The 72089-nt window shown below is 39.8% G+C and overlaps 1 protein-coding gene across 6 annotated transcripts; it reads right to left on the bottom strand.

Annotated features, from left to right (window-relative positions):
- Positions 1-19382: 19382 nt before the first annotated feature.
- On the bottom strand, positions 19383-43871 carry CUNH19orf12 (chromosome unknown C19orf12 homolog). 6 transcript variants are annotated; one of them, XM_069082588.1, is made up of 3 exons: positions 43766-43871; positions 26533-26712; positions 19383-21633 (listed from the first exon to the last, which is right to left on the bottom strand). In XM_069082588.1, exons 2-3 carry the CDS (start codon positions 26690-26692, stop codon positions 21368-21370), a joined length of 426 nt encoding a protein of 141 aa, XP_068938689.1. In that variant the 5' UTR covers positions 26693-26712; positions 43766-43871; the 3' UTR covers positions 19383-21367. The 6 variants fall into 6 exon arrangements, with proteins under 6 accessions (XP_068938689.1, XP_068938687.1, XP_068938688.1 ...); XM_069082586.1 differs by having other exon boundaries at positions 43734-43865; XM_069082587.1 differs by having other exon boundaries at positions 26533-26708; positions 43730-43840.
- Between the last annotated feature and the right edge of the window lie 28218 nt (positions 43872-72089).

Here is a 72089-nt window from a genome sequence, read left to right on the forward strand (position 1 = left end):
TAGCATAGTACCTGGCACACTTAATAAATATCAACTGACTGACTATGAGCTGAGTCTGACAGTACAAATACTGTTCCCATACTCACCACTTCTACAAGGAAAGAAGGGACACATTTGTAAAATATTATGGGAAAAGATGATGGGAAAGGATGGTGGAAGATTATAAGCAAATATCATCTCACTAAACAGAGAGAAGCCATACAACTTGGAGAAGACACCAATTTATAGAAAACTTGGTGAAATGTCCAGTTAAGCAGTCATCCCAAGTGGATTCAAGGACAAAGCTAAAATGTGGTGAACAACAAATAGACAAAAATATATAAAAGATCTGCAAAGATTTTTAAGGCAAATCCTTAGCACAATAAAGGAAAGTAGACCCACTATAGCAACAAAGAGAGGAAAGAACTGGATTAGACCATGTGAGCATTATGGAAATCTGTGCTAGAAATCTGTGCTAGAGCCAAGACAATTGTGGAGGCTTTGGGGGATTGAGGAATGATTACAAAGGTATAAAAAAAAAAACAGTTATTAATGCTGACCAATATACTACTTTGCCATTAAAAATCTATGAGAATAATATACACATGCATTGAAGGTCTTCTTAATGAGAGTATTAATTGAGAATACACAGGCTTTTATAAATGATATCTCACAGTATCATAATATATAATTGACTAAAAGACATATAGAATACAAGATTCTACTGTGTTTATTGTTTATTGGCTATTTTTTAAAAGCTTTTGATTCCACAGAGCAAAGCCTTTCCATAAAGGCTTTCTTCCATTAAGGTAACTCCTATTCATACATCAAAATCATGCAAGATTCTTTAAAAGCTATTACAATAGACGTAAGATTATTCAGTGAATCTTTGATCATTATCATTAAATTAGGTACTCATCAGGGAGGCGTATACTCATCAAAAGTATTTAACCCTGTCATGTAGTCGATTTTTCACAGAGTACAAGTTGAAGAGGGGTTCCTTGTGGGTGGCAACATCCTCTAGCTGCTCCTCTTTTCAAGTGGCATTGCGTTGGTTGGATCAAATCCTGGCAGCACACAGCCTGCTGGACAAGATATATAACCAACCACATTAGTTTGTTCTAATTATCCACACAGGAAAAACCAAGTGGATGAAGAATGTCTGTTGTTCATACTATGACATGCAATTATATGGACAGATGATCTATAGAGATGAGTCAGTATATATATAGATATACATATATATATATATACATTGGATAGTGAAAAGTAACAAATTGACCCCACAATTAAACATGGGGAGAAGAATGGACTGGATTATCTATGGGTAATTGCAGACCTTTCTTAATGACTCCAAACTTCTCTCTAAAATGAAGGTTCATTTATTTAATATTTAAAATTCTGCCAGAGATGGTGTTTGTTTATGAGTTATGCAATATAACAATCTCCAAAGAATTAAAATTGAATATCATTCAGAAGGACATGAAGAGGCAAATGGTAGGTGGAAGCAGGCTGTGATACATAACAAATGAAGAAAAATTAGAGTAAAGTATGTCATCAAAAACAATGAATGATCTAAAAAGGAACTGGAGTAGTCATGAGGCAAATGTCTTTGTACCCCCATTAGAATCTTCAAAATGCCAATAGAAATCAAGTATAGTCCCCAGTGATCCACTTTATGACAAACTTTTCAGGGGGCATGGACATAAGTTGCACAGAATATATAGGCATGGCTGGGTTGAAATCTGTATCACTGGAGGGAAGATTAGCATTTAGATTTAGATCTACATTAGCTTGTAGATTTATCTGAATATTTGAAGAATCATACTGTTAACCCATTTTGAGCTGGTAGTTCACTAAAATCCACAAATATTTTTAGATGAACTGCTCTCTAGCAATGATATACATGTGAAACTGATTGTCTGAACACAAATATAAAGCTTTTCATTGATTCCTATTAGATTTTCTCTTATTAGATTACTTGTTCTGTCCTTTAGAATTTTTTGGATTCTGCATTTTTTAATCCCTCCCACATTTATATCATCTGAAAGTCTGGTAAGTGGGCAATCTCTATCTTTCTCATAGCTATTAATCATATGCTAACCAGTTCAGAGCTAGGTACAGATCTCTTTGGGACTCCAGTAGAGATTTCCAAGCTGACAATTTGGCAATTTGACAATTTGAGTCTGACAGTTTGACCAGTTCTAAATCTATACTGCTATGTAGTTCATTCACCTCTCTCCATATTTTCTGGAGAAACTCCATCCAAGCTTTGCTAAAGTCTTGTTAACATAGATGTTCGGTGGAGATCAAGCCCTTGGGCCACATATGCCTGCATAACTCCCTAGTGCTGCTCAAACCAGATTAATATGTAATTGGGAAATGTTTGACAAAATAAATAAAAATGCAACACAAACTAGATAATGTTCATTTATGGTTTTCTAAATCTGACCTCAGACACTTACTAGCTATGTGACCCTAGGCTTTGCCTCAGTTTCCTCATCTGTAAAATGAGTTGGAGAAGGAAATGACAAACCACTCCAGTATCTTTGCCAAGAAAACCCCCGATGGGGAAACAATCAGACACGATTGAAATGACTGAGCAACAACGAGTCAATCTGTGAGCGATAGGGATCCTTTTTTATTTTTTTTCAGTTTGACACCACCAATATGCAGTGCTCCCTAATCTGTTGGTCTAGTAATCCTGTCAAGAAAGGAAATAAGGCCTTCATATGGCATGACCTGTTTTTGATGAAGCCCCGATGGTTCTTTGTGAGCACAGTTTTCCTTTCTAGATATTCACTAACCATTTCCTTAATAATATGTTTTAGAATTTTTCAAGGAATTGAAGACAATCTCACTCCCCTATAGTGTGCAGGCTCCTTTCTTTTCCCTTTCATGAAAACCAGGATATTCGATTTGCCCTTCTCTGCTCCTGCAGCACTCCTCCCATTCTCCACAGTCTCTCAGAGGTCACAGATAGGAGGTCAGCTATCACATCTGCCAATTCTTTCAGGACCATGGTACAAGATAGGGATTTGGAATCAGGGGAATCTAGGTTAAAATCCTGGACCTGTCACTTACTCCCTTTGTGAACTTAGGTAAATTGGCTCACCTCTTGGGGCTTTGATTTCTTCACCTGTAAAATGAGTTTGGACAAGATGACCCCTAAGTTTCCTTCTAGATCTTTTTCTATGATCCTTGATTTCAATCAAGAGCAGTGAGATGTTCTTTTATTGTCTCCCCATCAAAAATCATTTTCTTTGGTGTAGACAACAAGATCAAAGTAAGGGCTGAGCAGGTCTGCCTTCTCTCCAACATCCATTATCATTGTCCTTCCCTGCCCCTGAGCTTTGATCCTTTTTTCCAATATTGTTAAAAAGAACAAACACATACCTAAATAAATAAATAAAATAAAAACAACCAAAAAAAATGAAAAACTATCTGGAGTTTTGGTTGTCCTTAGCATTTTCTTCACCTTTATCAAATCATTTGAATGTTAGCCCTGTTGATACTATTTTTTAGTTAAAATAAATTTTATTTATATTTATTGTTTTTATATCACCTAAATTTCCCTCTGTATCACTTCTCCACCCACCTCCCAGAGATCTGTCCTCTATAACAAACAATTTTTAAAGAATAAAAGAAAGAGGGAGCGAAAAAAACTGAGCAAAACTAGTCAATACATCCCCCAAAATCTGATATTATATACAACATTCACCATTCATGAACCCCTCACTTCTGCAAAGGAGTGGAGGGAGGTGTCTTTTTATGCCATGCTTCTTTCTAATTCTAGAGCATTCCCTTTGGATTGCTTTTGGGTGGTAGTCTTCTCATTCACATTGTAGTCATGCCTATACTGTGGCTTACTTTACTTATGTGTTTCTCTGTATTCATCCTGTTTGTCGTTGCTTACAGCACAATAATATTCCACTCTGTTCATTGCATATAGGGGCAGCCAGGTGGCTCAGCAAGTAAGAGCACTGGCCCCAGTGTCGGGATGACCTGGGATCGAATCCAGGCTCAGATACTTAGCACCACACCCAGAAATAACTGGCCGTGTAACCTTGAGCAAGTTACTTAACCCCAACTGCTTAAAAAAAAAAAAGTTCATTGCATACTCCTCCAACGGATAAGCCTCCTTATGCTATCCTTACAGGACTGCACCTCACCCTCCCTTATAGTCACCTGCCTCTGCTTCCATCTTCTGAACATCCTATTAGATCAGGAACATGCCCTAAAAATCATCTCATGAAACCCACCCCAGTTTACAGAGGAGGAATCAAAGCCCATTGAAATGATTGGATTTGCTGAAGGTCACAAAACTAGTGAACAGTTGGACCAGGACTAGAGTCTAGGTCTTGACTTCCAGACCAAGCACTCTCTTCCTTTGACCACTACAGTTTGCCAAATGATTCAGACTGTTTCTGTTTATGGTTTGTTACTTTATAATTTCCAGAGGATTCTTGATGAAACATGCTACCCACCTCCTGATAGAGAAGAGAAAGACTCAGAGTGGAGATATTTATCTTGGGATGTAGCCAATGAAGAAATTTGTTTTGCTTGACTATACATGGGGTTTTTTTTTTCCTTTTTGGAGGGGGGAAGGCAGGGCAATTGGGATTGCCATTAATTGGCAATGACTTGCCCAAGGTCATATGGCTAATAAGTGTTAAGCGTCTGAGGCCAGATTTGAACTCAGGTCCTCTTGAATCCAAGGCTGGTGCTCTATTCACTGCACCACCTAGCCACCCCTATATATATTTTTAATAAGGGTTTTGTTTTCCTTTTTTCCTCAGTGGAGGGGGGAGGGGAGTTGTAGAAAAGGCAAATTTTTGCTGATTGAAAAAAAATTTTTAAAAACGAAATAATAATTCACTTTTGGTGGCACTATAGTAATGATACCTTTTTTAACTGATATTTGTTTCATTTGGAATGATCATTATTATGATAAGAGCTCTTTAGTCTTTCAAAGTTGTTTTGTCTTTACAATATTATTGTCATATAAAGTTATTCTCCTGGTTCTGCTCACTTCACTCTGCTTCAGTTCATACAAGTCTTCTCAAATATCTCTGAAATCATCCCCTTTGTCATTTCTTACAATGCAACAGTATTCCATCACATTTACATTCTATAACTTATTCAGCCATTCTCCACCTGATGAACCTCTCCATTCCTAATTCTTTACCACTGCAAAAAATAGAGGCTGCAAATATTCTTGTATGTCCTTAGAGTTTATTTACTTAGGACTAATGCCTTCTTTAATTTACCTCTCCTCTCCTTCTTTTCCCCCTTCCCTCCTATTTTCCTGTTGAGTGAAATGTATTTCTTTACCCTACATACATGTGTGTGTATTCCTTCCCTCTTTGACCAGTTTAGATGAGAGTGAAATTCAAGCATCAGCTGTTCTCCTCCCCCTTGTTTGTATAGATTCTCTTTGTGGACCCCATACATGAGATAATTTTTCTAAATTCTTCCTCTCCCTTCACCCCCACCCTCCCCCCAACATACTCCTTTTCTCCTCCCTTTCCGTTCTTCTTTTAAAAGCATCAAGATAGAACAGAATAACCCCTAGGCTTTCTGCTAATGTAATTCCCTCTGATCACTGATGATGATCAGGCTCAGAGGGAACACATATCATCTTCTCATATCAGAACATCAACAGTTTATTCTTGGTTAGTCCTTTATGACTGTTTGTTCGCCTTTACCTTTTTATGTTTCTCTTGATTCCTGTGTTTGTATTTCAAAGTTTCTACAAAGCTCTGGTCCAGGAGTGGGAAACTTGTGACCTCAAGATTACATGTGGCCATCTAGGTCCTCAAGTACAGCCCTTTGACTGAATCCAAATTTCACAAAACAAATCCTCTGGTCTTTTTCAAGAATGCTTGGAAGTCCTCTATTAATAATAATAATAGCTAATATTCATATAACACTAATTATGTGCCAGGGACTGTACTAAGTGCTTTAGAATTATGATCTTATTTGATCTTCACAACAACCTTGGGAGGTAGATGCTAGTTTTATCCCCATTTTACAGATAAGGAAACTGAGGCAAACAGAGGTCACATGACTTACCCATGTAAGCTAGTGTCAGAGACTGGATTTGAACTTAGGTCTTCCTGAGTCCAGGCCTGGTGCTGTAGCCACTGTGCCACCTAACTGCCTAGACTAAAGGTCCATTTTCCACCCCTTTCAAATTATACTCAGTTTTGTTGAGTAAGTTGTTCTTGTTCTTATATATCATATTCCAAGCCTTCTACTTCTTTATAGTGGTGGCTGCTAAATTGTGTGTGATCCTAACTGTGGCTCCAAAAAAATAAGTTATTATCATCACAGATTTCACAAAATGACAGAATTTCAGAATTGTGGAAGGAATCTCAGAGACCACCTGAGACCAGCTCCTATCTGAATGAGGATACCCTCTATTACGTAGCCAATGAGTGGTCAGCCTACCCTTGCTTGAGGACCTTCAGTGGAGAGGAATCCATTACTTCCTGAAGTAGTTCATCCTACTTTTGAATGACTCTAATTGTTAGGAGATTTTTTTCCCAACTTTAAGCCTAAATCTGTCTTTCTGCAATTTCCATGGATCGCTCCTGGTTCTATCCTCTTGGACCAGGCAAAACAAGTTTGATCCTTTCTTTCACTTTATGACCTTCTAAGTACTTAAAGACAGCTTCTCCCAAGTCTTCTCTTCTCCATCCAAACAGCTCTAGTTTCTTCAACAGATCAATTAATCAATAGAAAATAATTTATTAATTAAAAATTCACTATACGGGTTGACTTCAGAAAACGCTGGAAAGACTTATATGAACTGATACTGAGTGAAGTGAGCAGAACCAGGAGAACATTGTACACAATAACAACCACATTTTATGATGACTGACTTTGATAAACTTTGCTCTTCTCAGCAATGCAAGGATCTAAGACAACCCCAAAAGACTCATGATGGAAAATGTTATATAGCACATCCAGAAAAAGAGCTATGGAATCTGAATGCAGATGGAAGCTTACTATTTGATCTCTTTGTTGTTTTTTCTTTCTCATGGTTTCTCCCATTGGTTCTAATTCTTCTTTACATCATGACTAATGTGAAAATATGTTTAATGTGAATGTATATGTAGAGCCTATATCAGATTGCATACTGTCTTGAAGGGGGAGAAGGTAGGAAGGGAGAGAAAATTTACAACTCAAATCTTATGGAAGTTAATTTTGAAAACTAAAAGTAAATAAATAGTTTTAAATAATAATGATAAAGCTCACTATATACCAAAGACAAGAATGAAGTGGTCCCTGTCCTGAAGAAGCTTATATTCTACATAAAGGGAGATTTTATAAATATATATATATATATATATATATATATATGTTTGTATTTGATTGTAGCCTTATATAGGGTTTGGGAGTAGACCTGTGCTCTCTTTGATATTGGGATAGAGGAAGCTCCTTCTACCAAAACAGGTTGATACCTGCCCTGTGATCTTTAATCTTAGAGAGTAGCCTGGAGCACCAAGACATTAAGTGACTTGACCATTAAGTCACACAAACAAGGTGTGCCAAAGGCAGAACCTGAACACAGATCTTCCTTACGTAGGAACTGGTTTTCTTTCTATTTCACTATGTATGCCAAAATATATACAGAACATACATATATAGAATAAATGTGTATATACATATATAAGTATATGTGTGTATATACATGTATGTGTGTGCATAAATATCTATATAAAGAGAGAGAGAGGCTGTTGTAGTATGTGGTATAAGATGTTAATCTAAACCCAATTTCTGCCAAACTGCTTTGCAGTTCTCCTAGCAGTTCTCATTTTGGAGAATTATTTCCCAAGTAATTTACATTCTCTGGTTTATCAAAAACTGGGTTGTTGAATTTACTTGTTTCTATTCCCATGTGTGCCAAAATACAGCACACATATACAGAATATATATACAAAGAGAGATAATATATAGAAATAAACAAAGAATATATGTATACATATATTTATATACATATTCATACATATACACATACATACACACGTGTGTATATGTGTGTGTGTGTATTTGGTGGGGGTTGAGGGCTTTTGGTTTTTTTACCCTGAGTGGGTAAGGTATGAATCAGGTCCTCAGACTGCATGACTTGGGGGCTCTTCATCATCTTGGTCTCTCCTTCCTCTGATATTCTACAGCTTATCAGAATATTTAAGATGAGAATAATTTGAAAGATATTATTTCAGTAGTAGGGGGGATTTTTTTCTCTCCCCTGTTTGCTTGTTTGGGAAATTTTCAATATTTTCCTTCCTTTAAAAAATAAAATAAAAGTGTTTCCATCCAACCACCTTGTGAGGTCTACAGTAGCAGGGCTAATTTTCCCATCTCCCTCTGGGAAGCAGCAAGGTGCATTGAATAGAAGAGTCCTGTGCTTCTGACCAAGGTCACAGAGCTGGTCAAGGGGAGAATCAGAGCTCACAATCAAAAGACCCAGGTTTGTGGATTTACCTCTCGGAGCCTCATTATCTCAATTTTACAGATTAGTCCAAAGTCAAAAGCAATAAATACTGGGAGTATTTCCAATTGATTTCATCTGATGTTTATTAGTCACAGTATCAGCTCAGATTTCTATGGTGCTTTAAGACTGGCAGGGCACTTTCCTCATCTCCTCTGTAAGGGGGCGGGGGGGGGAGGCCAGGTATTGCTTATTATTCCCATCTTAGCAGCTCACACTTTTAGAGCATTTTACAAAGTGCTGTCCTCACAAAAGCCATTGAGTTGGGAGTTAATTATTATCCCCATTTTGAAAATGTGGATAGACACTGGAGCAGAGAAGGCAAAGTTATCTTCTCAAGGAGGGAAGTGTGCATTTATTAAGCACCTACTAGGTACCAGGCACTGTGCTAAATGCTTTACAGCGATCTCTTCTGATCCTCACAACAACCCTGGGAGGTAGGTGTTATTATGATCCCCATTTTACAATTGAAGAAACAGAGGCAGGCAGAGAACTTGCCCTTGGTCACACAGATAGTAAATGTCTGAGGCTTTATTTGAACTCACATCTTCAGGACTACTAGCCCAGTGCTGTATCCACTGTACCACCAAGCTGCTGCCTTAAGGTCACACAGTTAGTAAACAGCAAAATTAGGATTAGAAACTAGGTCTTCTGACTCCAAATCTAGCCCCCTTTCCTGTGTACTCACAGGCACTAAGTCAAAAAAGATCCTTTTTTGTTGTTCTGTCATGCCCAACTCTTTGTGACCCCATTTGGGGTTTTCTTGGCAAAGATACTAGAATGATTTGCCATGTCCTCATTTTACAGATGAGGAACTGAGGCAAACAAGGTTAAGTAACTTTCCCAAAGTCACACAGCTAGTACTTGTCTGAGGCCAGATTTTAATTCAGTAAGATGAGTCTTTCAGGCACGGCACTTTATTCACTGTGCCACCTAGCTGCCTCAGAAAGACCCAACTTGTGTTTAAAATGTACTCGTTAATAATATTGGGCATCTCTATATCACCTCAAACTTTGCAAAGCGCTTTTCATATACTCTCTTATTAAATCCTCAGACAACTATGTGAGGTAGCTGTTATCCTCATTTTACGAGTGAAGAAAGTGAGTCTCAGAATAGGAATTGTTAGACTAGCTGACCTCTGAGGTACCTTCTCACTTTGATTTTGACACTCATCTTTCTAAGGAATTATGCCACACTATTTCTGTTTGATGAAGTTTACGCTCCTAATTTCCCTCCAGGAATTTCCTTGGAGGCCTTCACTTAGCCAGCTACAGTAGTCCTCTACCCTAGCACCTTTCAGAATATCACCACTGACTGATCCAGTTCCCAAGTATGTCTTTAAGGATATTGTTGCAGCTCCTCTGAGTCAAAAAATAAAAACAACAACGAAACTGGGAAAACCAACCTTTGAAGAAGTAAGACCTAAAATAAACAGAATGTGAGTGCCATCATGCAGCTATTACTATGGACCCTTCTCAGGTTATGACTGAAGATATAGGAAGGAGATTTGGGGAAGTAGCTTTGATTTAGATTTTTCTTCAGGAAGACCATAGAACTCTTTCAGAGGTAATGATTATCAGACTAGTTACAGAAGTAGAGCTGGCCTTATAGGAGAACAGGGCAGACGGTGATATAAGGCATTCTATGAAGCCTCTTTCATTCCCAACCCTTAGTCAACACCTGACCTACCATCCTTCCTCCATGTCTGAAATTCCACCACTGGGAGTTCCTTACTTTGGCTTAGAGCATTGTCCCATGTTAAAAAGCAAATATACCTAGAAAAAGGTAAAATATTAAACAGTATCAGTCACTGACATTTCAATGTGAATGAGTATCTCTCAAGCTATTGTCAGCTGCCAAAGGAAGGGGAGGGTCTGTGAAAAGGGTATAAGGACATTAAATATCTTCAAAGGATGGCACAGAAGATCCAAATTTGGACAACTGGCTTCACAAATGTGCCTCAGATTGACTCTATGGAGACAGCCTCCTATGAAAAATAAGACAGTGTGGACAAGATGACCTTCGCAGTCCCTTCCAAGTGTAAAGCTATGACCTTATGATCCTGTAATGAAGAAAGTCAAATAATACACCCCATTTATACTTTAGTTGGGAAGGTAGTACCCCAACTTTGGGTATGCTCCATACACAAGCAATCTCTGAGCTCATTTAGGGAAAAATCTACCACACAATGGAGAGGGATACTTTCCACAAGAACAGTAAAGCTACAAGATATGAAAACAGAACCTTCAAAAGCATAACTGACATTGATTATTTTTTCCTTGAATAAAGAAAACAATGAGATGTCTCACTCAGAAACTGTCACAGTAAGCTGATTATCACATGAGTCAAAACTCACATGAAGGAGCATAATTCAGATGCAAAACTGATTTGGGGAAACAAAGCAACCCACTCTCAGAAACATTGTTCTCCCTAAGATAGGGAAAGACTAATGATTTACTTTGTTAGAGCATAAAGCCTGCTTCAAGTGTCCTTGAATATTAGACTCAAAGGTATTTCTGTACATTGATCTTTCCTCCAAAGGTGAGGAAGTAAACTACTTAGAGCCGCATCGATTTTCTAAGAAGTGCTCAGGTCAAATGAGCCCAGGGACTTATATGGAAGGATGTTAAAGGGGATGGACTGTGATAACTACTCTTAAAATGGGGCATTAATGTCAGAGACCTTTTAGCCTGAAGGCATATATTACCTCGCAAGCATCGTCTAACTTACCCTCACATCACCCTTAGGGGATAATTTGGGCCTTCTATGCAATACATCTCTCAGTTCTGTAGTCTTCAGGATAGTTTACAGATTCACAGTCCCCAAATGGCACGGGACCAAGGGGATGGTCCAGCAAAATGTAAGCTTCTTGAGGATAAGCATTTTTTGAGGACAGGATTTCTGTGTTTGTAATCCCGGTACCTATGACAATGCCTGCCATGTAGTAGGTGCTTAATAAATACATACCAGTTGATTACAATGGAAAGAATACTGGTTTTGGAGTCAGAAGGTCTGGGTTCTAATCACAGCTTTGTCATTTATACCTATGTCATACTGGGAAGGTCACTAACCCCTATGGGCTCAGTTCCTTCATCTATAAAATATAGGGGTTAGACTAGAAATAAATTCAGGGTTTCTTAAACTGTGGAGTTGAGACCCACAGCTTGGGAAGTGCTGAAGGGGTCCACTGTGGGAAAAGTTTAAGAAGCCCCAGACTAGAAGCTCTCTGAGGTTCTTGCCTGTGCTGTTCGGTGGTAGTGAAACCTGGAATTTCTGCCGCCCGCTCAATTCCACTGGCAACAGGCCCTTCAAATATTGATCTAAGTGCCTTTAAGGCAGGTGGCTGACTGGACAGAGCTGCCTGGAATCTGTAAGGCAGCTTCAAGGCAGTTCAAATCCAGCCTGAGACATTTACTAGCTGTGTGACCCTGGGCAAGTCACTTAAATAGCAGCCTGCCTCAATTTCCTCAACTATAAAATGAGGATCATAATAGCATTTATTTCACAGGGTTGTTGAGAACTTCAAATGTAATATTATTTGGTTTGGGGGGGTTGCTTTTTTTGGAGGGGGGAAGGTAGGGAAATTGGGGTTAAGTGACTTGCCCAGGGTCACACGGCTAGTTTTTTGTGTTAAGTGTCTGAGGTCGGATTTGAACTCAGGTCCTCTTGACTCCAGGGCTGGTGCTCTATTCATTACATCACCTAGTCACCCCTGCAATATTATTTGTAAAGTATTTAGCACAGTGCCTGGCACTTAATAGATGCTTGTTCTCTACCCTTCCCCCTCTGTGGAGTTCACTATGCTTGGCACCCTAGAAACAAATACAGAACCCTAAATAATCCTTGCCTTCAGCAGCTTGCTTTGAGATGGAGGCTGTTGCAGATTGCAAAAGCACAGGGAAGAATAATTAGAGCTGTTAAGATTTTGAAAAGCTGAACTCCCCAGGGAGATTTTGGTTGTCAAACATGAGGCCTTTACTCAGATTCATGGTTAGGCAGAACTCTTCATACACTCATACCTTGTTAGAGCTGAAAGGAACTTAAGAAGTCACATAGTCAGGGCATCACAAAATCACAGGTGTAGAGATGGGAAACACCTTCCAGAGCAGCTGGGCCACCCTCCTCATCTGACAGAGGAGGCTTCAACTTTGGTGACTTGCCCAGGGTGACTTGCACAGCTAGCTCATGGTAGTGGGAACACAAAGCAGGGTCCCCTGCTCTCTGGTTCTATGTTCTTTCTATTCTTCCCACATTCTACAGGAAGACTTCCCCCAAACTCTTAATTTGTGTGCCTTCCCTCTGTGAATTATTTCTGACTTATCCTACATATTGCCTGTTTGTATATATTTGTTCATTTGCTGTCTCTCCCCACCCCCTACAGTATAAGCTCCTTGAAGGCAGGATTATCATTTGCTTCTTTCTGCTACCCCAGGGCTTAGCTCAATGCCTGGAGCTCAATGCTTAATAAATGTTTATTGATTGTTTCTACTCCCCTCAGCTGTTGCACAATGTGGACACAAGGTTTACCTCTTACCTTTTTTCTAGATGCCTTGTATATATTTATATATGTACATGCTCTTAGAATGATAGAATGTAAGCTCCTTGAGGGCAGGAACTATTTTTTTTTTTGTCTTTGTATTCCCAATGCCTAGCACAGTGCCTGGCACATAGATATTTATATATTTATAGATAACCATAAGAATTGAGGGTTTAGTGATATAGGGAAATGCCAACATATAGTGTCTGTATTAAGGATGGCTTTTTTTTTTAACTAAGTCTCAAAAACTCCACAAACCTAGCAATTCAGAAAGGAAGGGAAGAAGGAAGGAAGGAAGGAAGGAAGGAAGGAAGGAAGGAAGGAAGGGAGGGAGGGAGGAAGGAAGGGAGGAAAGAGGGAGGGAGGGAAGGAGGGAGGAAGAGAGGAAGGAAGGGAGGAAGGAAGGAATGGAGGAAGGAAGGGAAGGAGGAAGGAAGGAAGGAAACAAGCATTTCTTAAGTGTCTACTATATGCCAAGCACTATGATAAGCATTTTACAAATGTTAACTCATTTGCTGCTCACAATAAGCCTGGGAGGTAGGTGCTATTATTATTCCATTTTATAGTTGAGGAAATTGAGGAAGATAGGGTTTAAGTGACTTGTCCAGGGTCATACAGCTAGTGTCCAAGGCTGCATTTGAACTTAGGTCTTCCTGACCCTGGGTCCACTGCTATATCTGCTGAGACATCTAGTTGGCAAAACATTGTGTAACCATAAAGCACTATATAAATGTTATTTGTTACTATTAATGCTAGATATATCAAATTATTATTAATAGGCCCACCAGTCTTTCTATCAGCGATACAAAGAATACAATAATCTGACCAGTGTCTCATCTCTGTCTCTTTCTTGTCTGTCTTGTCTGAAACACTGAAGAAAAATGAAATGCTTTTTCTCTTCCTCCTTTCTACTGTCCAATTTTGGGATTAGGAATAGGAATAACCTTTAGGTTAGATATAGCCAATTCTTATAAATCAGGGAGGCTGGACTTTGTATCACTGCTCAAGGAAACCAAAAATGTATTAAATGTTAGCAGGTATCTTGAGCTGATGGAATCTGGGTCATGACATCATATCTGCAAACTGGAGGAAACTGGACCAGGTAATTTCTAGCTGAGAGATGAGAGGCAATGGATAAAAGTCCTGACCTTAAAGGCAGGAAGAGTTGGTATCCCCTCAGTCTTAATTTATTTGTTGCGAGGATCAAATGAATAGTATTTGTAAAGTACTTGGCCACAGTGCTTGGCCCATAGCAGGCACTTAATAAATGCTTGTTCCTCTCCCACTGACTCTGTAAAATCAAGAAAATCATAGTTACCTGCTTTGCGGGGTTAAGGGTCAGATGAGATAGAGCATATGAAGTGTTTTGCAAACCACAAAGTGTTATGTGAATATCGGCTTTTGTTATCTGTGAGGCCCTTACCAGCTCTGACTTGCAGTAGTTGAATGTCATGCGGCACTCAGTCTGTGGGCATTAAGGAAAGGGCCTGGGCGTGGGGGCGGGGAGGGGGCAGGATCCCTCACCGTAAAACCATGAAAAGACTCTAAAAACAAGCATCGTCAAAGTCCCTGGTATTTCTCTTAATGATTTGCATCTATTTCTCCCCAGATTGATAGGGCAACACTTGCTGGCCCAGAAGCTATGACGAAGCTGGCCAGGATTCAGTCCAGCTTTCTCATTTGCCATTATTATAATGGCCAGAGAAACTTCCTTCGGCTAATAAAGCAATTTATCTCCCCAGAAGAAACTGAAAACGCATCAAACATTCCCCATTCCCTAGGAGGTTTAGACGGATCCTGGCATTTCTTAATGGCCATATGTTGATTGTTCAGGATTGAGAGACATTCTGTTTTATATGCAAAAAGGTTGCAGGAAATATGGTCGATCTGTTTATTGCCTATTAAAACCTCAGTAAAGTCTTTCCCTCCTCACAATGGTGAACTCATAAAACAAGTTGCTTTGGAGTTAGTAGTAGGAATAAAGCAGTAAGCAAGGTCAAGATTCTCTTTGTTGAGTGGGGATGATGTGATGAAGAGGGCACGTGTATACAGAGAATGGCAGGGAAGGAAAAGAAAAAAAAAATCAACAAAATTCAGTTTCATCCACTAGATGGCATCTCTCAATAACGAATCAGAAGGAGAATTTAATCATTTCAAAAACCAAGCCATTTCCCTCCCCTGTCTTCTCTATTATAACACTCTCCCATCATGTTTACTTTAAAGCCAGACATCTCAAAAAACAGAAAAATAAAGAAGATAATTTTAGCTAAAAATACACCATCTGCCTGTGAAAAATCGAGCTCGATTCTGTCACATCCACAACCGAACCAGGTTAATAACCGGCCTTGGAGCAGATGGTTTCTTTTTATAAATATGCGGATCTCCCCACAGTGGCTTCGTCTTCAGCTGCTTCCTCAAACTGCTGGCAACACTTTACCTCGTTTCCTAGGTGATGAGTGTGTCTTACACTCAGCACAGGCATTATGCAGCTGGAGCGGATTTCTGAAGTTGCCATCTCTTGCCTGCCACTGATTCCAATCCCAACAAGGGAGACCAGGGTGGGAAGGCAGCTCTGAACCTCGCCACAACAACAGATGTAGGCTAATGCGTTGTCTTACAAAGTGCCCTTTTTGTTCCAGTGATCAAATTTGCTGAGGACTTCTCCTAACCTCTTTTGATTCTCTCCTTGACTAGGCCAAGTAGAGAATAGAGGATCAACCTCCAGGCCGGGAGCTGGGAAAATAGAAGGATCTTGTAAAGTAAATACTTATAGGATGAGTTCTGGACCAGTTGGTGGACTGGACTTACTGTTCAGGTCAGTTCTGAGGCAGGGATGCAGTCTCATCAGGCCAATCTTTTCATAAAACTAGACTTAAAGTAAAGTTTCCTCCTTTTTTCTACCCATTGGGCCAATCTTCTTGGTACTACTAGCTTTCAAACCCATGAAATAGGGGAGACTTCCATAGTAAGAGGGGCATGGCCAAGGAGGAAGGCAAGCCAAGAACTGTGCTCTCCAAAGTTGAAGTCAGGATGGCAGAATTAAAGCTAGGTTGAGGACAACTGTTGGGTCTCAGGCCCAGCTTTAATACTGCTCTTCTAAAACATGAAGCATCAGGGTGGTTGCTGATTGAGATGACCAACTCCCTTTGCCTAGCTAATAGCACTCAGGCCCAAATCTACTTTATCAGAAATGGAATGAACCAAGATTCATAAAGACTTAAAAAAGACTATCTTTTTTCATTATAGGGAGCCAGAAAGCAGTCTTCTCTGTTAACAATAATGAGAGGAGTGCTGAAATTTAGAATGAGCTGGGATTGGCATGGTCATCATACAAAAAGTGTGTGTGTGTGTGTGTGTGTGTGATTTTAGCAAATATATTAGGGAAAAGACAAGGATCAAGTAAAAAGTAAGAACACTCCTACAGGTGGATGGGAGAGAATGCAGAGCTGGTGAACTTTTATTTTGATTTTATTTTCCCCACCAAAGACAAATCATCTTTGGAATACAAAGGGTAGAAATGGCCAACAAGGAAATAAGGAGAAAGTTGAGGTGCTAAATTTGCCTCACCTGGCCCAAATAAATTACATTCTAGGTGACTAAAAGGGATGGAGAATTTGATTGACAAGCACTGGAGAAGGGCAAAAGTCCCAATATTCCAAAAAAGAAAATGGAGTCTTTAGCTCTTTCAGTGAACTTGAGTTCATTTCTGGACAAATTCTAGAATGTAGGAATACAGAAACAGCTAGTAGACAGCTAGAAAAGGATGCAATAATCACAAAGAAGGGTCAATACAGCTTCATCAAGAAAAGGCCATGCTAGACTGTTTATTTCCTTTTTTTGACACACAGATAAGGGTAGGAAGGAGAAGGGAACAAGTATTTATCAAGCATCTACAATGTGCTAAGCTTTTTACAAATATATTTTTAAATTTTAAACATATTTTTATTTTAAATATTTCTCAATTACATGTAAAATTTTAATAATTTTCCAAAATTTTGCATTCTAAATTCTTTCCCACTTTTCCATTTCAACCCTTGCTTGAAAAGTCAAACAATTTGATATTGACTATACATGTGAAGTCATGCAAAGATTATTTCGATATTATATTTCCAAAGACAAAAACAAAAAAATAGAAAAGTAAAAAAAATAGTGTGCTTCAATCTGCATTTAGAGCTCATCAATCCTCTCCCTAGAGGTGGATAACACTGTTTGTGGGTACTCTGGAATCATCTTGATCATAGTGGCTAAGGCTTTCATAGATGATCATCCTTATAAAATTGCTGTTACTACATACAATGTTCTCCTGGTTCTGCTCACTTCACTTTGCCTAAGTTAAATGAGCTCTTTACAAATATTCTCTTATTTGATATTCATGACAGCCCTGGAGAGTAGGTGTTATTATGATCCCCATGTTATGGCAGAGTAAAACTGACTACTTGCTGGGGAGTCACACAGCTAGTGTAACAGGCTGGATTTGAACTTGTCTTCTTGACTACAGGCCCAGCATTCTATCCACTATGTCACCTGAGGGAATGTTGTAGATACATTTTACCTAGATTTTAGCAAAACATTTGATAAAGTCATTCATGTTACTCCTTCGGAAAAGATGTATATCAGTGATTTCATACTCAGAATCCTGTGGACTACATATTGACTTAGAAAACCTCAAATTAACATTATCTATGTTGTTTTGTATTTTTATTTTAAATATATTTATTATATATTATACATAAATTTAGACATAGATACAAAATATATATAATATTTAATATTATTTATTAAACATTTCTCATTTACATTTTCACCTGCTTGCTTGAGTTTGACACCTCCGTGTACATGGCAATACAATTAGGTGAATCCAGAACTGGTTGAATAACAAGATCGCAGACGACATTATTGGTTCTCTGTCAATGAGAACAGACTTGGGTACAAAGTGTGCTAGCTTTGCGGCCAAAAGATCCAACTTCAGATCCTGGCTCTCTCACTTCCCATTTCTTTGACCTTGATCAAATCATTTAACCTGAGTTTGAGACAACATTATGAGGTTGGACATGACCCATTTGGGCCCTACGATCAATCCTAAGAAGTTGGAAGAAGGTTGCCATGGAGTACAGCTTGGTCCTGCACTAAACATTTTTTTCAAGTGATTCCTATAAAGATCTGAATGGCAAGCACCAAATTTTCAGAAGACCTAAAGTTAGAGACGATGGCTAAGACCAACATGATAATCTGAATATGAAAATACCTAATTAGGTTTAATCTAATAAGATGAAATAAAACATTAATGCAGGGGGCAACTAGGTGGCACAGTGAATAGAGCACCGGCCCTAGAGTCAGAAGGACCCGAGTTTAAATCCAGTCTCAGATACTTAATATTAACTAGCTGTGTGACCTTGGGCATGACAGTCACTTAACATCAATTGCCCTGCCTTCCCCCCTCCAAAAAGCAAAAAAAAAAAATCATTAATGCAACGTTTTACACTTTGTTTTGAAAAAAATCAATTCCACAAATGCAAGACAGCGGAGGCATAGCAAGGTAATGGTTTTTAAAAGATCTGGAGGTTTAGTAAAATGCAAGATTAATATGAGATAGCAGTATACTGTAGCAGTCATGCAAGGTAAAAGGATCTTAGGGTACATTAAAAAAGGTCTAACATTCAGTAATGACATGATAATCCCACTAAACTCTGCCTTGGTCAGGTAACATCTGGAGTTTTGTGTTTAATTCTGTATGCCATATTTTAGACATGACACTGATAAGCTGGAAAGCAACCAGAGGAGAAAAACCAGGATGGTCAAGGTCAAGCCCTACATGGCCTGACTTAAATGAACTCAGGCTGTTTAACCTGGAGAAGAAAAGACTAGAGAATGGACGGGAACAGATATGATCTTCTAGTGTCAGAAGAGCTGTCATGTGGGAAAAGAGATTAGACTTGTTCTACTTGGAACAGCAGAAGGGCAGAACAAGGAGGAATTGGGTGGGAATTACAGAGGGAAATTTAAATTTGATGTAAAAATTAGAGCTATACCAAAATGGAAAAGACTCCCCTAGGAGGTAATGGGTTCCCTCTCACTGGAGTTCTTCAGGCAAGCACTAGACGACCCTTTGTTGAACATACTACAGAGGGAGATTTTTTTTCAAGCAGGACTACGTGCTCCTTAAGGACCCTTCCAAGCTTGTTAATTGTGTGTTTCTCTCCCTTTTGTGCCCTGCAAGATTATATTTATTCATTTCCATTTTGAAAAAACATATAAAGCCATTATAATAAATTCCTAATTTCTGCAGGTTTTGTATTTATTATATTATATTTATAATTATAGAATTTAATGTATTTTTATAACTATAATGAAATAAATGTCCTTCAATTCAAATGCACACTAAAAGATCTTTATTGTTTCTTCAAAATCAAGCCAGGATGTTAAGTTTTCCCTTCATACAGAAAAGAAAGCAACTTTGTACAAGTTTATTACAAATCAGAAAAAAACCAACCCAGGATCAAACATTATACAGCTCAAATTTTGACTTTAGGTAATACAGATCTTTAGTAATTGCACATGGGAGTTTGGAAGTGAACAGGAAAAATGAGGCAATGTCAACATGATTATAAAAAACACATTCAAATGTCATCGTGGCTATGTCATGTCAGTGGTACATATGTGGGAAAAACAGAATATAAACTGTGAGAACACAGCCCGTGATATGGTATTCTAACGTGGAAAAGAAAACTCATTTTGAAGGAAGGTTTCACTGAAAAATACAGGCTTCATTCCAATGTAGTTTCATCTTCAGTATTTTCCAGTTTTGACTTTTTTCTATACCAAGGATATAATTAACCTGGGCTTTGAGTCAGCCTGAACTTTTCTTTATTAAAAAAGAAACAACCCACGAACTAAATGAAAACCTGAGGCACTAAGCAGTGTCACCCACAAATTGACCATCTTCTTATCACTACAGCAGTTCTTAGCAGAGACAAACCTGGATGACATTGTCCTCCTCAGCAAGCTGCTACTTAAACACAGTCATCACCCTGGTTTTCTATACTTACCCAAAGGGCTTAGGAATTTTATGGAGGAATTTCTGTTACCTCTCAGCAACTAGTGGAATTTGGGGGCCGGGGATGGTAGTGCCGAGGGAACTACACCTACATCCTAGCAGCAGCCCAGATGGTGGAAGGCTAAACTTCCCAAAAAACTTGTGTCTAAGTTAAGTTTATACCAACTCAAGGGAGTTTTGTTGTGTGTGTTTTCAATATAAAAGGATGATTTATACACTACAGCACAATCCTTAATTCCAGGTTCTGGTAGTATCTAGTTCATCTGGTAAACTGTTCTGGAAAGCATTACAGAATGGTCACCATTAAATAAATGAGAAAAAGGGTTTATTCAGAAAAGATTAATCTGCATTTTTTCCTTTGCTGTAAGAAATGCCCCTTTACTAAATGTTTTAAGTGGAGCATTGCTGAAGCTCAACACATCAATTAGCAAGTCAAAGGAACTATTTGTGAGAGGTGGCTCATGATCCCGGGAAAGAACTAATAAGAGTTTGCTCTGAAAATAACCACTTAAAATTAAAAAAAAAAATAATTACCCTCATTTTATAGAGGAGGAAAGTGAGGCACTGAGAGGTCAAGGGACTGAGACACAAACACTGAACAGCCTCTATTATATTTCTTTCTTCAGTACTGTGGGACTTCATTGAAATCAGCAGATTACTCTCCCCCTTGCTGGGAATTTCATGGTGATTCAGATTCTTAAGTTAGGGAGGTGTACAATGACAGGGAGAAGTAAGAAGTGAAACACATTTTCACAACTGCTTTCTGTTAAAAACCATAAAGGCAGAGGGGACACTAACAGGAAACGAGTACCCAAGTATTACAAAAAAAGTGATTGCAAGGAAGAAAACTGAAAAATAGTCCAAAAGGCAATTAAGTATGATCATCTTTTTAAACAGGTTTGTGAGAGATGAAATGAATTTAGAAAAGTGCAATTAATGTTTGCAATAAGCAAACCTTCCTGTTGATTTTTTTGTTTGTTTTTGACAACTTTACAGTTAAAAGTATGTCAATGGGCATCACTCTGAGTAGCATCCAGAACCACAGTTGTTTTACAGATAATTTTGGGAATATGCTACAATACTTCCTCAGTAACTTAATATAAATTAGGTAGTTTGACCTAATTTTGTGGTAACTCAAGGATCAAGCGTTTCTGGAGAAACTCACCCAGAGTGAGGGTGTTCCGGTACCTCAAACATAAGTAGCAGCAATTACTAGCTATTTTTCTACCCAAAGTCATCAAAATCATCCAAATGAAAATCCCTGGATTACACAGTAAAAACCATTCACTGGAAAGGGCTAGTCTCCATACTGTACTTCTGCTCGAAGCGTCTGTGTGATATAATTCACTACCACTGATGCCAGCTTCTGCTGAAGGGCGTCATTCCCCATTACCAGTGCAGTCAGCTGCACCACATCCGTCCAGTCCAAGTCTCTGATAATGGCAAAGGCTTCGTTAAAAAGCCTCTGTTGCTCAATAGGGGGCAGTTCCATTATGATCTGAGGAATTGGTTTAAATTGTCCACTAGTCATCCAAGCACCAAGTAGGCCACCAACTGTCCCCCCTAGAAAACAAATAAAGATTTAATTAGTTATAATTCTCTCATAACTTATACTTAAATTCTTAATGATAAGGACAGTGATACAAGAAAACTCTATCATCACAGTGAGTAGTTCTACACTCAAGGCATATTTACCATTGTCTCTAGATTACTAGTGTTTGTAGGGTAGGTTTGTGTGGTCAAAGGTCCACTCTACTTAATACTCAAACACATTCTGCCTTAGCTAGTGCTCTCAATTTTTTTTTTTTAAAGCAATTGGGATTAAGTAACTTGCTCAAGGTTACACGGCCAGTTATTTCTGGGTGGGTGCTAAGTGTCTGAGCCCAGATTCGATCCCCAGGTCATCCCAACTCTGGGGCCAGTGCTTTTACTCGTTGTGCTACCTGGCTGCCCCATAGTGCTCTCAATTTAGAGAAGCAAAATGGTACATACACTAACTCTACTGGTATCAGACTCCACAGAGCCACAATTATACTGAACCAAAATTCTCGGGGGGGGAGGGGGGTGTGAAGGCTATTCCTCCACATACCCTTCCAGTCTTATTACACATTTATAGTGTAATAAATATAAATACATCTTCACACACACTGGGATCCCACCAAACTGACCTTACTGTTCCTGCCATGGTCCTCCATTTCCTATCTCTGTGCCTTTACCCTGGCTGTCCCCAATGTCTGGAATGTGCTCCCTCTGCTGCTTTCTGGAATCCTCCACTTCCTTTTAGCTCAAGAGCTACCTTCCAAATGAAGCCTTTCCTAATGCTCTCATTACTAGTGCCTTCCGCACAACAAGATTGTCTGGCATCTATCATATACATACCTAGATATGTTCATATTGTCTCCCCTTGCTAGATTTAGAGGAAAGGAATAGCTTCATTTTTGTATTCATATCTCTAGTGCCTAGAATATAACAGGCACTTAATAAATGCTTGGCAATTGAGTGATTGATTGGATTGACTGGTTAGTCATAAAATTCTCTCTATTTCCACTGGAGAACAGAAGATATAGAGAAATCGGAAGTGAGAGTCACTAACACATTTGTGAAGTTCAATCATCTCTTCCTTGTGAGTAATGATATAGTTTCTGGCCCTCACACTCTAAAGAGTTCCCCTTCATTAAACTAATAATAACTTACATTTATATAGTGTATTAGAGTTAACATATATTATATCATTTGATTCTCACAACAACCTTGTAAAGTAAGGATGTGCCACATTGGACTTCACTTGTAAAATGAGGACAAGTGACTCATCCAAGATTATGTAGCTTGTAAGTGGCAGTGCCAAGACTGAACCAAAGTCTTAATTCTAAGTACAGTCTTCATTCCAACCAATAAAAGTAGTAAAAGATGTTTGTCAGTGCTCACTTACCAGCAGGTAAGAAAGCTTTTTGGTCTTTATTTTAATGTACAATCACATTAAATATATTTCTATATTGGCTGTGTTGTGAAAGAAGAATCAGAACAAAAGGGGAAAACCACAAGAAAGAAAGAAAAAAAACAGTCAAAATAGTCTGCTTTGATCTGCATTCAGACTCCATAATTCTTTCTCTGGATGTGGTTAGTATTTTCCATCACAAGTCTTTTGGAATTATCTTGGATCATTGTGTTCCTGAGAAGAGCTAAATCTATCAGAGTTGATTATCATACAGTGTTACTTTTACTGTGTATAATGTTCTCCTGGTTCCGCTCACTTTACTTAGCATCAGTTCATACAAATCTTTCCAGGCTTTTCTGAAATCCACCTGTTCGTCATTTCTTATAGAATAATAGTATTCTATTACATTCACATACCACAACTTATTCAGTTATTCCCCAACTGATTGGCATTCCCTCAATTTCCAATTCTTTGCCACCACAAAAAATAGCTGCTATAAATATTTTTGTACATGTGGGTCCTTTTCCCTTATGATCACTTTGGGATACAGACTCTGCTCTTGAAATAAAGTTTTTCCAAGGCTGTACACAACATCCCAAAGGTATATGGAAACAAGATAGTAACTTAAAGTAACCACCTGTTTCTTCTTCTGCCTCTAACAGTCTGCAGATAGGAGAAAGGGAAAAACATAACCCACTTTCTTTTTTAATTAGCTTAAAGGTCAAAATTAAGAGGCAAACATGTAACATTTCAAAAATGAGAGATATGAGATACAAATGGCTTTTTGGATCACTGAGGTGCCACCCAACTAGGCTTGCCCTGCATACCAAGTCTAAAGGATGGCACAATGTAAGGGTGGGGCCCTGTAAATCAGCTCTCCCACTGCCTACCTACAAAGATCCCCCCTCCCCCTTGAGCACTCCACTACTGACTCAACTGTCCTATAGAAAGTCATGCAGAGCGAGCTTACAGGAGCCATTCTCTCTTCCCTCCTCACTGTTAAGAGGAAAAACACCTGCCCCTAGATCTGAAGGCCAAACACCGCTGCAGTAACAAGCATACAATGCTCACCTTTTCCCAGCCAACGCATTCCAAAGAGTAAAAATGGCTAATTTACACGTTTTACTGAACTTTTTCCCCAGGATGATAGTGAAACACTTAAAGCTGACAAGAGTTGCACTCTTCTACCCTCAACCTTTATGAGAACATCAATGTCTGATGTAGAGCAGCACTTAATGCAAAAAGTCACAGGGAATACTGACCAACAAGTTGCTACCTCTCTGAATAAGAAAAAAATTCCTTTTGTTTTCTAACTAGAATTATCTACCCACCCATGAAAAGACAGTAGTAGCTAATCCCTTCGATTTGGTTTTGAGATATCCCAGTCTCAGAGTTTTCATGCAAAGTGTATACAATAAGAAGAGCCCCCTGCCCCCATGACATCTGAGCACAGCTTCATGCTAAACTCATTGTACAGCTCCTTCCTTTCACTTCGGTCAATTCTACAACACTCATAAAAGTTGGGAGACTAGAAGTTGAGATGTTATTTGGCAAAGAATGAGGAAAAGTAATTTCTTTCTGGTGTTACTTTTTGGTGAGCAAGAAGTATATGTCAGAACGTATTGGTTCATATGTAATTTGGAAGTGGAAAAATAAAGACGAAAACATGTGGACTAATTGTTCACACTACTTTTTCCATCAGTGGAAAATAAATAAAGAAATCACTGTCTCTCATCACAACTTGATTGCAATCCCACCTGGGCTTTGGACTTCCTGGATAACCTAATTCAAACTCCCTGTGCCTTAGTTTCTCCACCTGTACAAACAGAATACTACAATATAACTCGGTGATGTTAGGAAGACAAGAGTTAATAAAGCACCCTAAATCATCATGATAATACCAATTAAAATAGATTGGAGAACACTTCATCTGAGTGGTACCTCTAGGGAAGCCCTATCTGGCCCAGTCACTGAGTTGGCCTTGTAAAACCACATGTGAGTGACAACTTGGCTGATTTTCTAATTTCATCAGAGCCTGTGGCTGAGGCTCCAACTGTGAGTCAGACAGTCCAATCTTCCAATGCTAGGGTGCACTGGAGTTTCTTCTGCTCTCAAGCCTAAGGGATAAACTCAGTTCTGTGCCTCAAAGCAATGATGATCTTTTGACAAGGTAATTATCAGATCCAGCTGCACTGTACTCTTGGGGAATCAGCCAAAATATTTATTCATTGCCTAGAAATTTGTGTGTCTGTTTGTGTGAAATAAAACACACCCAATCCCCCCAACCTTACCCATTTTTACCACAGTCCTAAAATGGAAATAGATGGTAAAAACAAGATGAAAGAGATACCATCCTGAAGATGGGTTTTTTTTTTCCTTTCCACTATTGTCTTTAATTATATGATGTCTCATCATTAAAACCTTGTAGGGTTCTTGGAGTCCAGGGTGAGTGGGAATGCTGGCCCATAAGAATCATCTCTATCTATTAAAGTGGTTAGTGATGATAACATGCAAGCTAATATTTTGGGGTACAAACAAGGGTCAAGAATGAATGAATGAATCAATGAAAAAAACGTTTATTAAGCTCTTACTATGTGCTAAGCACTGGGAAAACAAAGAAATAAACCATGACAGTTCTTGCTCTCAAGGAGATTGAAATCTAATGAGGGAGGCAACATATAGAGGAAAACTCAGCTTCAGAGAAAATCAGACCAAGGGGTCCTTAGAGTATCACACCAGGGTTAAGGCAAGGCCCCAAATCTCCTCAAGGGAGTGAAAAGCAGTGGTGCAACATGCGCATTTTCTTTCTGAATTTCTTTTTTTTAAGCAATTGGGGTTAAGTAACTTGCTCAAGGTTACATGGCCAGTTATTTTGTGTGGACATTAAGTATCTCAGGCCGGAACCGATCCTGGGTCTCCTGACTCCAGGGCCAGCGCTCTTACTCACTGTGCCACCTGGTCGCCCCTCTTTCTGAATTTCTTGCTTTGGTTTCTTAATACTGGGAAGAATTGTCTCATCGTTACATGAAGAATAAACATGGTGATTTTAAATGCCACCTTCAATGCTAATATATCCATTCATGAAGAATTTCTAAAATAGTTCATCCCTCCAGCCCCATTCATTGAAATCCTATAATCCTTCATGACCCCAGTTCAACCACTACCTCCCTAGATAAATCTTTGCCAGATTCCCCTAGTGAAAAATCAATCTTCCTTTCTCTGAACCCTAACCATTCTGTACATCATTTGTGTACTTACTATTGTCTATTTTAGAACACTATTTTTGTGTGTGTTGGGTATCTCTGTCTCCCCAACTAAGTTTAAACTTGGTATCTCCCCCTGGTATTGCGTGTTTGTGTGTGTGTGTGAGGGGGTACTTGATAAATATTTGTTAAATTACATGCACAAAAAATTTTTAAAGAAGAGAACCTTGATCAAATTATCACGTGGCACTAAGGGTATACATGTAGATAATACTATTGAATCGTTCTCTAGTTTCAGTGGCTACATCAGAGAAAAGGACTTACCAACAGCTATTCCTGGGGGGCCACCCACCAAACCCCCAACAAAAGCCACGGCCCCTGCTACCAGTGCCCCCTTCCCTGAATGCTTGAAGGCAGCCTTCATTTTCCTCTCCTCCGAAATAGTGCAGAGCAATTTCATAATGTCTTCTACCATGAGTGGCATACTGACTGGCACAGGGCTCCCTGCAAACAGAGTATTTTAAAAGAATTAATTTAACAGTATTTCCATTCAAATGTTCACCTTCCTAGGCTACTGAACAAAATGAACCCTGTTCTCTGAAGAGAGAAGTCTCCTGGGTACAAGACAGAAAGGATCAATTTTTGTAAAAACATCTCAGATAAAGAAGAGCAGAGTTTAGTTAATAAGCAAACAGAAACAGAGCCGATTAAAGGTCGTCCTTGCTTTCTGATTGACTGCTGATTTATGACCAGATTTCAAAAGCAACTACTGCAGTCATCCATTTTAGCATTTCCTCATCCGAGTAAATCAAGTCTGTCCTCTTGCATCAGCCATTTTTCTACTGACTCCAGCAATCCCTTAGTCCCCATATGAATGGCAGAATTATTAAAATTCTGGTTTCTATTTTTCCCTTTCTGGTACAATTCATGTCTGTGTGAATAAAAAGGTAGGATATTTATGTTTAATGGGTCATTGCCTTTATGGTGGCCTTTTTTTTTTTAAAGCTACCATTGCTGAAAGCAATGCTTTTTTTTTTTCAATAAAAAAAATCAACAGAGAAAATCTCTACTAAAATAGATTGCTATTATGAAGTAACTCTCAAGAAAAAATAGCAAGAATTAAAGTATTTTGCTGTAATTCCCTGCACCTACCTGACTACCCAATTACAAACACACACTTAGGTAGACACAACACTTTCAATGGCAAGATAAAGACCCAGCTCTGTGATTGGCTCACTTTAACCCACAAAAGAGTACACTGTTCTATGCCCCTTTACAAAGCAGAATTAGAGAGTCCTCAGGCATTTAACTATATTTGCAGAATCCCAGAAACAGAATTTTAGAGCTGGAAGGGGCCTCACTTATTGAGGCTTGAAAACAATGGACCTAATTGCGCAAACATTTTTAAACATGTTGCTACATTCAGAGCACTTTCTACCCCAGAACACAGCCCTCTCATGCTTAGTTTTTACATTTTTGTTTTCCCACAGGCCTTCTCAGGTCCAGAACATGTCAACCTTGTGCAAGAAAAAGCAACTGGGGAAAGGGTATGAAGAATAACTGAAGGAAAACACTCTGTTGCCTAGGAAGCTTCTCAAAATGACAACGCAGGCAACTCTTTTTGAGGGACAAGGTCAGACAGGTTCTGGGGCTGCAGAGCGAATTAACTCTATTAAAACCCAAGGTGCCTCTCTTCCCTGACCCTTCTACAATAATACTTGCAAGCTTATTTCTATCAGAACGCCATTCCACACATTCCTCATCTGTTCAGACATTATCATTTAAGCAGTTCTTCTATTCAGTTGCTCTGGGGTGAGGGAATGGTAACAACTGCATGGAAACCTACATACTTCACTTTCTGGTTTGGATCTAGGAGAAATTGTTAAAAAGATGGAAATCATGTTAACTAAAGGCCTGGGAACATTTAAAAAGGAAAAAAACAAAACAAAACAGAAAAAGAGTTTGCAATAGAATAAGGAACATTGTCTCATTATAAGCAAAAGCTGGGTCTCTGAATGAAGGGAAGTTTGTTTAAAAGGAGGATAGAGCCTGCCAAATGTGATCGTCAGACAGAAGCAAGGAAGAAAGGAAGGTACCCCTCTGCTGCCCAGCAGAATCTGGTTAGGTCACAGAGGTCACAGCAGGAGATATGGAGACTGAGTGAAAAGGGAACCAGCAAGAGTGCCAAAGGTTTCTGCTGAAAAGTTAAAGAATTTATAATGCCTTGTGCATAGTAGGCATTTAACATACATTCATTAAAGTGATCTGGATTCCCTGTAATTTCAGTACTGTTGCAGTTTAAAAAAAAATACATTAAAAACTCTATTTTGTACCCTCTATCTCACCCCCATTTCTCCATCTTGCCCACAAGGGTATTGTGAGAAACATTTGGTGAAGTACCTTCATAAGCTCAAGCAATATGATATCTAGCATTGGGTAGGAGGTGGGACAGCAGCCTTCCAACTCTAAGGTTTGTGATTAGTTAACTCAGCAAACAAGCATTTATTAAGCAGATAGTAAGTACCTAGCACTGCTTGTTTCTTTTTAAATTTACTGCTAAAAACATTAAAATATTTGGTAAAGGAATTTATCATTACCCTATATCTGAAGTTAAGCTTTGCAGAGCCCACACAATGACAGGAGATGGGTCAAAACACATTCACTACAGATACTTTGCATTGACTAAACAGAATGAAATTAAAAATATTTCCTAACTTTTAGACATCAGGATAATCCAGAAAGTAAAATTCCTGACAACCCGTAAGTCTTCTCTGGTCCAAGTAAAGACTTTTGATACATGAGATGTAAATTCTATAGCTATATTTGCAATGGAAAGAATGCTGGATTTGAAGTCACAGAATTTGGGTTTGTCTTGGTTTTCCTATTTACTACCTGTGTGACTCAAACTCTTCCAACCTCAACTCATAGGCAAAATGAGGGCGAGAGGCCGTAATGACATACTTCTATGGTATCCTCCAATTCTTTTTAGCTTCTTTACAGGGCTACAATTATTTATGTACATCTTCAGCCCTACTGGGACATAAGTTCCATAACTGCATTCATTCACTCAACAAACATTTGTTAATAACCCACTGCATACAAAGCCCTGTTCTGGACACTGTTGAGAGATACCAAGTTTAGCTACCATACTGTCCCTTCCCTTACTGAGGCAGCACAACACTATAAGATCACTGCATTAGAAGTGCAAAACAAATGTTATATTATATCTGAAGAGGAAGGTTGCTATTACTCACCAGGGAGATCAGGGAAGACTTTCTACAGGAGGTGCCATTTACGACCCATTTTAGAGAATGGCTAAGAATTCAACAAATGATGAGGGGGGGAAGGTCTACAGGGCACTCTAGACCAAGGGAATAGCCTGAGTAAAGGTAAAGAAGGAAGAATGCATGCACAGGGAAGTCAAGGGACAAAAACTCAACCTTTTTAGCTGTTGTATAGAGGTTGGTAATATAGAAAAAAGGTGGAAAAGATAGGATGGTTGTGAATGTCAGACAAAGGAGTCTCAACTAGACTGGGGAGGCCACAGGAAAGTACTGAAGATTTATAAGGAAATATGATGATCATGTTGTAAACTGCTCCCCCAAACCCTGGTCAGCATACATTGACTATATTGGATTTGATTTTGGGGTGCTCCATTTTAGGAAAGATATTAAAATGAAAGAAGGCAAACACAACAGTAATGGGACTGAAAACCACGTGTATAAGGATCCACTGAAGGAAGTGAGAATGTTAAACCTAAAAAATCAACTTGGGACACGAGAGTAATGGGAGTATGAAAATTGGGTTATCACACAGAAGAGATAGGAAGCTTGTTCTGCTAGGCCTTAATTCTAAGAGCAAACAATGGAAGATGAAGAGAGAAAGATTTAAGTATGCAACCAGATTTTAGAGGGTTGAGAAGATAAGTAGTGATGAAATGGAGAGCTCTGTGTATGTGTGTGTGTATTCAAGTTTAGTAGGAAAGAGGACAGGGGCCAAGAAGCTCAGTGGCCTAGAAAGATCAAGAAGGCTTGCTTAACATTTAGGATACCTTAACATATTTGTAACCTGGTGAAAAAAGAGTCAGTGGAGAGTCAAAGACTGATGATGTATGAGAAAGATCTCTGGAACAAGATCTTTCAACGGGCAAGAAGGAATGACTGAAGACCCTGACAAATGGATTTACCTTATTAAGGAGTAGAGATACCTCTTCTTTTTGACCAGAGGGAAGGAGGAAAGAAGGGATGATATTGCTGAGAAGTTCTGAGGAATAAAGAAGACTGAGGAGAGTCATGCTGAATAGCCTCAATCTTCTTAATGAAGTATAAGACCAGGTTGTATGATGTGAATTCAGCACTAAGGGAAAAGAAAAAGTAGAAGGAAAGGAATGGAGAGAAAATTGCGAACAGATCCTGTGGGGGAAAGGAGTGAGGGAATCAATAAGTGTAGAACATAAGGACTATCAAGCAAGCAGCAAGAGTCTAGCTGAGATAATATAACAAATCTGTAATGAGTAAAAGCAGACCAATTTTGTGATTTTTCTCCATTACTGGTTAATAGTCCTAAGGAAGAATAATTTTAGAAGATGGCTAAGCAGAGTTCAACAAAAGAAGAGGCACAGATTGGGAGGGATAAGGATTAGCAGGATTGGGAATGGTAAAAGGTAGGAGGAACAAGGATAGTATTCCCCCATGACATCTTGCACTGGGCCTCACACATGGTAGGTGATCTATAAATATTTATTGAATGAATGCATAAATATGAAGTATTACAAAGAATTTCATCAAGTTTTCTAAATGATCCTGAGCAGACCTCAGAGTGCGAAGATACTTTCTGTTTTCCATCTCTTGGGAAACAATGCTGCCTTCCTCTTCCCTGACCCCATTCCCAGCTCCCCATTCTCAAAACTCTTTACAGAACATTACACAAGAGTCTAAGTAAAAATGGTTTGACATTCACTGATTGTTTTCCTAGAGACTATTTTTTTTCCACATCAATCTTTCTTTAAGCTCCTCTTGCATAAGATAAACACACTAACAATTCCAACATTGAACATTTTTCTCAATAGTTCACTTCACCTACTTCTATAACAATGTGTTTGAGGATTTCATATTTTATGTACTCTCCAAATACAGGACAGCTCTATCCTAGTTCCATCTTTGTCACTAACCAACTGTGTGGATTTCTCCTCTCCTGTAAAATAACCACAGAAGACTAAATTATATTTAAGGTCCTTTCTAGATCCAAGTCTATGACTTTGTAAACATTACAGTGTAAGCTCCAGGAGTCCAAGACTTTATCCAAATTTTTATCTCCCCTGCCATCTAGCCCAGTATTCTGCACATAACAAGAACTTAAAAAATAAATATCTATTGAACTGAATGGAAACATAAGGCTTTTTCTTTCTTGGGTGGGTTTATAAGGAAGTCTGTTAAATAACTACCTCGTTGAATAATGAATGGATAACTAACTATTCCTGCTCCATACTGATCTGCCCACTGGATGTATTTAAAAGACATTGCTGAAGAAATAGATCTGTCAAACAGTGTGGAGCTCCACATGTTTCACTGTAACTGCTTCCTATGAGGCTTTCACTTTGATCACATGACCATTTTGACAACTTCAGTCCAAGAAGAAGGGTACAAAGGCCAATTAAGAGCTGTTAGCAGCCTTGATCATCTCTGCCCTTTCCTGCTGTTAGCCTGTTTTGAAAGGCATTCTGTCATTCAAGAAAGGGCAGTGTTTTCTTTTGCCTCAAGGAAAGTGTCCCTGTGAAATGGGGGAATTATGGTTGCAAGTTAGCACCTGCTGGGGAAGGGAAGAAAAATAAGAGGAGGAGGCTAGAATACAGACCTAGGACTTTTAAAATTAAATTTACTGCTGCCCATTTGGCTAAAGACCAGAGGTCTACCTGGCACTCCCCTTGATTCCCATGTGGCAAGGTAATTGGTGGCAAGCTTATTTTGTACAGAAGTACACTCAACTTTGCTCTGCCCAACAGTGATTGCTGCCTTCATGTGCTGTCTATAAAGACAGGTTAGACAACTGAAATGAGTGCCCTATCTATGGATAAGCTATATTGATCTGATTAGCCACATGAAGCTGGCATCAGAATGAAAAGGCACCTCAACAAACTCCAGAAGGTATACAGAGTGGATGGGAAACAGTACAGATGTCACTTTACACAAGAGGTACCCCAGAAAATGTTAATGTAAACTAAATTTGGAAAAAATTAATTACAGTTCCAATCTATTAAGAGAGTTGAGTCTGGTACACAAAAGAATTCTTTGGTGTACCTTCTCATAGAGAATTCTTTTGTATATAATCATCCTCCCCCTTCATGAATTCAGATTTTTTACATATTGGATATTCTTATAGAGTGAATGGGGTAGGTGTCGAAGAAGAAATAGTCTACATTTTCAGGGATTCTCTGATCATACTCTGGAAAACCTCAGATTTGGAGGAAATCTGGAGATGCCTCACATTCTGCAACCTCACAAGGAGCAATCTTATTGCAGAAATTATTTTCTAGGAGTTCAGTCTAATTCTATGTAAGGAAGGATACAAAATGATAGTAAACATATGTCTTATTTCATCCCTTATCTTCTAAGGAAGAAAAAGTTCTTGACAACAATTTTAGTCCCATTCTACAAAGTCAAAAATTTTAAGTGATAATAACCTGTTCTCTTTTGAAACAGACAACCTCAAATAACCAAACCACACAACTAAGTAAAACATACTCAGTATACTGGAAGGGGGGTCAGTCGGTGTCCAGTAGTATAGAAGAGTAAAAGGAAGGAAGCTTGGAGGACTGGAGCTATGTTTCAATGGCTTCACTCCAAAGAGCACCATTGATAGTGGCTTTGGGAATCCCAGAACATTTAAGTCCCTTTGCTTAGAAGCAGTACTGGCTCAAACAAAGCTGCCTAAATCCAAGGGGAAAGTATATTTTTCATATAATGACTTTAGAAACACTAACAGCAACAACAGATCTCCATCAGAGAAGAAAGGTTTGTTCCAGCATGGTGAAGTGGAAAGAACGCTGAATTTTGAGTCAGAGGACTTGGGTTCAAATCCCAGCTGTCCTTTATGCCTGTGTGATTCTGGGCAACCTACCTTTTAATCCTTTTTGACACTCATTTTCTTCATCTTTAAAAAGAGGATGCTATACTATTTGCTCTCTTTTTTGTTTCGTTTTGTTTCTTCTTTCTCGTGGTTCCTCCCATTGTTTCTAATTCTTCTTTACAACATGACTAATGTGAAAATGTTTAATATGAATGTATATGTAGAGCCTGGATCAGACTACACTCTGTCTTGGGGAGGAGGAAGGAGAGGGAGAGAAAATTTAAAACTCAAAATCTTATGAAAGTGAATGTTGAAAACCAAAAATTAATTAATTTTTTAAAATAACAATGCTAGTTCAAACTCATCATCCTGGAGTATCTCATTAGCCTTGGTACTCTACCTCATCACCACCCTTCATCCCTCTCATTGGAGGGTACAGCCACGAACTCCAAAACCTCTTTTGAAAGAAGGAGCTCACTTCAGAACATTCCATTTCTCAGCTGACTATGCTCCTTTGAGACTTCCATGGCTCCTCCCCCATTCCCCAGGAAGTTCATGATTGTAAAAACATCATTCTGCTAAGTCCCATCAGCCTTGGTACTTCACCTCCTCAGATCCCCCCCTTTTTAGCCCCTTTTGTGTACTGTCTTTCCATATGAGATTGTAAGTTCCTCAAGGGCAAGGATTTTCTTTTTTTGCATGTGTTATCCCTAGTGCTTACCAGTGTAGATGCTTAATAAATGTTTATTATTGACTACTGACCAGTCTAAATGACCTCTAAGGTTCCTTCCAATTTATGAACCAGCCAAATCAAACTATTCAACATTCCTAGTCCTTATTTCTTGATAAATTCAATTAAAAACCACAAACATTTATTAAGCATATACTATGTGCAGGATATGGCAGGAGATATTAAGATGACATAAGACAGCTCCTGCATTCAAGGAGCTTATACTCTAACAGCAAGAATAAAGCATGTCCTCAGACAAGTATGATGTAAGGCAGAAGGTGACTGATCAAAGGAAAGGTCCATACCAAGGGCTATGAGAAATTCAGAGACACAGATCATCACCAGCAAGAAGAATGAGGGAAAGCTCGGTGGAACTGGTGGTACCAGAGCTTATCCTGAAGGAAGGAAAGGAAAGTCAATGACAATGGGCACAAGGAAACCCACTCCAGGCACAGAGGACTACACGAGTAAAAAAGCAGGAGAAAGGACAAAGTGGAACATGAACGAAGGATGCCAAGTGGCCTCATTTTGCTGAAACACAAAGTATACAAAGGCAAATAGTGTGAAATAAACTACTTTTTTAGTCTTATTAAGTGTACTTTGCTTTCTTAAATTCTATGAGCCTGTTAGCTATTAAGAAGGCTGTCAATCACACTTTTATTTTTTTTCTACAATAACTGAAAAGGTGTGGAAATGGTAACAGGACATGAACTCTGTCAGTGGCCTTACCTCAAAGGAGTTGAAATTCTGGGTTCCTACCTAATCTCCCACCTAATTCACAATTAGATTTGTCTGTGAGATAGGCCATGGGAACAGAAAGCCCACCTGCCACCCCACTGTAAGGCAAATACCAATCCAAAGCCTTAGTTATTTGTGAAAACCTGGACTGATCTCTTTGATTACAGTCTTCTTAAATTAAATGTTTAGGTCTCTGGGGATAGAAGAGAAAGAGAATAATACTGTATGTCTGATCACTCAGTCGGCAACTAGGCTTACTGTGCTGAACAAAAGAAAGTGATGGTGAAAAAAGAGATGAGATTTAGAAAGCTTCTAAGTTAATGAGAACTATTTACCTCGATGCACCCTGTAATAACTAATATAAAAAGGAACCTGTTGAGAACCTGAAATATGAGCTCAAATGTAATTTCATTTATTTACAAAGGGGCAAAGAAGGCTTTCATGTCCAACTAAAATGAACTCTGCCATGTATAGTCCCCTATTTATCTTCTAAGAGAGTTACTTCAGGTAGAAATGTTTACTGAAAAATTCAATTAAAACCAACTCATCAATATCCCTCCAAAGTCTGTAAGCCTAGAGAGAGCTCATGCATGAAGAAATAGCATGGGTTTAGTTAGGGGTATATCCAAGGTCAGATTCAAGAGAAGCCCAAAATTTACTTTAGGCACATTTAAGTTACTTATTTCATCCTCATACAGTAAATTTTCATCAGTAAGTGTGGAAATCTCCAAGTAAATGTAAAAACAAGTCATCAAATCAAAATATTAGAGTTTCAGAGTTTAAAGGGATCTCAAAATCTGTCCATTCCAAAGCACACCTAAAAAGAATCCTCACAACAACATATGGGATAGGTGGTTATCCAGCCTTGCTTGGCTTGAACACTTGGAACACTGCAACTAGCTACAGCCCAAGGCAGCACATTCTACTTCTGAACAGCTCCATTTATTGGAAATTTTTCCTTACCTCAAACTAAATTTGCCTGCTTGCAATTTTGACTTATTGTTCCTAGTTCTGCCTCTGTAACCACACAGAAAATGCCTAATCTCTCTCCCATATGACTGCCTTTCAAGTCCTTGAAGATTGCTATCCTATCCCCTTCTTCAAGCCTAACAGCCCCAGTTCTTCAACCATTCCTCAGGACAGGCACTCAGTCCTTTACCATACTGGATGCCCTTCTCTGGATACTATCCAGCTTATAAATGGTATTCCCAGAATTGAACACAAAATTTGGGAAATGGTCTGACCAAGGCAGAGTAAAGAGGGATAGCCTTATGCTTAGAAGGTGTAACTCTGTGCTCTCTTAACACACAGACTGAAGATCACACCAAGGTCCCATTTGAGATACCACATCACAGGGTTGATACAGTCCACTAAACTCCATAGATCTTTTCCAGACAAACTGGTATATAAAAGTGCCTTCTCTGTGTTACACTCTTGCAGGTGTGAAGTTTATCTTTTTTTTTTTTTTTGCTTTTTGGAGGGCAATTGGGGCTAAGTAACTTGCCCAAGGTTACACGACTAGTTTTTTTTGTGTGGGTGTTAAGTGTCTGAGGCCGGAATGAACTCAGGTCTTCCTGACTCCGGGGCCAGCGATTTACTCACTGTGCCACCTAACCGCCCCCAAAGTTTCTCTTTTTTTGAGCTAAGTGTAAGACTTTACACTTGTGCCTTTTATATTTCATCTTCTTAGATCATGCCTAATGCTCTAGCCATCAAAGATCTTTAGATCCTGACGGTCATCTATTGTGTCAACTATTTCTCCCAGTTTTGCGTCATCTTTAAAATTGATATGGATACCATTTATACCTTTGTTTTAGTTACTGACACAAAAAGGTTCAACAGCATGGGCTCAAGTGGACACTCCACTACAGACCTCCTTCCAAGTGAACATGGAACATGACTACTCTTTGAAGCTACTCATCCAAACAGTTCCAAACTCACCCTATTTGGAACTTTTCTAGCCCACATCTCTCCACCTTTCCCACAAGAAGAGCATGCGATATTTTGTCAAACAACTGACTAAGATCCAGTTAATCAATATCTACAGCAGTCTTATGTAGGACCAGTCTAGTAGCCTGTCCAAAAAAAAAAAAAATAAGGTTAGTCCAGCATGACTTGTTTTTAGTGAAGCCATGCTGGCTCTTTCTGATTATCACCTCCTTTTCTTGATTAGTGAACTACTTTTTTTACTTTTTTTAAAAAATATTTTGCATGGTCTGGACTTATGATTTCCTCAGTAAGGATACTTCTGCCAAGGCAGAGAGGTAACCCTTCTTCATCTTAGAGAATTGTTAGGACCCCAAGAGGTTAAATGACTGGCCCAGAGTCATATAGCCAGTAGATATCAGAGGAAGAACTCAAACCTGGGTTATCCTGACTCTCAGGCCAATTCTCCAGTCACTACAACAAGGGTCATTACCCTGAGATCTATAGATGGACTTGAGGAGTTCCATGAACTTGTATGGGAAAAAAAGTTACATCTTTCATACTAAACGTGTTCTAGAGTTTTGCTAGTTTTCCATCCTCTTTCCTTTTTTGAAAATGGAGACATCTGTCTTTCTCTAACCCTATGACTTATCTGTTCTCCACAAACTTTCAAGTATCATTGATAGTGACTTAGTCACATCAGCTAAAATGTCCCCATCTGCAGGAAGCCTTTCCCAATCCCTCCTTAATTCTAATGCCTTCCCCTTGTTGATTACTTCCAATTTATCTTGAATATAGTTTGTTTGTAGGTAGCTGTTTGCGCTGTCTGCCCCACTGGATGTGAGCTACTTGACAGAAGGGGCTGTCTTTAAACTTTCTTTGTATCCCCAGTGCTTAACACAATGTCTGGCATACAGCAGGCATATAATTAATGTTTGTTGACTGAATGGCATCTACTCATTCTTTCAGTACCCACGAATGCAGTTCATTTGGACCAAGTAACTTCAATTCATGCTCTTTTAATATCTCCTTACCTATCTTGTGTATCAATCTCTACTAACCATTTCCATTCTGACCTTTGAGTCCAAAGAGCATACTTCTTGGCAAAAAAACAGTAGCAAATGAGAATTGCATGACACTGACTTCTCTCATTGTTAGTTAGAATCAACCCTTCTACCCCAAGCAGTGGTGACAGCCCTTCTTTTATCCTCCTTCCCCAACACAGCTCTCCAACCCAGTCCTTTATAGTGTTTACTTAGCTTTTGTCCCCAATCTCAGCTCGGTCTACATTTTAGGGCTCCTGACATCATTCTTACATTTCCATGTGCACTTTTCTATTCATCCTCCATCACCTGCCTTAGCTTCTATCTTCTGTTCATATCTTTTTAAAGTCTAAGCTGGTTGGTGTGCTCTCTGTAAAATCATATCAGTTTCCTGGTTTTCCTCATCAAAGCAATTCTACATTCTCAAAATCTCATTGAAAGTGAGTTCTTATGAGGTGGCTAGGTGGCACAGTAAATAGAGCACTGGCCCTGGAATCAGAAAGACCTGAGTTCAAATCTGGCCTCAGAAACTTAACACAAAAACTAGCCATGTGACCTTGGGCAAGTCACTGAACCCCAACTTCCCTACCTTGTCCTCTCTAAAAAAAGAAAGAGAGAGAGTTCATAATCACTCTGTTGAATTTTCATCCATCACATCCTACCTACCCTTCCTCTGAACCCTCTTGAAATATGCTCTATCAAAACCAGGTACATGTGATACTCTTCCCAGCTTTCTTCTCCTCCTTTAGCATAAAATCTAGAAGAGAGCTGGTCACATCCTCCAAGGTTTCCATCATTCCACCCGAGCAACCAGTTCCTCCCTGTTAGAAGCAGGTAGAGAACAGAATTTTTATGTGATTTTTCCACCTTTTGAAGGATGAAATTATCTTTAAGATATTTTAAGAAAATATTTAGTTTCTTTGCTTGAGAAAGAGAACCTAAATACATTTCTGAATAACTGAAATCTTTAGTCGCTACCACAGCATGCTTCTGTGTCAGGCTTTCCCAAACTCATATATCTCCTTTTTGTCCAAGTTACCTGTGCTATGCTCAAACAACAAAACTGCTTCTTTTTCTCCTTTCGTCTTCATCCACCATGCTCCCCTCACCCCCATTTATGGTTGCTGGATCTCCTCATATAAATATACAACAAGTAAACATACAATATGAGAGAGTATATGGATTGCAGAGAATAAAAGGGTAGTTAAACTTCCTTCTAAATGAACTGGATTAACATGAGGCCTACTTCTGACCTCATCTTCTCCCCTCTCTTCCTTGGCTAGCACTTTCACTTCCACAGCTTCAAATACCACCTTCTATGAACATGATTCACTCCAGACCCATGTCTTAAAAGCAGCTGAAAATCTACATAGAAATGCACTTCAACACCTCAAACCTCAAATATCTAAAAATTTAGCTTCTTTTCTTTGCCCTAAATCAACTTCTCCTCTAACTTCACCCAGGATCCCACATTTAAAATCTTGGTAGGAACATTGGTTGCGACAAAGAAGAGAAAAGAAAAGAGTCCAGTTACTGAGTCCTGTCCTTTTCATTCCCAAGGCCATTACCTTTACACGTTCTACTCCAGTGCGAAATCCCATAATCTACCTGGTCCATCACAACTGTCACCTTCTGAATTTTCATACTTCCACTAATTCCACTTCATGCTACTCCCACACTTCTCCCCCTCAAGCATCTGGTCACACCACTCCTCAGGGGCCTCCTGTTGCCTATTAAGCAAAATTCTAACCTTGAATTCAAGACTTTTCATATTCTAGTAACACCCACCCTTCCTTTTTGGCTTTCTCTTGCACTTCAGCCAAACTCCCTCAAACATTTCCCCTTATTCACTCTGTTTCCTATGACCTAAACATCATCTTTTGTCTGTTGATTCCAACCCATCCTTTAAAGCCCCACTCAAATAGCAGGCACCTCCTCGAAATAAGCCCCCTCAGACCTCACAGAGGTTACTCTGCTTTTGCACTTACTATTGAGAGGCAGGGAGGAGTGTTGGGGATAGTGGAAAAACCACTGAACCTTTTCTACTTCTTAGTTATGTGACTGTGACTAAGTCATTCTTCCCCCTTGGCCATCATCACCTCATCTATAAAAGAGGATAGGTATAAGGGCCTGGACTTGTGATTTCATTGTAAAGGAAACTCCGAAAAGAAGAAACTCCTTCTAAAGGTGTTAGTTAGTCTTAGAGAACTACATATAGCACTGAGAGATTAAGAAACTTGTCCAGGGTCAGCAGCCAATCAGTATCTGAGACAAAACTTGATATCCACTGGCCTCCATCTTGCTACATCTGTAAAATGGTGAAATAACATGAAGTACAGTACCTATGTCACAGGATTGTCTTAAAGATCAAATAAAATAAGGTAGGTGAAATACCTTTAAAACCTCAGAACATCATATGTCACCTTTTATATTTGGTTAAAAATAACATAGTATCATGTATTATGGCTATCTATGTTTATGCATTAATCTCTATTAGCATATATATGCTTTATGAATTCAGAAACAGTGTTTTATCAAAGCTTGATTATTCCTTCAATCATCTAACAGTGTTCTGTACAGACAAGATATTTAATACATGTTTGTTCAACTGAATTATTTCCCTTAGTCTATATCTAGGATAAAGACTACCTCTGTAGAATGAGACCAGGAACAAACAGGTGCTAAACAAGCAGGTGTTAACTGTTCTAATACAAAGCAACATTTGAGCCAACTCATCATCTGCCTATCCTGGTCTCTGTTAATATTCAAGGACTCGCAAGGTGCTTGAGAGGTCACCTAACCAATTCTCCTGCCTTAAGGCATAGATGACACAGTGCTGAAAATAAAATAGCACCCTGGTCTGATGATGAGAACTAAAAGCCACACTCATACTAACAATTTATATGTGAATACTGATTTACAGTTTTTATAAAATACTTCTCGGTAGCTAAAGGAAGAAGGCAATGCTACTAAAAGCATGAATGTTACACTTTCATTCATTCAGCCAACCAGATAACATAGAAAGTCAGTCTTCTGTGACCCTAAACATTGAATATGGAGGCAGTGCACTTGCTTTCTCCTTCTGCCTTGGTTACTTACTACCTGTTTGATCTTGGGTAAGTTACTTCCATTTTTGGGACCTGTCCCTTCATCTAAAAAATAAGGGAATATGACTAGATGGTCTCTAGAGTTGCTTCCCAGCTATAAATCCTGCAATCAGCTAAAATTTGCAGAATAGTTGTGGGAAGCACAGCTAGGTACCAATTAGAGCAAATAGTAAATCCTGTAAAGTGGCTGCATTTACTCAAATTCACAATATTTGGAAGTATAATTGTATAATCATTGATTTCAGCCTAGATGCAGCAAAGTGGTAGAGTGGATAGAGACCTAAATCTGGAGTAAGACCTGAGTTCTGGTCTATGACACTTACTAGCTGTGTGACCCTGGATAAGTCATTTAAACATTGCCTGCCTCAGTTTCCTCAATTGTAAAATGGGGATAAGAGTACTTTCCTCCCAGGGTTGTTGTGAGGCTCAAATGAGATAACTATAAAACACTTAGCACGGTGCCTGGCACATAGTAAGTGTCTAATAAATGCTTATTCCTGTCTGTCCATCCCCCCCACTACAATGTAAACATGTAATGTGAATGACCCTGTCACAGGAATCACACTAATCATGGGAAAATACAAAGGTAATTAAGACATGGAACACACAATCAGGAAATAGGGTTATATAAAATGTTAAAGCAACCTTGGAGAACATCCTGTCCATCCCCAACACTTTAGAGAGGAGATGGCTGAGGCCCAGAGAGGCAAAGTATCTTGTCTAATAATAATATTGTTTATGTTGACTTGTCTAATAATATTATTTATGTTGAGATTTCAGGTTTTCCAAGCAAATCAAATCTACCTATACTGCCCCAATCTCTCCGCTGACCTCCAATCTCACATCTCCAACTGCCTTTCAGACATCTCAAACTAGATGATCAATAGACATCTTAAACTCAATATATCCAAAAACTCCCCCACTACCTTCTCCATTACTATAGAGGGAAACACCATTCTCCCAGTCCCCCAGGTTCACAACCTAGGAATCATCCTGGATTCCTAGAATATTGCCAAGGCTTGTCAAGTTCATCTTTACAACCCTTTCTCTCCTCTGATACCGCCACATCTCTGGTGCGGCCCTCATCACCTCACAGCTGGACTATTGCAGTAGCCTGCTGATGGATCCACCTGCTTCAAGTCTCTCCACCTCCAATCCATCCTCCATTCAGTCATTAAAGTGATTTTCCTAAAGCACAGGTCTGATGATGTCAACCCTCCCTCCCCTAACCCCCCCTATAAACTCCCTTGGCTTCCCACTGCTTCCAGGAGCAAATACAAAATGCTCTGGTTGGCATTCAAAACCCTTCATAACCTAGACCCCCTCATACCTTACCAGTCTTCTTACACCTTACTCCATGACAAACTCCTCAATCCAGTGACACTAACTTCATAGCTGTTTCATGAACAAGACTCTCCATATCTTGACTCTGGGCATTTTCTCCGGCTGTTTCCCATGCCTGTAAGGGTCTCCTCCTCTGTTTCACCTACTGACCTCCTTGGTTTCCTAGAAGACCCAACTAAAATCCCTTCCCCCACAGGAGACCTCCCCCAACCCCTCTTAATTCTAGTGCCTACCCTCTTAACTATCTCCTATTTAACCCATATATAGCTTACTTTGTCTAGTATTTGTTTGCATGTTGTTCCCTCCATCAAACTGTAAGCTCCCAGAGGGCAGGGACTGTTTTTTTTTTTGGTATCCCCAGTGCTTAGTGCCTGGCACATAGTAGGAACTTAATAAATGTTTCCTGATTAACTGATCTTCACAAGACTTCTGTCTGACAGACATTACTAATTATTACTGTCCCCACTATACAGCTGGGGAAACAGAGACTCTAAGGGGTTATGTACCTTGCCCAACAGCACAGTCTCTGAAGCGGAAGAGTCCAAAGTTGGTTTCCTGATGGCAAGTGCAGCCCCCTTGCTCCTCCATCTGCCAACCCTCCAAAGTTTGAGCTAAGAGAAGGCTGCCTCACAGAACAGAAAACCTTCTTGTTAGGAATCACCAGGCTTGCATGTGAAATCCAAGTTGTCTACTTACCACTCATGTGATCCCAGGGAAATCACTTAAGCCTTCTTTCTGCACCCGGCTCCTCAATTGTGAAATACAGGAGTTGGTCAGGGTAATGTATCTGGTCTCCTAACAGTCTAAGGCTCTCTCTCCATTTCCCCAGGCCTAAAACCCGGGCTCTTCTACTAGAAGGGCCCGATCCCCAGGGGGGCGTCTCCCCGCCTGGGCGGTCTCTGAGCTGCACCCCCTACCAAGGCCTCAGGATGCCCTCCCGGGGCTTCTTAGCCTGGGAGCCCTAAAATTCAAACATCTTCCTCACTGTATTTTAGCACCCCTGGTTTCCTTTGTAATCATAGGCGTTTTGTTTTATGCATTTAAAAATGCAGCTTTAGCACCCAGGGCCTGCACATAGTAGGCTCTTGATGAATGCTTGTTTGAGACTTGAAAACATGCTCCTGAGAAGGGAGTCCCTAAGCTTCGCCAGGCCGCCCTGGGGGTCTTCAAAGGAGATTAGGAGCCCGTGGGCCGGGGTGTCTCCACGGTCCCACCGCCCTGGGTGGGGCCGGAACTGGATTTCCCAGCGTCTCCGCCCAGCCCTCTAAGGAGGGACCCCCAAGGAAGGGCATTTAAGAGGAGGGGCCGTATATTATGGGAAACTGCTTCCGAGAAGCTCCCGTATGGCTGGGGAGGTGGCCGATGGCGGGGGGGGGGGGGGGGGCCGGGGGGGGGGGGACCCAGGACCCAGCCCCCTCTCCCTCCATAAACGAACCAAGACCGAGGCCTGGGCCCCGAGCCCCGCAGCGGGTTCCGGGCCTCGGCCGGTGCTGACTCACGGCTCTCCCCCTCCCCGCCCCGGGACCCTTAGACATTCCCCCCCCCCGCACCCCCATCCCGGCTCCTACTTGCCTCCCTGACAGCCGCCTGCCACAGTCACTGACCCGCCCTGTCGCGACAGAACCTCCGAGGTCGTGACGGGAGGGGGGCGCTGAGCAGCGCGGCCTCCTTTCTCTCTCCAGGCCTGGGCCCGCCGCCGCCGCCGCCGCCGCCGCCGCCGCGTCCTCGCCTCCCCCCGCGGGGCCGGATCCGGAGCCGGGGCGGGCCCGGGCTGGGCCGGGCGGGGGCAGCCTCGGTTCCCGCGGAACCCGCGGGGCCGCTGGAGAGGGATCGGCTGGGGCGGGCAGGTCACCGGGTCACGGGGGTCATTTAGGAAGGGGCCGGGACCCAGGACTATTTGGGAAAGGGGCGTGTCGGGAGGGGGTGTTACTTGTGGGAGGGGAGTCTCTTAAAGGGAGGGGAGCGTGTCCTGAGGGTCCTTTGGGAAAGGGGAGTGGGGGGGGGCGGTAATTTAAGGATGGGGCTAAGGGGAGTCATTTGGGAAAGGGATGTGTCTAGAGGCGGGGGGTGTCTTTTCTGGCAGGGGCATGTCACGAGGGTCATTGGGAAGGGGCTCTGGCCTCTGGGGTCAGTTGAAGAAGTCACTATGTCTGGAGGGGCCCTCAGTGGGGAAGGATCCCTAGAGAACCTAAGACTGGGGAGAGCATTATTTTGAAAAGGTCCTTTTGTTCTCCAGAACTATCATTTCACTATTACCTTCCTACCCTACTAATTCCCTCTCTCCCCACTCTGCTAAATTGTTCACTTGGGGCCATCTTAACTGAATTTCCCATTCTCACTCCTAAGCCCCAAGGTCATGAAGCAGTTACGTCACTAAGGTTTGATTACTAACCTCTTAATTCATATTATTTTTCCTCCAACCTTCTACACCATTTCATCCCACCTCTTTCTCAATCTTCCTCTCTATCCCAACTATACCTTTATACAAAGAGAATTCAATATATGTTAATGCTTCCTCCCATATTCTAGTATCTTCTACTCCCAGTCACACTCTGAAATAATCACACCCTTGATCTTGCTATCACTTATAAGAATTCCATTTCCAGTCATTACCTATGATTTCATCTCTCTCCATGTTTTATTTCTCCCAAACCCAGTCTTTCCACTCCTCAGTCCTCTCCCAAGGCCTCCTCTGGTTTCACTGTCCTCCCTTTCCAATCTCAACTTTATAATTAACCAGTTCAGTGTTATATACACTATCCCCTACTCCCAAATCTCTTGCCCCTCCCTCTTATCCATGCTCAAGCCTTGCCAGACCTCAACCCTAGTTTACTCCTACCATCTACCTCCTCTTAGAAGGTGCCTGAAAGAGGCTGCTAGGTCTACTACAGATTTGTTATCTAATCTCAGCTGGGCCCCCTACAGCAAGGCAGCCCCTTTACATCTCACTAATTTATATCAAGAGGCAGCTAGGTGGTACTGTGGATGGAGCATTGGGCTTGGAACCAGGAAAGCTCATCTTTGTGAGTTTAAATTTGGCCTCGGATACCCACTAGCTGTGAATCCCTAGGCAAGTCATTTAACACTATTTTTGCCTCAGTTCCTCATTTGTAAAATGAATTAGAGAAGGAAATGGTAAGCCATTCCAGTATCTTTGCTAAGAAAACCCCAAAATGGGGTCATGAAGAGTCAGACATGACAACTAAACAACAAAAATTTATGTCTCTCTCACTATCCAAAGAGGTAGTTTCAAACCTACTCTTATCTACTCAAATATTCCACACCTCTCCCTTTCCCCACTTTCTCAGCTGAGACCCTCTCCTCATACCTTACTGAAAAAATAAAGGCCATTTGCTGTGAGTTACTTTTCTTCTCTAGATTTTAAAACCCTTTAACATCTCTATTCTCTTCTCTGTTACTCCAGTAGCTTATGAATAACCAGCTCTTCTCACCAACACCAAGCCCCTCAGCATGTACTCTTGATTCTATCACCTTCTATTTCTTCTTTCAGATTGCTCCCAAAATCATCCTCTTTCTCTCTATAATCTTTAATCTTTGTCTACTGGTTCCCTTCCTGAGCCCTACAAATCTATCCAGATCTCCCCCTAAAAAAGCAAACAACTCTTCATTTGACTTCCCTATTCCCCCTATCATCCTCTTATCTCTCCTACTGCCAGATTCCTAGAAAAAGCTATCTACACTCATTGCCTCTACTTCCTTATATCTCATTCACTTCTCAACTCTCCAACATGACTTCTGGCTCAATCATTTCCCCCTGATTTTTAAGATTTCTTCTTTTGTGCTTATTTTAGGTTTATTTGTTGGTTTCTACTTTCTTAAATGCATATTCAGTTCATTAATCCTCTTTTTCTATTTTGTTAATGTTTATTCGTAGGGATATGACTTTAACTATAGTTATAGTGTCCTTTAACTATAGTTTCTCAGCAATTTGTTCAGTTCCATATTTATCTTTCATGAGATTTATCCAAAACTGATAGAGGAATATTGAAGTCTTCTGTACAATTGTATCAGTCTCTGTGTCTTCTTATAGCTCAGTTAATGTTTCCTTTATATATTTGGATGCTAAAGTATTTGGAGTGTATAGGTTTATTTCTGATGTTAGTTTGTTAACTTTTGGTATGATGTAGTTTCCTTCTTTATCCCTTTTTATTTTTTGAACTTTGATTTTGCTTTGTGAGAAAGCACGATTGATTGCACCTCCTACTTTTTTGGATTCATATCATACATAGTTAAAAAAAAATGTTTTTCTCATTCCCTCAATTTATTTTGGGTACATCTTGGCTTTTTAAATGTGTTGCTTATAAATAAAAGATATATAGGGTTTTGTTTTCTTATCTAATCTGTCACTTTCATTTTTTTGGATTCTTTAATCCATTCACATTTAAAGTTATGAGAGTGAGGTTTATAATAACGGATTTGTTTCAAGTTATTTTTTTTCTTTCTCCCACTATAAGCACAGTACTATGTCTCTTCAGTTACTTTACCTTAATGTTTTTTAAGGTGATTCTTTTTTTCTTCCTGAATGTATTTAATTATTTATTTTTAGTTTTCAACATTCATTTCCACAAGATTTTGAGCTCCAAATTTTCTCCCCATCTCTCCCCTACCCCCCCACCCCAAGATGGCAAGGATGCTGATTACCCCTTCCTCCAGTCTTCCCTCTCTTCTTTCCCCCCCATCTCTACCCCTTACCCCCTTACCTCTTACTCTCTTAGTAAGAGGAGGGCAAGGTGGATTTCTATATCCTACTGCCTGTATATCTTATTTTTCGGTTCATGTAAAAACAAATTTTTAACGTTTGTTTTTAAAACTTTGAGTTCCAGATTCTCTCCCTTCTCTCCTTAACCACCCCCATTGAGAAGACAAGCAATTCAATATAGGTTATACATATGTAGTTATGCAAAACATTTCCATAGTAGTCATATGTAAAAGATTTTATTTCTCTCCATCCTATCCTGCCCCCCATTTATACTATTTTCTCCTTTGACCCTGTCCCTTTTCAAAAATATTTGCTTCTGACTACCCTCTCCCCAATCTGCCCTCCCTTCTATCATTCTCCTACTCCCCCCACAACCTTATCCCCTTCCTGTCTACTTTCCTATAGGGTAAGATACCCAATTGAGTGTGTATCTTGTTCCCCTCCATTGTAACAGCTTTCTTTTGCTTCTTTTATGTGAGATAATTTACCCTATTCTATCTCTCCCTTTCTCCTCCCAATATATTCCTCTCTCACCTCTTAATTTTATTTTTGAGATATCATCCCTTCATATTCAACTTATCCTGTGCCTTCTATGTATACATATATACATACATACACATGTATATGCATATATATATATACATATATATTCCCTTCAATTATCCTAATACTGAGAAAAGTCTCATGAGTTACAAATATCATCTTTCCATCTAGGAATGTAAACAGTTCAACTTTAATAAGTTCCTTATGATTTCTCTTTCCTGTTTACCTTTTCGTACTTTTCTTGCTTCCTATATTTGATAATCAGATTTTCTGTTCAGCTCTGTCTTTTCATCAAGAATGCTTGAAAGTCCTGTATTTCATTGAATGTTCATATTTTCCCCTGAAATATACTCAGTTTTGCTGGATAAGTGATTCTTGGTTTTAATCCTAGCTCCTTTGACCTCTGGAATATCATATTCCAAGTCCTTCAATCCCTTAATATATAAACTGCTAGATCTTGGGTTATCCTGATTGTATTTCCATAATACTCAAAGTATTTCTTCCTGACTGCTTGTAATATTTCCTCCTTGACCTGGGAACTCTCAAATTTGACTATAATATTCCTGGGAGTTTTCTTTTTGGATCTTTTTCGAGAGGTGATTGGTGGATTCTTTCAATTTCTATTTTACCCTCTGGTTCTAGAATATCAGGGCAGTTTTCCTTGATAATTTATGGAAAGATGATGTCTAGGCACTTTTCTTGATCGTGGCTTTCAAACAGTCCAATAATTTTTAAATTATCTCTCCAGGATCTATTTTACAGGTCAGTTGTTTTTCCAGTGAGATATTTTATACTGTCTTCTAGTTTTTCATACTTTTGGATCTGTTTTATAGTATCTTGATATCTCATAAAGTCATTAGCTTCCATTTGCTCCATTCTAATTTTGAAGGAATTATTTTCTTTAGTGAGTTTTTGGACTTCCTTTTCCATCTGGCCAATTCTGCTTTTTAAGGCATTCTTCTCCTCATTGGCTTTTTGGACCTCTTTTGCCATTTGAGTTAGTCTCTTTTTTTAAGGTGTTATTTTCTTCAGTAATTTTTTTGGTCTCCATGCGACCCAGATCCAAGCAGGGCAAAGCAAGAGAATTCTGCCTCAACACCAGCAAAGAGATTCCTGCAATTGCCCTTTGATCAGCCACTTGGACCCCACCATCTGTGGGCCTGCAGCTCCAGAAGCAACTGCTGCTACTGCTATTGCTGCCCCAGCAGCTACCACCATCACCTCTGCTGAGCCTAGGGTAGGGGCCAGACTGTGCTCTTCTCTCACCCAGGTCCAACAGGATTTCCCCACTGACCTTTTACTTTCTCTTTGGTGTTTGTGGATTGAGAAGTCTGGAAACTGCCACAGCTTCCAGTGATTCTGTTCCTTGAGGTCTGCCCCTGCTGTCATGGCCTACATGGGACTGGGTCCTGCTCCCAGCCCAGTGCTATAAACCTTTCCTTTTGGCTTGCTGGACTGTCTTCAGCTGGAGATGTATTTCACTCTGTCATTTTGTGGGTTCTGTAGTTCTAAAATTTGTTTACAGCCATTTTTTACAGGTATTGGAGGTGACTGGGGGACTAGCTCAAACAAGTTCCTGCTTTTACTCTGCCATCTTGGCTCCACCTAAGGTGGTTCTTTTCCCACTGACTCTTTTCCTTAATCCACCCCTTCCACCCATCCCCCCTCTTCTTGTCTGTTACTCCTTTTCCTTTGGAGTTTTGCTTATTAATTCCTTTTTCTTTTTTGCTTTTATCTATCTATTTAATTCTTCCCCTCTTCCTCTCAGTCAAGTATATTTCCCTTTTCTTCCCCTTCACTAGTCCTGTTCATTAGTTTTTTATATTTTATTTTTTGTTGAATGCCTCCAGAAAAATACCCAAGGCTGTTGTTGTACAACTTCCCCCTTGTTGCCCTTTTCCCCCATTTGCCTCAAAATCTCCTCCCTGAGTCCATGCCCTTCCACTCACACAGGTGCCAGTTGCCCTCAGGAGTTCAAAGTCCTCCCATCCTGAGGTCTTTTCAAGTACTAGATCCCCCAGACAATACCTAGCATAAGGTCCCCGTCTCCCTTAACAAAACATTTATTCATCCATCACAGTATTCATCAGTGAAAATTCTTCCCACCATCAAAGCAAGGCCCCCCTCTTCCTCCTTTTTTCAAACCTCCCTTACTCCTCACTCATTCCCCTATAGGCTCTTCTCTTACTGAGAGACCTCAAGAGTCACAATTCCCCTCATTGCTAATCCTCATTTTGACCTAGCCACATTATACCCTCCACTCTATCCCTCTGCTCCCCTTTTCCCTTTCATGCAGCTTCCCATTTTGTTGAAACAGTTTCATACAAAAACAAAACAAAAACATTGATTCACCTATAGGCAGGGTATTGCTGAGTTCTGTCCATAATTCTCCAGGCCTGCCTCTCCACTGTTACCTCCACCTGTTTTCTGCTTTCACTTATGTTGCATTGTAAATATTGAGGGAAAAAAAATCTTACTGGTCTCTGCTTTTACTCTGTTGCAATTGCTCCTGAATTCACTCAGTCCTCTTGCATTTCTGTTGTCTGGGGTAGTTGAGAAACAAATAATCTCTTCAGGTCTGGTTTTAGTTCTAAGAATGTTTCAAATGCTTCATTATTATTGAATGTCCTTTTTTTTTTTTTATTTACAGTTAGACTCAGCTGTGCAAGTTGGTCATTCTGGGATGTATCCTGAGTTCCATTGCTCTTCAGAATACATTATTCCATTTTCTTCTGTGTTTTCTGGTGGGTGCAGTCTAATCTTGTGTTATTCAACTTTTCTTTCCTTTGCATTTCTCCTGATATCTTACAGAATTTATCATTCTGAATTGAATTGTTAAATTAAATCATTATGTGTTTTGGAGTTTACAGCCTTGTGTATTTTTCTGGAGGCAATTTATGGATTCTTTCTACTGAATTTCTGTATTCAGAAATTCAGGACAACTTTTTTTTTTCTTTTTGGAGTGTCAATTAGGGTTAAGTGACTTGCCCAAAGTCACACTACTAGTTATGTGTTAAGTGTCTGAGATGGGATTTGAACTCAGGTCCTCCTGACTCCAGAGCCAGTGATCTGATCTCTTCACTGTGCCACCTAGCCGCCCCGGAACAACTTTCTTATATTGTTTCTTGTATTATTGATGTTTTGGTTTTTTGATTTGTAATGTTCTTTTGGGAGACATATTTCTTACCGTGTTTCCCCGATAATAAGACACTGTCTTATTATTTTTTTTGACAGAAAAACACCAGAGGGCTTATTTTCAGGGGAGGGCTTATTTTAATGAACATTGACAGCAATTTTAATAAACAGGTAAATGTGAACAAAAAAATGTACCTTTATTCAATAAGCAAATCACTGGGGAAGAACAGGATGACGCGCTCACTGCTGCAGCTCTGATTGGATGCAGCTCGGAACGCGGCGTGCGTTTCACGGTGGGGGGGTGCATACAGAGGGTACCGTAATGTAGCGTGTAGCGCAGGGGATCACCTTCACTACAGTAGCTATCTCAATAGGGCTTATTTTCAGGGGAGGGCTTATTTTAGAGGAATGTTACACAGTAAGGGGAGGGCTTATTTTTGGGATAGGTCTTATTATCGGGGAAACACGGTAGGTCATCTCTATGCATCCTATCTTTGAGATCAATATATTTTATTTGGATATATAGCATATTTTATTTTAATTTTAATTGTTTTTTACTTCTCCTAGATTGTCCTTAATTTCTGTGTATTTGCATTCGCAATAAATTGTTCTCTCTTTGTTTCTTTGATGAGACTTGTCAACACAGATTCAAGTTTTTCTGTTCTGCTAATTAATTTTTTTGGCTCTCCAGTCCATAAATTCTGCTTTCATAATTCTCATGTCTCTTCTATACCACTGAGAAAAAGAATGTTGTGACTCTGTGTTCTCCTCAGATTCTACAGCGTCCTCTGTCTTGACATCAAGTGTTGGAGAGCTTTTCTTTGCTTTGCATCATTTAGTCATAGATTCCTGAACTTGTTTACTAGATCTAGATATTTCCTTCTGCTATTAAAGTTTTCCTTATTGATTTATCTGCTTATGCTTGAGGTTTTGAATTTTCTTCTTTCTGAAATCTTTGGTAATTTTACTCTCCCCCCCCCCTTTTTTTCTCCTATTGCTTACTTTCTAATTCTCTCCTCCCTTCTTATGGTGGTTTCCCTGGGTGCTAGTCTCATATTGTCTCAGCCTCTTCCCACACTGGGCAATTCATGGTTCACCAACCTAGATCTATTCCCCCAGTGACTTTTGGGGGTTCAGAACTGATTCCAGCTAGATTCTGGTCTCTTTCCCTCAGGTTTAGTGGAGTGCCAGATAGCTCCCCATATACAACATCTTGTTGACCTGTTCCCTGTATTCCTCAGTTCTCTGCCCCAGCAGAGTGCTGCCATTGTAGTCAGGGGTGATTTCCATTGTTTAGAATGTGGATTCTAAATTCTGGAAGGAGTCGAGTATGGGATGTAGGGTTGAGCTCTAGTTCAAGCCCAAATGCATATCCTGTCCTTTTCCCTGTTTCTCTGCTCTCCAGAGATTTTTTTTTTTTTTTGCAGTACAGAATGCTGCATGGTCTGGCTGTTGCCCAGCATACTTCATCAGCCTGAAGTCCCAGTCTCCATGGCACTGGAAAGAGTAAAGGAGGAGCAAAGTGTGGGGTTGGATTTTGTTGCAAATCCTTGGGTCAGGTCCTTGAGTTGGCTAAGTGCAGCCTTGCTGCTGATAATGGGGGGGTGAGGGGGTTGAGGGACAGGTAACTGAATGAGCCCAAAGTAGGCATCAGTCCATGGGTTTGGTTTGGTTTTTTACCTTCATTTGGGTTTTATCTTGGTGCATGATTTGGTGCATGTTTTAGAGAGATTTGAGACTTCCTAAGGACCAGAGAAAATGTATAGTCCTCCTTCTTCTTGGTCACCCAGCCTCATCATTCAACTGAACCGATACTCCCCAAAATTAATGATAATCCCTTAATTGTCAAATTTAATGACCTTTTATCAGTTCTCATCTTCTGCAGTAATTGGTGTGGTTAGCCACTCTTTCCTCCTTGATATTCTCTTCCTCACTCTCTCTTCTTGGATACATTTCCTTCCCTGGTTTTCATCACATTATTCTCACATCACATTATTATTAGAAGGTTGTCCTTCTACCTGTCTGACTGTTCATCTGACTCCTTTGTTGTTTTACCATCCATATCCTTCTCCCTTACTGTGGGTGTACTTCAAAACTCTATACTGAGCCTTTTCTCTCTATACCAAGCGTTCCTAACCTAGGATCCATAAACTTGGTTTTGTTTTATATGTATTTTGATAATTATATTTCAATATTATTGGTTTCCTTTGTAATTCTATATATTCTGTTTCATGTGTTTAAAAATATTGTTCTAATCAGAGGTCTGTAGGCTTCACCAGATTGCCAAAGGAGTCTCTGACACAAAATAATTAAGAACCCCAGCTCTGCATTCTCCTGCTTGGTGACCTCTTTTTGTCCTCTCATGGGCTTGATTATGATGTGTATATAGACAGCTCTTAGATCTGTATCTCCCCTCCTAGTTCCTTTCCTGAAGTCCAGTCCTGAATCACCAACAACTTATTATACTTTTGTAATGAGATAGCCTATGGGTATCTCAAACTCCACATGCCCAAAACAGAACCCATTACCTTTTCTCACAGACCTACTTCTCTGCTGGATTCACTGTTTGTTTTGAGGGCAGCATCATCCTTCCAATCTCCCAAATTCATAACCTTAAAGTCATCCTTGACTCCTTGCTCATTAAATTCTTTGTCTTCCTCTTGCCTCTGCTCACTGAGCGCTGTGATGGCCCCTTGCTGCCAGCCTGCTGCGCCTCCTTCAGTGGGACATCTTTCTGTCACTTTGAAGGTTCTGTAGCTCTAAAGTTTGTTTAGAGTCATTTTTCACATGTATTGGAGGAAGTGGAAGCGGGAGACGCACGGAAGGCCTGTTTCTACTCCGCCATCTTGGCTCCACCCCTGTCTTCCTATTACCTCTAGGAACAAATTCAGACTCTTATGGTGGTAATTTAAGCCCTTCACAACCTGACTGCAACCTACCTTTCCAGCTTAGCATAAATCACTTCCCTCCTCTCACTTTGCAGCCCAGTCAAAGTGATCTTTTTTGTTGTTGTTCCTTACACATGATACTCCATCTCTTGCCTCCATACCTTTGCATAGGATAAAAATCATAGATGAAATGTACTCCCTCACCTCCACCTCTAAAAGCCCTGTTTTCCTTCAAAATCCAGCTCAAGTGCTACCTTGTACATCATCTTTCCTGACACCTCACCCCCACCAAGTTAGTTTTTGCCCGTCAAAATGATCTCCTATTTATGTTCTATGTACTTGACTTTTATATATGCACATACTGTCTCCCCCAATAGAGTATATTATCCTTAAATACAGGGACATTTTCATTTCTCTCTTTGTATCCCAAGACCTAGCAAAGTTCTTGGCACATAGTAGGCACTTAATAAATGCTTGTCAATTGAGTGATCCATGGATTGATTCTTAGCAGAAGACTTCTTCTAGATCAATGGTGCCTACCTCGAAGAGAATAGTCACAAACCCATACATAAAGATTCCTCCCAGCAAAATATTGGCTTGGAAAACCAGATATTATCATTATCTATATTCTATTTTACTTTATTTTGTCAGATGTTTCCCAATTACATTTAAACTTTGTATTTGACATCTCTGTTCTAAACATATAAGAAAAAAGAAATCATCCGTTATAAGTTCTTTCTTCTCTTACATTCCCTACCCCAAAACCCCTTTTCATTATTCCTTATTCCTTCCTCCTTGCCAAGTATAATTCCTTTGCTTGTCGTCTGGATCCTATTTCCTCGAGAATCATCTAGGAACTTGGCTCCTCCATCATTCAATCCTTCTCTTTCTCTCTCTCAACTTCTATTTTTATTCACTGGCTCCTTATTGCTACTTTTTAACACAGCCAGGTTTCCCCCAACCATTAAAAAACCTTCACTTGACCCTGACATCCCCTCAAGCTGTTGTCTTGTATCTCTCTTTCTGACCAGGATGCCAGAAAAGATCATCTGTGCTTGTTGTTTTCATTTGTTCACCCTCAAATCGCTTCTCAAACCACTGCAGTCTATCTTCCAGTCTTATCACCAAGACTGCTATGTCCCAGGTGACCAGCGATCCCTGTGCTGCTAAATCCAAAGGCCTTTCTCATTCCTTGCCCTGCCTGGCCTCCTGTGGCTCTTGACACTGACAGCTTCCCACTTCCTCCTTAATCCATTCTTTCCTCTCTTTGCTTCTAGGATACCACTCTCCCTCCCTCCCTCTCTTCTCCCTTCTCTCTCTCTCTCTCTCTCTCTCTCTCTCTCTCTCTCTCTCTCTCCCTCTCTCTCTCTCTCTCTCTCTCTCTCTCTCTCTCTCTCTCTCTCTCTCTCTCTCTCTCTCTCTCTCTCTCTTTTCTTTTTATTTCCTCCTCCTCCTTTTCCTTCTCTTTTTCCTATGTACCTGTTTCTTCTCAGTCTATTTTCTGGATCATTATCTCTCTCCTTTCCATTAATTACACTTTCTCCTTCAATGACCCTTAGGTACAATTATGGTGGCCCAAATTTAGGTGATTCCTAAGTTTACATATCCAACCATAATTTCTCTCCTGAATATCAGCTCTGCATTGCCAAGTGCCTGCTATAGAACTCTACCTGGATGTCACATTAGAACCTCAAACTCAACATGTCTGAAGCAGGACTCATTATATTTCCTCCTCAAACACAGTATTTCTAGTTACCCAGAGTTTTTAACCTTGGAGTTATTCTTAACTTCCTTCTCACTCACCCTCCATATTCAATCATTTGGCAAATCTTATTGATTCTACCTTCATATCTCTCATTTTCATCCCCTTATTTCCACTCATATAGCATCCATCTAAGTTCAGAAGTCCTCATCCGCTCTCACCTAAACTAGTGCAGTGGCCTCCTAATTAATTTACTTGTTTCCACTTGCTCCCCTGTCTAGTTTATCTTCCACACAGTTGCCTATTTGACAATCTTAGAACACAGATTGGACCATGTCATTCATCCTGAAATTCTTCATTGGTTCCAAATGTCTCTAAAATGAAATACAATTACTTCTGTTTGTTATTTAAAACTCTTCACAATCTGTCTTCTACCTATCTTTCTAGTCCTATATCATTTTACTCCCCTTCACCTTCTCCATTCCAGTCAAACTGGCCTACTAACTATTCCCTAAAGTTAATATTTCACCTCCTAAATCTTTGCACTGGCATTCCCACATCTCTGCAGTTCACTCCCTTTACACCCTCCTCCTCTTGGAATCCCTGGCTTCCTTCAAAGCACAGCTCAGGTACTACCTCCTACATTAGCTCAGTAATTAATGATCCTGCACTCTGGAAATTACTTTATAGTATTTTGCACAGTACTTTATATTTACTTATGTGTATTGTATTCTCACCCCTAGTAGAATGCAGACACCTTGATCACTGGGACAGTTTTAATTCCATTCAATTAAAAAAAGAAAAATACAAGGCACTGTGTTAGGCTCTGAAGACACAAAGACAAAAACCAAATGGTCCCTGATGTTCAGGAGCTTATAGTCTACTGGAGGTATGGGGGACAGGGGGCAGGGGGAGAGACAGTATAGACACAGAGAAGTAAATGCAAAGGATATACAACATAATACAAAGTACTATCCCTTCAAAGGGGAAGGAGCAATTAACAGCTGGGGAAATCAGAAAATGCCTGGTATGAGGAATGGCATCTGATTGGCTTCTTGAAAGACACTAAGGATTCCAATAAATGAAGGGGAAGTGGTAGAGCATTCCAAACATGGGGTCCACATGTACAAGGCACAGGAGGCCAATTATTACTTGTGGGGAACAAACAGCTAGTGGCCAATTTCATTTTATGTATCTTTAGCGCCTAATAGAGTAGGTGCTTATACATAGTAGGTACTTACTGTTTATTGAAGTGAATGTTTTAATTGCATTATATTTATCCATGTCCCTGTTTTATTACTCCTATTTCATTCATCCTTGTATCTCCCCAGAAAATAAAAGTGTATTGTATATAGCAAGCACTTAATAAATCTTTGTTGAATAAATGAATGATGAAATGGAAAACCTGAAAAGGACTTCAGAATATCCCTGTATTTCTCCATGATTTAACTGCCTCTGGCTGAGCTAGTCATTCCCTCAGAGCTCTGGAACTACAAATATAATTCCCAGTTTGTCTAGTTTTAAAATTAGAGGTGGGATAAGGCAGAGGAAATGATTGGAGCTATGTCTGAAAGAGAAATTTCACCTAAAGACTGTCTCTGCTCTGGCCACTCGGCTCAAGAGTCATAAATATTTGGGATTATTTCTTAAGGTGAATCCAACAGTATCAAATGGCCCATTGCATTTTCCAGAAACAGGACACTGGGAAGCTGAGAACAAAAAATCTTATTCCAAATTTACTTCACATTTACATAGCAGCTTTTCCCCAAGCACTTGAAGATCAGTCTTCAAGATACCTCAGAGAGAAGATTCAAAAGAATGAGGAAAAATCAGATAATTCAAATCATCAGAAAAGGGTCAACAAGAAGGCATCAGTAGCTATAGACTCATTTACTTTCTCATCTCTACAAAACCTATTAGATTGGCCAGTGCATGCACTAAATGTTCCCTTCATTAAAAATTTTAAAATAAAAAGTAGCAACCATAATTCTAAAAGGAACAGGCAGACAATTTTCTAGAGATGTAGATGTATTCTCTAGAGAATACAAGCTCCTTCTATTTCTACTGTCATTGATTAAACAAAAGTATTTGATTTGGTAGAACAGAATGGAGCATTAAAGGTTCTTTTCAAACAAGGTATCTTCAATACACAAATGGTTCTGTGATCTAGTTCATCTTTGTTCTTTCCAGCAATGGAGATCCCAAACCATATATGTCTGCTGAGCCTGTGTGATTCTTGGTCATGCCCTCCCATAAGTTTGCCACAGAGAGCCTATCTGATGAGCTAGAGGCCTTCCTAGCTTTCTCCCAGTATCATAAAGATACTGGCGTACTATACAAACTGGTCATCAGTTATCCCTTGCCACTGGATAAGTCCATCTTTTTCAATCATACTTTGATTACAACCTTTGTTCTGGTTCTTCTTTGAAATTTCTTGTTTATTACATGTTGTGCCCTGCTCATATATACCATATACCTACCTCTCCATTGCCCTGTGTGATGCTTATTTTAAATTCTTTTTTTTTTTTTATTTAAGCAATCAGGGTTAAGTAACTTGCTCAAGATTACACGGCCAGTTATTTCTGGGTGTGGTGCTGAGTGTCTGAGCCCAGGATTCGATCTCCAGGTCGTCCCAACACTGGAGCCGGTACTCTTACTCACTGAGCCACCTGGCCGCCCCTTATTTTAAATTCTTAATAGATGGTAGTGTTCCATAACTCATAACCATGTAACACTGGCAGAATGTTGATATCAAATTATTTTTTCCCCCATAAAATCCTTCTCTGATGCCTTATCGTAGCATATAGATGTGACCCACCAAATTCCAGAAGAGCTTTGAGTATGGTTCTGGCAATACAATAAAGTCTTAAAGTCTTTCTCAAGACCAACCTAGATCCTGGTCCCCTTCTCTCAATTCATGCAGCTGCACCTCCCAGTTCAGGCCATCATCTCTCACCTAATTTCCTAATTGTTCTTGCCACCTCAGTTCTCTCCCCATACTAATCCCATCCTCCACATAGCTGCCAAAGTGATTTTCCTAAAATGTAGGCCTGACCATATCATCACCCCTACACCCTACTTAGTTAACCCCAATGGCTCTCTTATCGCTAGGATCAGATCCAAAGTCCTTTGTTTGGCATTTAGAGCTCTTCACAACTGGGCCTTCTCTGTCTTTTCAGTATTTTTACACACAAAGCTCCTTCACACGCCCTGTGGTCTATCCACATCGGCCTGTTTGTTATTTCTTCCACATGATGCTCTCTCATCTCTATGCTGATTGTCCCCCATGTCTGTAATGTTCTTCCACCTCACTGCTTCTTAGAATCCCTGACTTCCATCAAAACTTGGTTCAAGTATCCTCTCCTACAAGAGGTCCCTCCAGCTGCTAGCGCCTCCCTTATTTCTACTCTGTGTCCTATGAAGTAAGAACACTTTGGGCTGAATAATTGAGAGCCAGATTGCTACATTGCTTCCATTCAGGATTCTAAGGATTCCTTGTGGTGTTTTCTTTAGTGTGCTGGTGACTTGGGGATAAATTCTTTGGTAATATATGAAACAAAGTTTCTAATGTATATGTAGAAGTCATACAAGATCTCATGATAAATGTGACCAAGGAGATAATTTTGTTCAGTCACCACTGAGTAGTAACATCATTTTAGGTATGGCTGAGAGGCATAGGCTGACAAAGGATTTTCCTTAGTATTATAAAAATATCTTCTCTGAAGTCCAAATAGAAGAGAGAGTCCATATATAAATGGTATTGTTCTTTACATACTTTGGTTCTCAGATGATACTGTCCTGATTTAATCAAGCCTTGGTACACTACAAGACTTCTTCAGTACAAACTACAGTCATTCAAAAGATATGGGCATAACCAGATGTGATAGGATCACAATCTACTAGGATTCCTCCTTATTCATCATGGAATAGGTTTGTTTGTTTGTTTTTTTCTAAAAGGTGACAAAGCTGTCCCCGGGACCTGATTAGATTATGTCCTCCCCTTAATACAGCTTCATAGTAGCATCTGCCTGTATTTATGTGACTTCCCAGTCACCTAAGGGCATAAAAAGACCACCCATTTAGAATCTCTGTTCCCTCAATCTTGGTAGTACATGACCAACCATACCCTGCCCAGTTGAACTGATCCTTCTCTATAAGGAGGTGAGAAGAATCCATATTTTCTGTACTATACAATATACTTGATACTCTATCATTCCTGATACTCTTTCTATGCTTTTGGTAAGTAAACCTCATTTTGTTATCTGTTTAGTGACCTACATGTGCCTCATTTCATCCCAACACTGAAAACTGAACTAACAAATTGCCTACCTCAAGTCCACTCTTAACATCATGCAATCTGGGGGGAATTAAAACCAACAAACATGGATGATAATGCTTATTGCCCTAATTGTGACATGTAATTGAAAGGGCATCCTATGAGTTAGTCCATCAGCAATATATATTGTGGACCAGCAATTCAGATAAACAATCAATTGGGCTCAGAATTGATTAAGAGGAAAAGATCAGACTGAATCACATTTGAGAAATTATATACTGCTTCCACTGACTCCAAGCTGCTCCCTAACACAAAAGCCCTTCTATTTAAATATTTTCCTGGTGATACTATATAACTTCAATCATGGAAGGTCATGGGCTATGAGAATTAGATTTGCAGGTGACCCAAAGGGAAATAGAAAGACATATGTTGGAGGTTAGTTGCCTGTAGCAAATTTCCAGTGATGACATATACAAGAAGGGATATAAAAGACACTACCCAGGAACATGTAAGAGTTTTTTTTTTTTTTTAAGGTGGGTCTTTGTATCATCTAATGAAACCAGGACAGCTCATGCACTAAATTGTTATTCATGAAAGATTTAATGGAATCAGATTGAATGTCAGTGTGCTAGTCCTTTAGCACATTTGGTTGATCTTTTATGGAAGCCCCATAGAAAGACATGGACAAGAATTGCACAGGATGAAGAACCCCCTACAAATGGGATCATGGATCTGTAGAAGTAAAGAAGGAAGCAAAAATAAGAATATAAAGCACAAAACTATCCAACAAATATTGGTGAACTGATTAAGGTAGAAAAGTAGCAAACAAAAAAGAAGCAACAGAGGAAGAGAAGAGAAATATTATGAACCAGAAAAGGAGGCAGGAGGAAAAGAAAAACAAGGAATCAAAAGAAGAAGACAAACAGCCAAAAATGGATCCTCAGCTTTTGCTCCTCACAAAGACCTGAAGATCTTTCAGTTCAGTCAGAAGTTCTTATGGGCCGTTGCTAACCCAATGACTCATGTACAAGAGGCTTATCATTCCTAGCAATCCCTTCAACCTTCCATCCTTAGTCACTTCAGATGAGTTTAAGCTATAGAGTGCTTACCTTCAGCAATCTCCCTAGCTTCATCCTTTCTCACATAATGACAGCTGAGAATATGAGCATTCAGTAGAGTTCTCACAATAAGAGGTGGTCCTGATAACAGTACCCCCTTTTCTGATATAATATTTGCCCATCTATACTCATTGATCTTGATGGAAGGTAGTCTGCAGACACTTTATTTTGGAAAATTTGCTTCTGCAAGGTGAAATTAGCAAAGGATGAATTTAATTAGGGGCCACAAGTTTCCCCTCTCTGAGCTAAATGATACCATCAGTTTGGGAGCCTTCAGGATAGAGTCAATAATGACAATAAGATTAACCCAACTTTTGTTTTGACCCTCTTTAGCAGTTAGACATTCAGTAAGTGAATTTGGTTTTATTTTATCTCTGTTGCATACCCAGCTCCCTCTGGTGGCTTCCTTAAAGAGCTAAGTATCCGGAATATTCATTATATAGGCTTAAAAACTAGGAATGATGAGTAGAAGTTTCAAAAAAGGCAAATTTAGGTGTGATATTAAGGGAGAAACTTCCTAACAACTACGAACTACTCAAAGTAGAAAGGACTGCCTTAGGAGGTAATGAGTTCCTCCTTACTGGAGGTCTTCAAGAAAAGGCTGTATCAACACTGGGGTGATAAAGCAGAGATTCTTTTTTGGGATAGGTTTGACTAAATGACTTCTGAGGTCCCTTCCTACTGTAAAATCCTTGATTCTAGGAAAAGAAGTTTTAACAAGAAAAAAAAAAGCATCACAGATCCAGATGAAAATACAGGATGCCACTTCTAAGAGTTTGCATTAACTTTTCATCTAAGGCCTCTTCAGTATTTCAGGCATGAAGTCATTTGACTGTTTTAAGAACCTAAAGGCCAGAAATAAACCACATGTGACTAGATCACATGGCCACATGCTCCAGTACCAGTGGTGGCCTCTCACGAAATGTGTCGTCCGTGTCAGTGAAATAAGGCACACATATGTTTCTCAGTTGTGGCTTTGGTTCTATGAAGGTATTGGCATAGCACAAAACTAAGATGTAATTTAAGAGTTACAAAGCATATATGGTACATGCATGATGCTTCTTTCTAGAGAGCTAAGCTGAGCTGCATGCGAGCACAGCTATCTTCTCCTGCTCTATGCTCAAGGAATTTGGGGCAGAAACAGCTAGAAAGCTGTCAAATTGCTCACTTTGGTCCCTTGGAGAGTTGAAAGCTGAAAGAGTTTAGCAAGGGAATAAATGACTTGGGGACTGGTAATGAGATCTAGCCCCCTCTATCACAACTCTACTAAATAATTCATCTTCTTTCATGTTGACGCCCTTCAAATATTTGTAGATGGCTATCATGTCCCTTTAGTCATCACTTAGTTGGGTTATACATATTTGCTGTGGTGTTGTGAGTGTATCCTATTATTATTATTATTTCCTCGTGTCTCATTCCCCTTAGCCCCTTAGCTGAAACTGTTGCCTTTTTGAATTCCCTCCAGTCTCCAGTCTTTCTGGTACTAAGATAGCTAGGATAGAAGGCATGATGTGCAGGGAAGTTTTTTGCCAATTGCATAGAAAGGAGTTAGTGTTGCCTCTCTTCTTCATGATGCTTGCACAGGGCACATGTTGTTCTTCAATTTATGGTACTTCCTCAAGGACTGATGGATAGGTTGTGGCACAGAGGGCTAGTGTGTTCTTAACCTATGAAGAGACTACAGTTTAGCCCAGCATCCTGGGCAGCACACTCTGCACGTCCCACGCCTGGAATGATTGCTAAAATCACACGTGTGTGTGTACTGGATAAATGAAGAATAATGAATGTAACACGTGATTAGATTTCTGCAAAACTGTTTAGAGGGTCCTGTTCTAAAGGAAAATTTATGAAAGTTTAAAACAAGAATTTACAAAGTAAGCTGAATGGACGAGTTTAATCTCATGGAGCAAAGCCGTGCATTAAAAGACCATACAGGGTTACTGTTGGCTTCAAAAACTACTGTTAGATTTTAGTATTCCAAATAAAATGTTGAACTCTGAGCCTGGTAAGCTATGGGGACATGTATTTTATAGATTGTCCTTCTGAGAGTTTAGAAGGTTAAGCTGCTATAAAAGATTTTTAAAAATGCACCTTCCCTTCTATTTGAAATCTTACTGAAGAATCCTGCTGTACCCCGAAGACTTATTTTCATTCTGAGAAGAATGATTTTCAATGGTTCTGTTGCACATGCAATTCTCACACAAGTATTTCTATAATTATCCTGTTTCAGTTATAATACAGTTTCTGGAACAATAGAACTTTTATTGTATTGCAATATCTATTATAGTAGATGTTTTATTACAGAAAATTATGGTCAAGTCACTATTAAGATACTAGAGTTTTTATTTTGAATTACTCATAGGATGGAAATTCTTTCTCCCCAGTGGTTCTTATTTTAACGCTGCTGTGATGTTTCTTTTGGAATAGCTTTAGACGTCTAAGGATTCTGTTTAATGTCAGAATGTTTTCTCTTATTCAGGTATATACAATTACTGATATGTTAACATTGGTTTTTCCTTTGTTTCCCTTAGCGTATGGTCCACGTACATGAAAACTGCCACCCAGGATTCTGCTATATGTACTCGTGAGTTATAGAAAGAGTTAGCACAATATTTTTTTCAACTCAGGAGGGAAAAACACCTAATTTCTTTCATTTTGGCATATAAGTACTGTACTGTGTAATTGCTAAGCCCCTTAGGTCCATAAGAGACATCATAACCCAAAGATATACAGACACTCCCTTGTTTGAGGAAAACTGACTGAACACATTTTTTTACTTATAGAATTAATAAAGTAGGGAACTAACTCTTTTTGCAGAACATGAAGTTTCATACTTAAAGAATTTTCAGACTTGAGTATATCATGTGTTAGACTGAGGCACCTACTATGAAGTGTGACATGATGGCCCAATACCTTTAGCCAGAATAGGCAGCTGCTTCAGTGATGTGATTTGCAAAGCAATGAAAAGCCTCTAAGTTCTCTTTCCCTCCTGCCCTGTCCCCCAATTAGCCTGCATAGTACCTGAAATTCTCACTATTAGATCTACCCTTTGGGTTAAGTCACTATCTCCCAAAGACCCCATGCTGAAATGCAAATATGTTAACTGGGAGGGTTACCATATTAGGTCATCTTTGGGGTATTATCACATTAACAGGCTTATTCTTTATCAGTTTTCTAATAGAAAAAAAAATGTTCCTAGCTAAAGCTCCCATAGCACTTTGTACCTGCCTTTTATATTTACCACTCTCTACTTTGTGTTATAGATTTATACTATGTTTCTTACCCCTCCTACCCCCACTATATTACAAACTGCTTAAGGCAGAGACTCTGTCTTGTATGTCTTTGTCTTCCTTATAGTGCCTAGAATAGGGCATGACATAATTACCATTCATAAGTGTTTATTGAATGAGTGAAATAGAAGGGTCCCATGAAAATGGTGCACAGGAAGAATAGGGAAGGAATGAAAAGTAAGGAGGAAAAAACCTAAAGTAAAAACAACCCCATGTGGAATCCCTGGGTATCCAGAGGGCAGGTATTGAATGAAGGCATTGACTCACTGTAGAGGGAAAGTAATGCCTAAATAGAAGGTGGGGAGTGGTCCAAAGACAAGTTTTCATATTTCATCTAAGGTCAAGTCTCATCATTATACATCATTAATGTTCTGGTTGCAGAGGGAGCAGAAAAGGAGTAAAACTCCACATTCAAAGTGGATTCAAGAGATTCTCAGAAAGGATGCCCTATGCTTTGGAAGTATTCACAAGAGTCGGCCGGAAGAGAAGAGATTCTCGGCATGCTGAATGTGCACATGCTATGATAAAATGAACTGCTAGTTGATGACTACTCCCTGAAGGTATATGAAATTGGTGCCTTATAATGTCCAGTATGTCACAGGACTGTCCACAGAAGTATCAATTCAATCTATTTGAGGTTTCTTTCCATGGGAACATATCTCTGATTTTATCATGGGAGTCAATGAAAAACAGAACTTAATTTGCAAAAATCTGCTTTACAGCAAACTTTGTACATAAAGGGAAGGACATATGTATAGCCAGATAGATACCTGTCTTCATTTACCTTGTTTACCATAACTGATTTGTTCTAAGGAAATACAATTTTAAAGAAAATAAAGTTACAAGGAGCAGTTAATATTGTAGACACTGACTGGTATAGATTCCAAATGGCCTCAGTTAGCCAGTGGGAAGAAGAGATGAAGAGGGTAATGCACATTATAATGATAAGAGCCCTGGATTGGGAGTCAGAAGAACTGTTTGAATCTTGGCTGTGTGACTTTGACCAAGTCACTTCCCTGTCATTGGGCCTCAGTTTCTTCATTTTACAAATGAGAAGCTTAGACTTTGATCTCTAGGGCCTCTTTCAGTTCTAGATCCTATTATTTAATAATATTACAGCCAAGTTCAAGGTTATCAAAGGTGTGATTATGAATGTCTTAACCATGGCTGGGACAATGTTATGTGGGCTATGCTAGTGTATCACTGTCTCTTGTGCTTATTCACTGCAGGACTCTTAACTAATTTCCCTCCTCCCCCAGAGAGAAGCTTTCTTTGATTTGCACACTATTCACTTTCATATTATTTAATTCACACTATGCTTAGAAAGATAAATTGTGGGGTCACAGTCCTGGGAAGAGGTGAAGGCAAGTATGAGGGCAAGACACCCCAGAGCAGCTCTTCTTCTTCGATGATAAAGCAGCAGATGCCTCCCTTTGCCCGGAGCCTGCAGAGACACAACCAGCAGCAAGCCAAGGCCTTGCTCAATGTTGGTTCAAATTTGGATTGTGGAGGGTTTTGTTTTGTTTTGTTTTCTTAAACTTTATTTTCTTTCCTTTGACTCTCTGTAGTGAACATTCCTGTCGTGTTTTGTTAGAAAATCCACAAGGGGGGAAAAGATAACACAAGTACAAACTCTAAGACTGGGGGTCTCCTGAAAGCAAAGAAAATGATAGACTCCACTGAAGAGATTTTCCCCTGGAAGATCAGAGGTTCCAGGCTTTAGTCAAGGCCTTCTCCTTTGCCAGCAGGTTTGGAGAAAGTGATCTGTGAGAGCCAAGTGATTTCTTTCAAGTAAGCTTCTCAAAATAACTACAGAAACCTGAAGGATTACAGTGCCCGAACAATGGGAGGAAAGCAGCTTCAGATAATAGGGGCAGACAATAGGGCAGCCGTGATGGCAGCATGGCAGAATAGGAAAGGGGATTTAAATGAAATGAGTGATATTTTGCACCTCTAAGGATTCACGTGTTCCAAATTTGGCAGCTCTACTGTTTATATATCTTGTTGCTCCACCCCTAAAACAAAGAGTCTAAAGCCCATATGTGCGGGAGTGGGTTGCGCACAAGCGTTTTGCTAATCACACCGCATGCAAAATAAGAAAGACAAAGGGAACTAGTAATGCCGATGTGAACATTGGGGAAATAATTAAGCATGAATGAAATATTGTATGCGGATTTGAAATGAATGTAAAACGTGCTCCCAAACAATGGTGGTGTTTTAACTGGTCTGTTTTGCTAAGTTTCACCAAGTAATTTGCATTTCATTTCAATAAAATAAATGAATTATTGCCGAGTTTTTGTTTTATTTACATAAAATAAAGTGTTCGTTTCTATTATTGTTGAGATAACTCAGCCCCAGTCAAGATGCACAATGAGCAGAGGGACATTCTCCACCTCCCTCCAAATCCCAGGTTCAGTTCTGTGGTGCAGGATAGCCAAATCCCCTGAAACCTAGCACCTGGCCCTGCCAAAGCTCATCTCCATTTGCCCTGGTTTGAGAGAACAAACCACAGCATCAACTTTCACTCTTTTTTCAATTACTTTGCTTTCACTGTTTTCTCTTTACATTTAGTGCAAACGAATGTGACTGGTCACCCAGGGAATTTCTTAGACCAGTGGAAAAACATTTCTCTAAATGCTCCTGGTCATTTATCTGAAAGTGTACTTCATGACATCATAGCTGAAGCCAAGGAGTTTTCTTTACCAGACTTGTTAAGACTACTACTCGGCACAAAATGACTCAGTATCAGAACACTGATGGGAGAGTTAGATCTCCTGGTGAAATCATCCTGGATCTATGGTTAAAGCAATTCAGCCTCTTCCCAGCCAGTGTTCCTTCCCCGGCCTAAAATTAGTTTCTGAATAAACCAGATAAATCTATCCATCTACCCAATCTTCAACCCTCTGAGCTAAAAGCAAAAGCTAGAGGAAGACAGGATGGGGTAGAATGTAAGTGACTAGAGGACCAGGGTTGTTTTTCATTTTGTCTTTGTATCCCTAGGGCATAGAAATGACTTGAATGTAGTAGCCACTTAATAAATGCTAATTGGATTGGAATAGAGTAAAGAGAATTCCGGGTTAGAAGTCTTGGAACTATGTCTTCTAGTCCTGGCTATGCCATTAATTTACTGTTGAATTGAAATGGTTACTTCCCCTCTCTGGGTCTCATTTTTACCCTCTGAAAATTGAGTGAGAGACACATCAGGGATCCCTTTTAGTTCCAAAGTCCCATGAGCCTTTAGGAAAAACGAAGAACACCAAAGAGGCATAAACACATATATCGTGTTGGTTCAAGATAGGGGGGAAAAAGCCTTGAGAAGCAATTTAAGCTATTGTTTCAAGATGTTTTAATGCATGGCATGCTATTGCTTTGCAGAACTGTTTGTAATCAATTCTGTCACTTTCAGAACTTGCTTAAGTTCATAGCCCTGCTTCTGGGAGCTGTTACCAACCACCACCACCGCCGCTGCCGCCATAAAATAATCTCTAACCCTCTCCTGGACAGGGTAAACTTAGTGATGAGTCCAGAAAGCGATTTGCAATGTCTCAGGCAGAGACAAGGAGAAACAAATTATTCTTTCATCCCCTCGGAGAATCTGGAGCTACAGTCACACGGTTTTATTTTCCTCCTGTCACTTAAAATCCTATTTTTCCCTAATATTTCCTTTAAAAGAAACTTCATCCCCAAATGATGGAGCAGATGTTCATGGCCCACAAATGATAAAGAACATATTAGAATGTCCTCCTGTCCAAGGAGGTTAAAGCCCTCAAGCTGGCTAAATTTCACTGCTGAGCCCTGCCAGTATGGAGGCAAAGGAGGGCTAGTACTTTCAGCAACATTCAGGAGTTCATCTAGTTAAGTGCACATTGCATCTAAAATAATGATTAAGACCTCTATAATGTGAGCACCCACTCCAATGACCTGTTTCTGAACCAGGTAGATCATTTAGCTCCCTATGACAGAGCCTTATTTGCCCCTAGGCTCACAAACCCGATAACTATTTCTCTTTCTTGGGCTCAGGTCTAACACCTTTCTCCATTGTTCCAGCATGAAAAGGTGGCTGTGCTTTCTATTTAAACCACATGTAGACACAAGGCCTAGCACGGAGCCTTTCACAGAACAGGCACTCAATAAATGTGGGAGGAATGAATGAATCAGGAAACAGATGCATTACTTTAAACATAGGTGTGTGGTGGAGACTTTTTCCCCCTCCATGGGTTCAAGAACCCAGTATTTCTCCCCTTAGACACGAAGAAATGAAAACAGCCTCACAAAAGAAAAGTTGGAGGCACTCCTTCCTTATTCTGAGTTTTTAAAAAGGGAAACTGACTTTTGTATCTTCACTTTGAGCTTCTTATCTGCATGTCAGACCATCACTAGGGTGTGCTATAGATCGTGAAATCCAGGAAACTGTACCAGCCCAGCTGGGAGATCTAGAAGGTACTACTGATCTCAGCCCGATTAGGATCCAGGAGAGAGCAATAGGCTTTTGTCAAAGATGCCCATTTAAAAAACACTTCTATTCACCTTGCTGATGACACGATTCTCTGTGTCTCCAGGTTTAAGCTTAATTAATCTATTCCATATTGAGGTGGAATTTCAAGACTAACCCAGAAAGAGCTCCAGGTTCAAGGCCAGTGCAATAAGCACTAGGGCCTGCATTGTTTTATGAGATGTAAATGTCTGGCTGACATTCATTCCCCCCTGGCCCAAACACAGACAAAAATCCCACCGATTTCAGGGAATCATTGTCCTATGGGCCTGCAATTCTTCATCCTCTTCATTTGGTATTTGTGAGCAGTCAACCCTGATTCTTACGATGCATTTGGGAAATGAAGTAATTTGGGGCATAAGGTTAGTGTATTTCAGTAATGGATCATGATACAGTCGCTCACACAAATGGAATTTTGTTCTTTTTATTTTTAATGCACATTTGGAATCTCAGGCAAAGGAGGTTTGATTTTGTTATTAAAATGAAATTGGTCATTAAAAAGAACCAGGGTTCATTCTATACGTGGTGAAGGGGTGCTGGGGTTGGGGGGGGGTGGAGCAGGGAGACTGCCAACATACTAGGATTCAAGAAACAACACAAAACCCCAACCCCGGGCCCCACACTGGCCCTGACATGCCAACTGAAATTCTACCATTAAAGTAATCCCTTTGGATTAAGACATCACCTTTTAACTGGGGCTTTCTGGAGATGCAAAGATGTTACCTGGGTGGGGTAATGCAATCACCCACCAGCACTTATGACCATATTAGCCTGTATTGATGTATCAGATTAACTACCTACCTCCCACCCCTAAGGGAAACTGTGAGGTTTTAGAAAAAACACTGGATTTGGAGTCAGAAGAACTGGGTTTGAATCCCAGGTCTGCCATTTACCAGATATATGACTTTACTTCTCTGGCTCTCACTTATCTGTAAAGGGGGGGGGGGGGCGTTAGACTAGATGTTTTCTAAAGTACCATCTAGTTCTAAATCGCATAATGAAGAGACACAAGAGAGATGAATTTTGATGAGGAAAGGGAGGCAGAAAGGAAGAGGGGAATAGTTCTGGACTTGGGAAAAAATGGAAGAGGACAATTCAGTTCAACAAACACTTACTAAGCCCCTCCCATGGATCCAGCACTAGCTAGGTCTAAGGACACAAAAATAAAGATAAAACCCAAAAATTCCCTCCAGAAGACGTCCATTCTACTGATGCAGGAGAGCCTATCAGGGGAAGACAACTGAAAGTCTGGGGAAGAGTGTAGGTGGGCCCTCAAAAGAGGTGAGCTTTGCTTCCTATACAATTAGAAACCATTCAGACAAGTCATAACAATAAATAGAAAATACACTGAGTAGGATATTTCAGCCTAATAGAAGGAAGTGCTTTGTAATGATCAGAGCAGTTCCCAAATGGAAAGAGAGTGAACAGGGAAGTCTTTACAAAGAGGTTGGATGGCCCTTTCATTTAACAAACATTCATAAAGTAATGACTAGGTATAAAATCTATACTAGGTAATCTGTGTATACCCAGATGAATATGACACAGGTCCTTCTCTCAAACAACTCACATATAATGGGAGAAAGATATACAAATTACTATGGTACAAAAGACAGTGAGTTAAGTACAGAGGTGGGGCTCAGGCAATCTGCTAAGAAACATGTGAGAAAGAAAAGGTCACTTTCACTGCGGGAGGAAGGGGGGAGAGGGCTGGTAGGGAAGACTTCACACAGCAGCACCTTGATATAAGGAGAAACCTCAATGGGGAAAATGGAGTAGGCACGAGGAAACTCCATTCTATTTGTGGGAAAGAGTCTGCACAAAAGTACTGAGAAAAGATAGGGCAGGATGAGATGCTGTGGATGAGACTAGCTAGGCTGAATATGGATTAAATAATTTGGCAATCCCTTTTAGCTCTAAGATTCTCTGCTTCTATGGACAAAGTAAAAACAATGATCACAAAAGAATCTTAATTCCAGAGTTTGGAACTCTAAGTAGCTGAAGCTCAATTTAATTTGAAAATATTTGCCAACCTATTATGAGGAACAATATTTGCAGCTTAAAATGCTTACCCTCTACCAGCTGAAAAGTATAAAGATATGCCCTCCACCCAGAAAAAGATGTACTCTCTGGTACTAAAACAAATTGACACAGGTAGCTTAAAAGCCTTAAATTGATGTCATACATGTAACATTTTCCTCCCTCAATTCAGTTTTGATAACTATACTGGAACAATAAAGGATGAAAAGGTATCTAGAAGTTGTTACTATGAATATTTGTACAGGGCAGATATCGTGAAAGTAATGCATTTTGTGCTATATATCCATACGATTTTCATTCCCCACCATCCACCTTTAAAAACAAGGGGCTTCAAGGGCAATGACTCCCTTGGGCATTTACATTTGAAAATGGAACAGAGCCTTAAGTCAAAGGAATAACACTATAATGGTGGAATTTTAGACATCAATAAGAAAGTAGGGGAGCTATACAGAGGTGGGGAGGGTGACCAACAAGGCCTGCCCAGTGCCCCTAACATTATCCCATTAGGTATCCATATACTCTGGCAACTCAAGGCCAATTAGACTCTTCAAGAGCCCAGTCTGGCTTTTGCAGCACTTTTTCAATTCAGCAGCACTTCTTAAACTATGGGTCACAACCCACTATGGGATTGCAAGCCCCAGTTTCAGAAGCACTAAAGGGGTCACAAGGAAAAAAGTTTAAGAAGCCCTGTTCTAGATTATATAAAAGAAAATACAAGACCATACCTTCTATCTGGAGTAGGCAAAGAGACCATGGAAGTCAATTTTCTGCAATGGAGGGAGAAGATCTAATAAAAAGAGAACAGTTGTTGGTACCATTTTGACCCTTAATTGGGATATGTGCATTCAAGCTCTCTGTGATTTACTGCCTCTTCTATATTGTAATTGTTTCATAAAAGGCCAATTGGCATCATAGGCAAAATGGAGTTGGATTTGAGAATGGATATAATATTATAGACATAGAACATGAAGGAAGTTTAGAGATCATCAAATCCAACTTCCTTATTTTATAGGAAAGGTAACTGAAGTACATGGAAGTCAAGTGACTTACCCAAGGTCACATAGGTCATATAAGTAGCAGAACCAGAATTTGAACCCAAATTCTCTGTTTCCAAGTCCAATGTTCTTTCCTCTTTAACACATTGCTTCAACATAGAGGTTCAAATCCCACCTCTATTCTTCGCTATTTGGATGACTTCAGGCAAATCCCTTGACTTCTCTGAGACTCAGGCTCCTCCTCCATTAAATAAAGTGTTTAGATTAGATGACCTGTAAGGTCCTTTCTGGCTCTAAATCCATAGTCATCTTTGCTCATCAGGACTGTAAGCTCATTGAGGACCTTATATAGTCTAGATGGAAAGGGCACTAGGTTGAAAATGTGAAGTTCTGAGTAATGCTTCTAACAATGTTACCTATTCACTGTGTAATTCTGGACTAATTATCTTCTAAGTCTAAATTTTCTCATCTGTAGGATGGGGAGATAATAGCCATCTTATCTACCTCATGGGGATGTTAGGAGAATTCAGTGAAATAATATATATGAATATATCTTGAATACAAGGGGGAAGAGAAAAATAGTAAGAATGAAGAAGAGGAAGAAGGAGAAGAAAGAGAAAAGGGGTAGAAGGGAGAGGGAGAAACAGGAGGAAGAAGAGACAAAAAGGAGGAGGCGGAGAAGGAAAAAGAAGAGGAGGAAGGAGATGTTGTTTACAATGCCACTGAAAAGGA

Source organism: Petaurus breviceps, unplaced genomic scaffold (genome assembly GCF_028583685.1).
Source record: "Petaurus breviceps papuanus isolate PSGF00001 unplaced genomic scaffold, PetGlider_PUasm1.0 171, whole genome shotgun sequence".
NCBI classification, from domain to species: Eukaryota; Metazoa; Chordata; class Mammalia; order Diprotodontia; family Petauridae; genus Petaurus; species Petaurus breviceps.

Bases quoted from the DNA above. Each gene is read 5' to 3' on its own strand.
- CUNH19orf12 (XM_069082585.1), bottom strand. The intron at 21,634-26,532 runs GTAAGTCCTTTT...TTTGTTTTCTAG, and splicing joins CCCCCCAGGAATAGCTGTTG to GGGGGACAGTTGGTGGCCTA.